This window comes from Schistocerca cancellata, chromosome 10 (genome assembly GCF_023864275.1).
Source record: "Schistocerca cancellata isolate TAMUIC-IGC-003103 chromosome 10, iqSchCanc2.1, whole genome shotgun sequence".
NCBI classification, from domain to species: domain Eukaryota; kingdom Metazoa; phylum Arthropoda; class Insecta; order Orthoptera; family Acrididae; genus Schistocerca; species Schistocerca cancellata.
The window spans coordinates 43341493-43413581 of NC_064635.1; the positions used below are offsets into that span (position 1 = coordinate 43341493).

The 72089-nt window shown below is 43.3% G+C and overlaps 1 non-coding gene across 1 annotated transcript; it reads right to left on the minus strand.

The window, feature by feature from the left end:
- Window positions 1–10121: 10121 nt before the first annotated feature.
- Trnas-uga (transfer RNA serine (anticodon UGA)) lies at window positions 10122–10196 on the minus strand. The gene has a single exon. It is a non-coding gene; the product is annotated as a tRNA-Ser (tRNA).
- Window positions 10197–72089: the final 61893 nt, after the last annotated feature.

The following is a 72089-nucleotide window of genomic DNA, read 5'->3' on the forward strand; positions in this document are numbered from 1 at the left end:
TAGTAATCGGCCACTTTGACCACCAATAACTCATGTACTATTCAAGTTACATGCCTGTAATTCATAACGATTTTGTTTTACGCTAATAGTTTCTAAAGACATGTCGCTCGACAAAATCGGATGCACCGTTTAGATTTTGGAATTTCGTTGCTGGGAGTTACTTGTATAATTTACAGTCAGATTCTAAACCTTAAACTAGTAAAGATATTGAAAATCTGATTACACCATCAGAATTGTCGTGCAAATAACAGTAATGTGTATGTTTCTTTTTAACATACCATGATTCCTTTGGCTATTATTAATTTCCACATGAACTGTGAAATGTCTGCCATTATGGTTCCACAAAGTAAGCCATCTTTGTCACTCACAACACACAAAACTCCTTCATCGACACAATCCTCGACACACCCTCAGCATGGAATTCCCAGCTTTGTGGTCGGCCTGGAGCACGTGCTGCGGCTACCTGTCTTGCACCGACTAACATTTGGCAACACGCAGTTGCTGACGAGCCCCGGCTTGTCGTGTGGCCCATGCAGCCACGCCAACTTCGAACAGAATAGTTTGAAGGTGCCACAGCGCGCCAGATACCTCACAGCCGAAACTAGTATTCCAGTCAAATGCAGATGAATTCATGTGCGATCTTGACTTCATGGGTTTTCATTCCCAAACGTAAATAAAAACTCACAACATCACTTATCTCCTGGCTGACAATTTCAACAAACTTTAACAGTATGATGTGGTAATTTTATGACCTTCACAAAACTGATTGTAAGTGAACGATATGTCAAATTATTCCGTATTTACGTTCTATATGAATGTCGTCCCCCATTTTTTTGCGAAAATGTGTTATCCTGTTATGCCGATTACACTAACCAAGAGTTCAAATGGCTGTGAGCACTATGGGACTTAACTGCTGAGGTCATCAGTCCCCTAGAACTTAGAACTACCTAAACCTAACTAACCTAAGGACATCACACACACCCATGCCCGATGCAGGATTCGAACCTGCCACCGTAGCACTAACCAAGAGTGTTTTTTTTTTTTTTTCATGATCTGAAGATGGTTGAAGTGCAGATGAACTTCTTTTTTATTCGTCAGTCTTCTAAATTGTTTGATGGAGCCCGCCACGAATTCCCCTCCTGTGCCAGCCTGTTCGTCTCAGAGTAGCACTTGCAACCTACGTCTTCAGTTATTTGTTTTCTATATTCCAATCTCTGTCGTCCACTATAATTTTTGCCCTCTACAGCTCCCCCTGGTACCACAGAAGTCATTCTCTGATGTCTTAACAGACCTGCTATTATCCTGTCTGTCCCTTCTCCTTGTCAGTGTTTTCCACATATTCATCCGCCCTCTGATTCTGTGCAGACCATCCTCATTTCTTACCTTATCAGTTCACCCAATTTTCAACATTCGTCTGTAGCATCACATCCCAAATGCGTCTGTTCTCTTCTTTTCTGGCTGTCCATCAGTCCATACTTCACTACCATACAATGCTATGCTCCAAACCTACATTCTCAGAAATTTCATCGTCAAATTAACGCCTGTGTTTGATACTTGTAGAATTTTCTTCGCCAGGAATTCACCTTTTGTCTTTCTACACCCTCCTTGCTCCGTCCTCATCGGTTATTTTGTTGTCTAGGTAGTAGAATTCCTTAACTTCATCCACTTGTGACCATCAATCATGATGTTAAGTTTCTCGCTGTTCTCATTTCTGCTACTTCTCATTACTTTCGCGTTTCTTCGACTTACGCTCGATCCATATTCTGTACGCATTAGATTGTTCGTTCCATTCATTAGAACACGTAATTCTCCTTCTCTTTCAGTCAGGATAGCAATGTCATCAGCCAGTCGAATCATTGATATCGTTCCACCTTGAATTTTAATTCCACTACTGAACCTTTCTCATATTTCTAATATTGCTTCTTCGATGTACAGATTGAACAACAATGTCTATACACCTTTTTTACTACTAGTAGTTCGTTCTTGGTCTTCCACTCTTGGTTCTTGTACGTATTGCGTGTCAGCCGTCTTTCCCAGTACCTCACCGCTATTTTTCTCAGAATTCGGAAAATTTTGCACCATTTTACACTGGCACACGCTTTTTCCAAGTCGACAAATCCTATGAAGATATCTTGATTTTTATTTAGTCTTGACTCCATTATCAACCATAACGTGAGAATTGTCTCTCTACAATTAGTAGTCACAATGATACGTTTGCTGTTACGGTCGCAGGTTCGAATCCTGCCTCGGGCATGGGTGTGTGTGATGTCCTTAGGTTAGTTAGGTTTAAGTAGTTCTAAGTTCTAGGGAACTTCTGACCTAAGATGTTGAGTCCCATAGTGCTCAGAGCCATTTGAACCATTTGATATGTTTGCTGTCTTGACTTCTATAATTTACATAAAATAACCGCAACACTAAAACGTTGACAGTGTCAACAACCGACATGTCGAATTATTTCCATATAGTACGTAGTTTCCATTAAAAACTATTACTTGACCTACGATTTGCTACAAACCGCAGAGCTGTATCCAGTGTAGTTCCTTTTTCATAACCACAAGAAGATCATAGACATGGCTGTATATTTAGTACAGTAGAGTCTCGACCTCCTGTGTTATCCGACCCTTTCACCGCGCCGGCCGTGCGCTAGCCGACGACGGGTCAGTGACTAACGTGTTGTTTGTTGACACTCAGTTCATTGTCGCCGTCTGCTACTCCTCACTCCTCAGTGCTGACGTAGATCTGTAGTGGAGTGGACGAGTTGCACTTTGCTTATTGTAAAAATTTGTGGTGCTGAACGGAAGAGGGTGGTCGTTTCAATGGAAGAAAAACTTAAATGTTTTGAAAAGAATAGACAATGGTGAAACTTTATTAAAAGTGGCGCAAGATTATAACGTAGGGGAAACAACAGTTGGAGATTGGAAAAGGAACCGCAATCAAATTGAGAAGTGGTGCTGTCAGCGAGCAACCTCGGCTGTTTTGGAAGATCGGAAAACCATTAAAAAATGTGATTGTGAAAAAGTAAGTGAAGCTTTGTTCCTATGATTTACTCAACATAGAGATAAAGGTGTACCCATGTCGGGATCTATTTTGCAGGAAAAAGCCTTAAAGTTTCGTAACCAACTAAACGAAGGTGAACCTGATTTCACATCTAGTATAGGCTGGCTCGTTAGATGGAAGAAAATACGGAATTCGGCAACTTAATGTCTGTGGTGAAAAGCTTTCAGCAAATTTTGAAGCTCTTCAGTTGTTTAGGAATAAACTTCACAAGGTATTGGCCAAGGAAAACTTAACAGGCGATCAAATTTTTAACTGCGACGAGACTGGTTTCAATTACAAAACGTTACCGGAAAAAACATTAGCGCCAAAGGCCGAAAAGGCAGCGCCAGGCTACGAACGTAGCAAAGAAAGAGTGACAATTCTTACATGCAGTGACGCCACAGTAAATTTGAAAAAGGAAAGTGTGTATGACAGGTAAGCCAAAAAAGCCGAGAGCATTTAGAAATGTGTCTAAAAATGCTTTACAGGTGAAATATTACAACAACAAAAAATGCTTGGATGAGCTCAGACATTTTTAAAGAACGGTTGTTTAACGAGTTCGTGCCACAGACTGAAAAGTTTTGAAAGCCAACAACTTGCCCGCAAAGCACTGTTGCTTCTAGACAATGCCATTTATCGTCCTAATGAAGATGAACTTCAAGATCAAGATATAAAGGCCATGTTTCTGCCTCCAAATATCACATCCTTATGTCAGCCTATGAACCAAGGGACCTTAGAGACACTGAAGAGAAACTACCGCAGAAACTTGCTTTCCTCTTTAATTAATGGTATGGACAAGGGAAAAGACATGCTAGGGCATTTGCGCCGTATTAATTTGAAAGACGTAGCTTATCACGTGTCCCAATCCTGGGAGAGTGTTGGAGCAAATATAATTACAAAATCATGGGAAATTTTGCTACAGGAAAATCAAGAAAATTCTGCAGATGATGAAAATCTACAGCATACTGAACCAGAAAATACTACCCTGCTTTTATTGTTACGAAAAGTCCGGGGATGTGCTGACGCCACAGAAGATGACATAAATGAATGGACTGTCCAAGATGAAGAATTTGAAGTGACAGATGAAGAAATAGCCAACATGGTAAACGAAAAAGAAGAAGACGAAGAAGCGGATGTAGTGGAGGAAAGTGCGCCCAAGATTTCTCACAACGAAGGACACTAGGCTTTAGAAACTGCTTTAAAATATGTAGAGCAACTGGAGGAAACGTCGTCTAACAAGGTTTTACTTCTTAAGAGACTACGTGAATTAGCGGCAGAAAAACGGCAAACAGTAGGCAAGCAAAAGACAATTACTAACTTGAAATTTCCTGGCAGATTAAAACTGTGTGCCGGACCGAGACTCGAACTCGGGACCTCTGCCTTTCGCGGGCAAGTGCTCTACCAACTGAGCTACCCAAGCACGACTCACGCCCCGTCCTCACAGCTTTACTTCTGCCAGTATCTCGTCTCCTACCTTCCAAACTTTACAGAAGCTCTTCTGCGAACCTTGCGGAACTAGCACTCCTGAAAGAAAGGATATTGCGGAGACATGGCTTTGCCATAGCTTGGGGGATGTTTCCAGAATGAGATTTTCACTCTGCAGCGGAGTGTGCGCTGATATGAAACTTCCTGGCAGATTAAAACTGTGTGCCGGACCGCGACTCGAACTCGGGACCTTTGCCTTTCGCGTGCAAGTGCTCTACCGACTGCGCCACCCAACCATGACTCAGGCCCCGTCCTCACAGCTTTACTTCCGCCAGTGCCATATCAGCGCACACTCCGCCGCAGAGTGAAAATCTCATTCTGAAATTATTAACATCTTCACACAGTAAATATTTATTCAGTCTAATTTGATTTGAGTTTTATTAAATGTTTAACTCATTTGGCTTACTTTAGTTTAATTTTTGTGTTTTTTTTTTGTATTATTTTCCGTGTTATCCGACCTTCCCGCTTATCCGACCTTGTCGCAGCCGGTTGAGGTCGGATAATCGAGACTTTACTGTATCCAGCTTTTTCTAAATTTTCTGATCTTGCGTCCTAAGTTTGCTAATACAGAACTGACTGGCTCTTTTGACTAGTAGCGGAATTCCTGTAGCACTCGATTTAGCGGCGGAGGATATCGGACGACAGCGGATCCGTGTATGTCGTTTGGCTGTGCGGTGGTGCGTTCTGTCACCCGGTGAGAGACAGCGTGCCCAGCGGCTGCCAAATGCGCTGGCGGCGCCTGCCGAGAACAATAGGGGCGTGCCTGCAGTCTAATTCAATCCACATAGCTGGGGGCGACGTCTGAGTGGGTATGAACGAGGGAGGCAGAGAGAGAGAGGGAGAGCGACTGGGTTAGAGAGGGGGCGGTGAGGCGCGGCGCGTCCCGCAGCGGCCGGAAGTGGCCGTGCAGCAGAGTTGCCACGTCCGCCGCCAGATGGTGCTGAGGTCGGCGGAGTTTAAAGCGAGTTAGACGCGGCGGATGCTCGCAAGTTGCGCCAACTTGCTCCCGGCCCGGGAGGGCTTACCGGAGAGGCACGCACTGGGGTCCGCCGGGCGGGATTCTTCCGACGTGGCAAACCATCACGTGACCCTGGAGGGACCTGCACCACGAGGAAGAAGAGAACGGGTGCTCCGAGTTTCGATAGATATCGTACCCCCAGGCATTGGGGCAGTATACGAGGGTCACTCTAAAAGAAGTGCACACTGTTCTTGTAAAAATACAGTTTTCATTCTGCATGTGTGAAAGGCTTACAGTGTGTAGATACATCCTTCCTGTAGTGGACTGACAAGACAGCCAGTCCACAGTGACGGGTAACCGAAATGCACGCGTTTACACACGCCGGCTGGCGTTAGGTCTGAAACAGGATACGTAATGAATGCTATAAAGAAAAGTACGTAGCTGCTGGAATACTTAACTTTAATCCATCATTTGTATACAGCATTCTGGATGATACAAGTGAGACTCTCTCTAGAAATGGTTAATGGCGCCTTGCTAGGTCGTAGCCATGGACTTAGCTGAAGGCTATTCTAACTATCTCTCGGCAAATGAGAGAAAGGCTTCGTCAGTGTAGTCGCTAGGAAAGTCGTCGTACAACTGGGGCGAGTGCTAGTACGACTCTCTAGACCTGCCGTGTGGTGCCGCTCGGTCTGCAATTACTGACAGTGGCGACACGCGGGTCCGACATGTACTAATGGACCGCGGCCGATTTAAAGCTACCACCTAGCAAGTGTGGTGTCTGGCGGTGACACCACACTTCCCTCTTGTTTTTAAACTTAGTTCAACCTGTTCCCTCGAGTGGCGGTGTCACAGCACGTCTTCAAGAGGTGGCTGCTACATTGGACGTTGTCAGAAGCCACGTACTGCCATAGGATTCCTGTGCTGTGAAAACGAGACAGTGGGAAACATCCACAAGAAGTTGAAAAAGGTGTATGGAGATGCTGCAGTCGATCGCAGTACAGTTACTCGGTGAGCAAGCAGGTTACGTGATGAAAGCGGGCACGACAATATTGAGGATTGTCCTCGCAGCGGCAACCCTCGTACTGCACACACTCCACACAATGTGCAGAGAGTCAACGAATTGGTGACTGCTGACAGAAGCATCACAGTGAACGAATTGTCACGCTACGATGGGATAGGGGAAGGAAGTGTTTGCAGAATACTGAAAGTGTTCACGTTAAAAAGGTTTGTGCCAGGTGGTTCCCAGGATGTGGCCAGTGGCTCGCAAAGAAAGAAGAAAAACGGTATGCAATGAACGTTTGGAACAGTATGAGAATGGTGGAGATGAATTTCTTGGAAGAATTGTGACAGGTGATGAAACTTGGCTCCATCATTTTTCACCAGAGACGAAGAGGCAATCAATGGAGTGCCATCATGCAAATTCACCCAAGGAAAAAAATATTCAAAACCACATCTTCTGCTTAAAATGTTATGGCTACGGTGTTTTTCGATTCCGAAGGACTCTTGCTTGTGGATATCACGCCAAGTGGAACCACCATAAATTCTGATGCATAAGTGACGACACTGAAGAAACTGCAAGTTCGACTGAGTCGTGTTCGACCACACCGGCAAAAGTAGGATGTTTTGCTGTTACACGACAATGCACGGCCACATGTCAGTCAAAAAACCATGGAAGCGATCACAAAACTCGGATGGACAACACTGAAACACCCGCCTTACATCCCTGACCTGGCTCCATGTGAGTATCATGTCTTTGGGAACTGAAAGACTCCCTTCGTGGAACAAGGTTTGAAGATGATGACCCCCCTTGTGCACGCTGCCAAACAGTGGCTCCAACTGGTTGGTCCAACATTTTACCGTGCGGGTATACAGGCGCTGGTTCCAAGTTGGGAGGGATGGAAATTATGTGGAGAAATGAAAATACTCTTCCTAAAGGATGTATCTACACACTGTGAAACTTTCAAACATGTAGAATAAAAGATGGATTTTGGAGTGACCCTCGTATATAATTAATACGTAGTTACTTTATTACTAAATACTGACTTTTGAAAAAAAAAAAAAAAAAAGGTTCAGATGGCTATGTGCCAAGCTATTGTAAATCTGGTAACTGAAGCCAATCTGCGGAGCGGAACCGGTTGTAAAACAAATAAAACTAAAATAAAGAAGCTAATAGGCCAGTTTATTTTCAAGACGAACTACATCATTTGCGAACGGCTTTTAAGAAATATGGATACGCTGACATGAGGCAGATGGAGCACTCCGTACCTGAAGAAAAGTGTCTCACAACATTCAGTAACAGCAAATGTCAGCTGGGAAAGTTTTTCTTCCATTTATTAGCAATGTTGGGAAAGTTCTGGCCAGGTTTCATGTTGAAAAAATCTTTACACCGATCAAGAAGATTAGTGAATGTTTGAGATCGGCGAAAGACGCGCAACATCCCTTAGCCACTCCTGGGGTGTATAAAGTTCCGTGTAGCTGTGGGAAGGTTTATATTGGAACAACGAAAAGAAGTGTCAATACCCGCTTAACCGAACACAAAAGGAACTGTCGACTGGGAGATACCGACAAATCAGCTGTAGCGCTGGCCGGAGGGGCCGAGCGGTTCTACGCGCTACAGTCTGGAACCGCGCGACCGCTACGGTCGTAGGTTCGAATCCTGCCTCGGGCGTGGATGTGTGTGATGTCTTTCGGTTAGTTAGGTTTAAGTAGTTCTAAGTTCTAGGGGACTGATTACCTCAGAAGTTAAGTCCCATAATGCTCAGAGCCATTTGAACCGTTTTCAGCTGTAGTGATGATGTTTTGGAAGACAGTGATCATGAAATAAAATTTAGTGGGACGACCGTTCTAGCCAGGACATAGCATTATTATACATGTATGCATAGGGAAGGTATAGAGTCTCAGAACACCACAATAATTTTGAGGGAAAAGAGGAATGTTTAATTTTAGACAAGATATGGCTCTCGACTTTGCACCAACGATGTGACAATCGATTACCTTCAGTCAAGAATAATGACGTTAGTCAGAGATTGACTTACGTATGGTGGTGTCCTCTATGCTCCCTATATAAACGGGACCTCCACGGCCCGTCAGCTAGACGTTGATTCACCTCGGAAGATGTTGTCCGCAGTTGGCAACGAAACGCAAGGAAGAAGAAGTTTTACAGATCGACCACGGCCTCCCAGCCCGGAAGTCTTAACTAATGGAGACGCCGCCCATAAAAGCTTAAACGCTATGAAAAGAAAGTTTTATTACCTGCACTTGATGGTGACTCACGAATTGTTTTGGATACATCTTTGTATACAGCTGCATGACTACTCTGATGTTCTAACTTAAGTGCATGACAGAGCGCTCATAGAACAAGTTACACAAGATTTCTCTACCGACGCTGTCTTTAAGAGTGTCTGGGAAAAACGAACTTTTACACCTAACGAAACGAGCTCTGATTTCTCTTAATTTACTACGATGACCTTTATTCCCTATGTAAGTGTCTGTCAGTAACAGTAGGGAACCACTGCCGGTGCTGGCCAAATACGCTAATGTCAGCACTACATGGCGTCAGCTTTCGGGAGATCGCAATGTGTTTCTCGTATTTCCCTCTCCGTCCGCCCTCTCCCGACCATTCCACAAGTGGCCAATGGCGTAACGAGTGTGTCGACGTCCCTGTGCTGTCGGCCAATTTCTGCGGGGCCCTTGTCAATAACGACTCGGGCAATGGTTCAAATGGCTCTGAGCAGTATGGGACTTAACTTCTGAGGTCATCAGTCCCCTATAACTTAGAAGTACTTAAACCTAACTAACCTAAAGACATCACACACATCCATGCCCGAGGCAGTATTCGAACCTGCGACCGTAGCAGTCGCGCGGTTCCGGACTATAGCGCCTAGAACCGCTCGCCCACCCCGGCCCGCCTCGGCCAATGACTTGCAGGGCCATACCACCACCCTTCATGCAATTTTAATTAGTGTTATTCGATTATTCGTTTGTCGTTATTAGTTTGCCGTTCGTACGTACGCTCAGATCACATGTGCTCAATTGACGAGACGCTCGAGTTGAGCGAAGAGGACTTCAGAGGAATATCGCTTAACAAATCGTAGCAATGCAACAGAATGGTGTTACCTGGCATTACCTGGAATTATCAGACGATGCAATATCAGGAGCAGAACATGAGCCTCTGAGAATGAGAAATGGAAGAGTGGAGCTGGAAGTAATAGAGGAATTTACTTACCTGGGAAGCAAAATCACAAGGGATCGTAGAAGCCGGATAGAAATTGCGAGCAGAATACAAAAGGCCAAAGTTGCATTTAATCGGAGGAGGAACTTACTCACCAGCAACAACATCAGTCTGAAAATAAGGAAACGTATCATGAAAGGTTTCGTTTGGAGTGTGGCCATATAAGGATGTGAAACTTGGACAATTGGAAGACGGCTAGAGGGCCTGGAAATGTGGTGCCATAGAAGGATGATGAAGATCATCTGGAGAGACAAAGTAACAAATGAAGAGGTGCTTAGAAAAGTACAGGAAACCATATCTCTGTGGAGGCACATCGAAACAAGAAGAGACAAATTTGTAAGGCACAGAATGAGATTTTCACTCTGCAGCGGAGTGTGCGCTGATACGAAACTTCCTGGCAGATTATAGCTGTGTCCCGGACCGAGGCTCGAACTCGGGGCCTTTGCCTTTCACGGGCAAGTGCTCTACCAACTGAGCTACCCAAGCACGACTCACACCCAGTCCTCACAGCTTTACTTCCCCCAGTACCTCGTCTCCTACCTTCCAAACTTTACAGAAGCTCTCCTGCGAATCATGCAGAACTAGCACTCCTGAAAGAAAGGTAAAGGTCCCGAGTTCGAGTCTCGGTCCGGCACACTGTTTTAATCTGCCAGGAAGTTTCATATCAGCGCACACTCCGCTGCAGAGTGAAAATCTCGTTCTGGAAACATCCACCAGCTGTGTCTCCGCAATATCCTTTCTACTACAGATTGAGCCTCAGCGGCAGCAACAGTGTATACAAGTGTATATTTGCAGACTTCAACATCAAGACGTCATAGTTTGTTTGCAGTACCAAACAATGAGGAGGAATATACCATCTTAATGAGTTGCTATCACTCTAACTCTTGGTTGAAAGTTACACTATTAAACAATGTCTGTGACGGACCTGCTTCGGAAGCTGTCTACAACGGTCTATGTCAGTGTCGCCCGGTTTCTGCAAGAAGTTGATATTCGGCTATACGCCACATACTAAGGATCCAAGACAAGAAATTGTCATGTATGGAGTGAGTGTTGAGCGTGCGAATGTACGAAGAGTACCATGAAGTTAAACTGCTATTAACGTAGTTTATATTGCCTATGCTGTAGTTACGATCCTGGCCTCCAAATATGTAGTTACTCACCCTTTGGAGTTAACTCAAAAGAGTAAAAACTTTAAAAAAGTACCCATCAGCTGGAATGGCACCAGGAAATGCTTTGTCTCTGGCCATGTCACAAGCGATGCGAAGTAGGGGGGCAAAGATGCCAAGCTCTATATGCCAGACCGGAAACGCTGTTGTAGACAGAATGCATAGCTCCGCTTAACGCCTGCTATTCAAGCAACTCTGCTAACATTGCTGTGCCGCATGTAGTCGACGTGCCCAGTGGGGATGCACCGCAAGTAGCTTCTACTTATGAGCTGAATACAGTTGGTTATTTTAAGGATTTTTAAAAAATTAGCTAATTAAAGGAGGTTTAAATGTATTGCAAGGCATATTCTATATGAGGTGCAGTTGTTATTAAACCTCTAAAAGACATTTATGAGTTGATAGGGTGGTTGAATTTAAGTACTTGATGACTAAATGCCAAATCCCCCTGTTTACATCTACATGTATATCAATACTGTGCAAGCCACCTAACGGTGTATGTCGGAGGATACTTCTGGTACCAATATCTGATCCCACCTTCCCAGTTCCATTCGGGAATCGGGAGTAGGAATATTGATTGTTGATAAGTCTCTGTACTAGCTCTAACTTATAGATTCTTCTGTTTGCATAATTTCTATAGAATTATGTAGGAGTAAGTAATACGTAGACCGATTTTTCTGGGAAAGTATTGAGCGGACGATTTGGATGGGATTCGGTTAATGTAAAGGGGACATACAATTCAAGGTTTATTTCCCCAAAACAATTAATTAATTGTAATAAATTACACTGTGGCTTACAAATTACAGTGACACAAACAAATCAAGCTGCTTACAAGGCAATAAAAATGTTATATGCCACAGGTGAAGAGAGAAACTTACACTCCTGGAAATGGAAAAAAGAACACATTGACACCGGTGTGTCAGACCCACCATACTTGCTCCGGACACTGCGAGAGGGCTGTACAAGCAATGATCACATGCACGGCACAGCGGACACACCAGGAACCGCGGTGTTGGCCGTCGAATGGCGCTAGCTGCGCAGCATTTGTGCACCGCCGCCGTCAGTGTCAGCCAGTTTGCCGTGGCATACGGAGCTCCATCGCAGTCTTTAACACTGGTAGCATGCCGCGACAGCGTGGACGTGAACCGTATGTGCAGTTGACGGACTTTGAGCGAGGGCGTATAGTGGGCATGCGGGAGGCCGGGTGGACGTACCGCCGAATTGCTCAACACGTGGGGCGTGAGGTCTCCACAGTACATCGATGTTGTCGCCAGTGGTCGGCGGAAGGTGCACGTGCCCGTCGACCTGGGACCGGACCGCAGCGACGCACGGATGCACGCCAAGACCGTAGGATCCTACGCAGTGCCGTAGGGGACCGCACCGCCACTTCCCAGCAAATTAGGGACACTGTTGCTCCTGGGGTATCGGCGAGGACCATTCGCAACCGTCTCCATGAAGCTGGGCTACGGTCCCGCACACCGTTAGGCCGTCTTCCGCTCACGCCCCAACATCGTGCAGCCCGCCTCCAGTGGTGTCGCGACAGGCGTGAATGGAGGGACGAATGGAGACGTGTCGTCTTCAGTGATGAGAGTCGCTTCTGCCTTGGTGCCAATGATGGTCGTATGCGTGTTTGGCGCCGTGCAGGTGAGCGCCACAATCAGGACTGCATACGACCGAGGCACACAGGGCCAACACCCGGCATCATGGTGTGGGGAGCGATCTCCTACACTGGCCGTACACCACTGGTGATCGTCGAGGGGACACTGAATAGTGCACAGTACATCCAAACCGTCATCGAACCCATCGTTCTACCATTCCTAGACCAGCAAGGGAACTTGCTGTTCCAACAGGACAATGCACGTCCGCATGTATCCCGTGCCACCCAACGTGCTCTAGAAGGTGTAAGTCAACTACCCTGGCCAGCAAGATCTCCGGATCTGTCCCCCATTGAGCATGTTTGGGACTGGATGAAGCGTCTGCACGTCCAGCACGAACGCTGGTCCAACTGAGGCGCCAGGTGGAAATGGCATGGCAAGCCGTTCCACAGGACTACATCCAGCATCTCTACGATCGTCTCCATGGGAGAATAGCAGCCTGCATTGCTGCGAAAGGTGGATATACACTGTACTAGTGCCGACATTGTGCATGCTCTGGTGCCTGTGTCTATGTGCCTGTGGTTCTGTCAGTGTGATCATGTGACGTATCTGACCCCAGGAATGTGTCAATAAAGTTTCCCCTTCCTGGGACAATGAATTCACGGTGTTCTTATTTCAATTTCCAGGAGTGTATTTGCGTCGTGTAAATCACTGCCAAACAAACTTGTTTACAATTTGATACATTAACAAATAACCTTTGTGCATTAAACTACATACTTTCACTTAATACAGTTAAATTTTATAATGTGAAGCACAAATATATAAGTTACAATTAAATTTTCCTTCCTATACTTTCTTTAAAAGAGTGATAAAATTTCCAAAAGGTATCTTAATTAAAAATGCCCTAAAACCCTTAACACAACTAGACGTACATGACTAGCTCAAATAGTAAATATATGTACGGCAAAGCCCAACATTTGCTTCCTTACAGAAAGTTTGCTGATGTCAACAGCGCAGAGCACATTCAAACTCTAGCCAACATGGGCCGCTTGCCGGTCAAAACATGTTACGACTGCAGCACAGGGCTAACCTACATAGGTAATAAAAGACCAAAGGCCACCTAGCAATCTTACCAAAATCAGGTTACACGAAGGAGGAAGAGGGGGGAGGGGGGGGAACAAAATAAATACCATACACAAGTGCACTTGCTAAACCTACTACTAAAAATACAATATAAAAAGATCTCAAAAAATGACAAAATCCGGGATAGGCCCGGCAATATTGCACCTGAGCACTAGAAGCCAAAATAAGGTTGACGGATACCAAGGTCTGACATCATCTTAGGGCTAACTTGCACAACAAATAAATAAGAGTAAAAGAACAAGCAAATGGCAAAGCGCTAGAATTTAAATAGGATTAAGTACGCACGAGGCTAAAATCAATTGCTAGCACCTTGGACATTGTCATAGGCCTAATTGACACTACAAATAAATAAAGGTAAAAGAACAGGCAAATGACAATGCCCAGAAATTCAAATAAAAATAAGTAAGCACAAGGCTAAAAGCAATTGCTAGCAACTTAACAAGCACACATAAAAATATCAGACTGCTGCCACATCCCGAAACGAAACAGGCGCGCACGCAGTCCCCAGCAAGCCAGGAAACCAATAACACACACTCCAGCAACCGAGCCAGCCTGACCACAGTAATTTCAACTCAGAATCAGGCCGCGTGAGCACACCGGGTCCACGCAAAACACACACTGCCAAATAATTCCCGCCAACAGATACGGCTGCCCCCAGGCAGGAAAACCGGGGCGACGACCGGGTACACACCAGCAGAAAAGTCGACAACTAGACTCCGGCCAAAACTGAATCACGGAGAAAATGTGAACAACAGCTGAAGTAAGGTGAAACGGACCCCGCCACGCAGACCGGACAGAGCAAACACGCAGAAAGCCTGCCCTGCAGTCCTTACGACTCCTGGGTGCGGAAACCCAAGCGATATCGTGGCACCCTTTTCAGAGGTGGAGAACCTCGAGCGATCGCGTGCGGGGATCCATCAGTTGTCCACTGCAGCACGTCACCAGCACGCCACACCGCCCAACGGCCAAATGCACGAGGCCCGCCAACATCGAGACCACACCTCCGTGCCGGGGCAGAAGGCAAAATACCACCAGCTCGGTGGGAATCCAACTGCCGAGCCGAGCGCGCGCGACCCCTTTGCGAAAAACTCTCCAGAGGGCAGCAGCCGCCGCAGCGCCTGCGCTGGCCGAACCAGACGGAAACAGAAATACAAGTGACTATCGATAGTGCCGGATACGCAACGCGCCAGAGATATGGCACAAGTATCCTTGTGGTGTTTGCCACTGGAATCTGTTGAGACTATGTGTAACGTTCTTCTACGGGCTAAGAGATCATCATCATCATCTTGGACAGTTTCCAGCCACTGGCTGGGTCTGTCGGGAACACAAGCCTCTCCATCGTGTTCTGTCTTTCCACCATTCCCCCTCTTCCACCTTCGTCCAATTCTCTCCTCTTCTCATCACACATTCCTTCACTCCCTTCACCCATCTATCCCTTGGTCTTCCACTGGGCCTCTTCCCCTCCAGTTGCAGGTCAAACATCCTCTTTGGAATTCTTCCCTCATCCATTCTCTTCATGTGTCCATACCACTGCAGTCTTGATTTTTCTATCCTGTCCTGCACTGGTTCCTCCTTTAGTCTTTCCCTCACATACACATTTCGCAATCTGTCTCGTCTTGTTACACCCAACCTGCTCCTCTGGAACTTCATTTCACTAGCCTGTATTCTACTTTTGTCGTTTTCGTGCATTACCCATGTCTCACTTCCGTATGCCAATATGGGGACAAAGTAGGTTCGGTATATAATTCCCTTGGATTTCTGTGGCACTTCCTTGCTCCAAATAAGCCCCCGAATGCATTTGTAGAACTGCCCTGCTTTTCTGCACCTTTCATTTATTTCCATTGCGTTTCCCCCCTTACTTTCAATCACGCTTCCCAGGTACTTGAAGTTCTCTGTCACTTGTAGTTTTTCCCCTCCACAAGTTATATCCACATTTGGCCTATTCTTCTTCCTTGTTGTGACGATTATTTCACTTTTCTTTGCAGAGAAATGCATTCCATATTGTGCTGCCGTGGCCTCCCATGCATCTAACTGCTCTTGCACCTCCTTCTCGCAATTTCCCCATAACATCAGGTCATCGGCAAAAAGCACTGCTTTCATTTTATGATCTCCAATTGCATCTGATACTTGCTGTAGGATTTCATCCATAACAATAATAAACAATAAAGGCGAAAGTGCACTTCCCTGTCGCGGCCCATTTTCCAGCTTGGACCATGCAGTACGTTCCCTCCCCACTTTCACACAACTCTCATTTCCCTCATACATTTTTCTGACTTTTCGTGTTATCTCTTCATCTATCCCTTTTGCGTTCAGCACATCGCAGAGCTTGTCCCTACAGATACTGTCATACGCCTTCTCAATATCCAAAAAGGCCATGATTAAGTCCTTCCCGTACTCATAGTGCCTCTCCTGCAGTTGCCTTACCGCAAATATGAGGTCCGTTGTTGATCTTCCCGGTCTGAAACCGTACTGCTCCTCTTGCAGTCTACTTTCAATACTGCTTCTTATTCTCTTCTCCAGGATCTTTTCATAGATTTTTCCACAGTGGCATAGCAGGGTGATTCCTCTGTAGTTTTCCTTTTATCCCCTTCTTGAAGATCGGGACTATAATTCCTTTCTTCCAATCCTCAGGAATTCTGTTCTCCTTCCACACCACCCTCAGCACTCTGTATAGCCACTGGGTTCCTACTTCTCCTGCTAAGAGATCCCGGCTCTAAAAGCGCTGCTCTTCGTTGGATATTCTCTGTCTCTAGTAGTAGATGTGTTTCAAATGAGTTGTAAATATTTTGTCGGTCGCACAGTTATTAGTAAATCTCTACTAATCAATTTAAGAATCGATAGGTTGGCGAAATCTAATTATGTGGAGACCTATTGCTTAATATATGTCTGACATGAAATATGCAGACGTGACACATCGATACGAGGGTTGAACCTTAATGGTGGCAACTATATGTTTACAACTCGTACAAAATAGATAAGTGTTTCAAAGTTTTACTGACCTTCAAAGTAGACACCATCATTGTATATGAGCCGTTACCAGCAGTGTCGAAGTCGTAGGATACTCTAAGGAGTGCCGGTTGTGTTGACAGTTCGAGCGACACGGTCTATTACCCGACGAATAAGTAGCAGTTCTGAAGCGAGTGCCGTGAAGTCTTTCCTGCAGCTTAGAAATCGAGTTGAACTCACGAAGGCTTAAGTCAGGGGAGTGCGGTAGGTGGTATAGCACTTAGCAGCCCCATCAGTCAAACAAAGCAGTAACAGCTTGCACTGTACGTGTTTCAGCATTGTCCTCCACAGTGATGGTCAGGTCCTGGAGAGAGTGTCATCATTACTTTCTCTATGCTGTTCATTTTAGGAACAGAACCTGCGGTTAGCTTACAGACAACATACCACCTACTGCACTCCCCTGACTTAAGCTCTCGCGAGTTCAACTCGATTTCCAAACTGAAGGAGACACTTCACGGCATTCGCTTCGAAACTTCTACAAATTCGTCGGCAATAGATCGCATCGGTCGAACTGTCAGCAAAACTGGCAGGGTGACTACTCTGAAGGTCAGTAAAACCTTGTAAGCACGTATATACACTCCTGTAAATGAAAAAAAGAACACATTGACACTGGTGTGTCAGACCCACCATACTTGCTCCGGACACTGCGAGAGGGCTGTACAAGCAATGATCACACGCACGGCACAGCGGACACACCAGGAACTGCGGTGTTGCCGTCGAATGGCGCTAGCTGCGCAGCATTTGTGCACCGCCGCCGTCAGTGTCAGCCAGTTTGCCGTGGCATACGGAGCTCCATCGCAGTCTTTAACACTGGTAGCATGCCGCGACAGCGTGGACGTGAACCGTATGTGCAGTTGACGGACTTTGAGCGAGGGCGTATAGTGGGCATGCGGGAGGCCGGGTGGACGTACCGCCGAATTGCTCAACACGTGGGGCGTGAGGTCTCCACAGTACATCGATGTTGTCGCCAGTGGTCGGCGGAAGGTGCACGTGCCCGTCGACCTGGGACCGGACCGCAGCGATGCACGGATGCACGCCAAGACCGTAGGATCCTACGCAGTGCCGTAGGGGACCGCACCGCCACTTCCCAGCAAATTAGGGACACTGTTGCTCCTGGGGTATCGGCGAGGACCATTCGCAACCGTCTCCATGAAGCTGGGCTACGGTCCCGCACACCGTTAGGCCGTCTTCCGCTCACGCCCCAACATCGTGCAGCCCGCCTCCAGTGGTGTCGCGACAGGCGTGAATGGAGGGACGAATGGAGACGTGTCGTCTTCAGCGATGAGAGTCGCTTCTGCCTTGGTGCCAATGATGGTCGTATGCGTGTTTGGCGCCGTGCAGGTGAGCACCACAATCAGGACTGCATACGACCGAGGCACACAGGGCCAACACCCGGCATCATGGTGTGGGGAGCGATCTCCTACACTGGCCGTACACCACTGGTGATCGTCGAGGGGACACTGAATAGTGCACGGTACATCCAAACCGTCATCGAACCCATCGTTCTACGATTCCTAGACCGGCTAGGGAACTTGCTGTTCCAACAGGACAATGCACGTCCGCATGTATCCCGTGCCACCCAACGTGCTCTAGAAGGTGTAAGTCAACTACCCTGGCCAGCAAGATCTCCGGATCTGTCCCCCATTGAGCATGTTTGGGACTGGATGAAGCGTCGTCTCACGCGGTCTGCACGTCCAGCACGAACGCTGGTCCAACTGAGGCGCCAGGTGGAAATGGCATGGCAAGCCGTACCACAGGACTACATCCAGCATCTCTACGATCGTCTCCATGGGAGAATAGCAGCCTGCATTGCTGCGAAAGGTGGATATACACTGTACTAGTGCCGACATTGTGCATGCTCTGTTGCCTGTGTCTATGTGGCTGTGGTTCTGTCAGTGTGATCATGTGATGTATCTGACCCCAGGAATGTGTCAATAAAGTTTCCCCTTCCTGGGACAATGAATTCACGGTGTTCTTATTTCAATTTCCTGCAGTGTATTTTGTACGACCTGTAAATAAATAGTTGTCACTATTAAAGTTCCAACCCTCGTAGATATGTACTGTCACACATGATCCCACCTGGAACAAATACATCAACGAGAAATTCCCAGTTGTTCAAAAGGAATGACGTAACAGTTTTACCATATACCTTGATTTAAGAATGATAGACTTAAGAATTTCCTAAATGATAGCGGTTGGAGACGACTTTCACGCTTGTCTATGACAATATGTGTAAAACCTGACAGGAGTTCTGTGTTAACGGGGCTGCTCGCATACGTCTCTGGGACGACGGACAAATGGTTCAAATGGCTCTGAGCACTATGGGACTTAACTTCTGGGGTCATCAGTCCCCTAGAACTTAGAACTACTTAAACCTAACTAACCTAAGGACAATACAGACATCCATGCCCGAGGCAGGATTCTAACCTGCGACCGTAGCGGTCGCGCAACTTTTGCTTTTATTTATGGCGACATTGGTAGGGTGAAAGTGCTAAAGCAGATGGCAATTAATCCTGGAGCAGAGTGTATAAGAGAACTTGAACGGACGGACAAGGTTCGCATCGATAAAGCAGAGTATGCAGCACAGTTGGCCGCTAAGGAGTGCAGAAACGAGAAAACAAGAAAGAGCTTGGAAAAAAATCAAAAGGATGATATACAGTATGGCGCAGTGTGCTTCTGAATAACTAAAAATAAAAAAAAAAGCATATATTGAGTTACAGTCTTTTGAAACTTTAGAAGCCTTTCCTGAAAATTTACATTTTCGGGTAGCGTTTTTCCCTAAATCTCAGAAACCACTTCGAGTACAATATTGACATTTTCATGCAGCAATAACGTACAAATCCTGAGTCTACTGAACTAAAAGAAGAACATAATGTTATGTAGAATTATAATTATTTTGGACAACATACATAAAAGTACACAAAGTTTTTACCGTTTAATTAAAAATTGTATTTCTGAAAGCTGAGGCTGAAATGCAATTATTTTAATGCAGTAGAGTCAGAACATACAGTTTTATGTCATTTACAAGTTTCATGGCAATGGCTACGGCGGTTCCTGAAATACAGGGAAGCCAATTCACTAAATTTAACATTGTCGGGATAGGGCGTTCCAACTTCGCTTCATACATACATACATACTTACATGTAGGGAGAGATCAAATTCTAATCATCATGAGAGATTGGAATGTGGTTGTAGGAGCAGAAATGACGGCATTGCCTGCTAATAAAATGATTGCTTTTGCTTATATGGCCTGCAGTAACGGCTACAGAAGATACGCACTCCAACAGCCCAAAGACGCTTTGAACCTTCACTTGCGGTGGGTTTCAGGCAGTCAAAGGTGTTGCCGATCAAGTGTGCGTGTGCGAATGGGAAAGACTCTGAGGCTCATATGAGTGCACAAGGATGCCGCCGCCGTGTCTATCGTTTCCGTACCGTAGCTGTTATGACTTTTGCTTCACACACAGAACGTTCCCGGTACGATTACCGGCGGGAACATTACTTTCCTTCATATGTCGCATTCTACTTCAGTGGGACACTTAATGTGTGAATGTGCTGCATATACCTTCGATGTGCAAGCACCGAATTTGTTTGATTTTTAAGCTAAAATGGCATCCTTGATAAAAGTTCACTGTGGAGCGGCTGGACTGTTGAAGTTTCCGTGGTGTGGCAGTTTCCTTAAGGATATGGGCTAGACTGTAGGAATGAACGAGGCGAAAGGCTAATTGCCTCTTGCGATAAATTTCAGATGGTAATGGCTAATACTGTGTTCCAGAATCACAAAAGAAGGAAGTATACTTGCAAAAGACTCGGAGACACGGGAAGATATCTGCTGGATTACGCCATGGACAGACAGAGATTGGGAAATAAGATTTATTTATTTATCACGTTGAAATACATATACAGGGTGGTCCATTGGTAGTGACCGGGCCAAATACCTCACGAAATAGGAATCAAACTAAAAAACGTACAAAGAACTAAACTCGCCTATATTTAAGGGGGAAGCCAGATGGCGCTGTGGTTGTCCAACTAGATGGCGCTGCCGTAGGCCAAACGGGTATCAACTACGTTTTTTAAAATAGGAACCCCAATTTTGTGTTACATATTCATGCAGTACGTAAAGAAATGTGAATATTTTAGTCGGACCACTTTTTTCGCTTTGTGATAGATGGTGCTGTAGTAGTCACACACGTATAAGTAAATGGTATCACGTAACATTCCGCCAGTGCGTACGGTATTAGCTTCGTGATACATTGTTGTTGTTGTTGTGGTCTTCAGTCCTGAGACTGGTTTGATGCAGCTCTCCATGCTACTCTATCCTGTGCAAGCTTCTTCATCTCCCAGTACCTACTGCAACCTACATCCTTCTGAATCTGCTTAGTGTATTCATCTCTTGGTCTCCCCCTACCCTTTACCCTCCACGCTGCCCTCCAATACTAAATTGGTGATCCCTTGATGCCTCAGAACATGTCCTACCAACCGATCCCTTCTTCTGGTCAAGTTGTGCCACAAACTTCTCTTCTCCCCAATCCTATCCAATACTTCCTCATTGGTTATGTGATCTACCCATCTAATCTTCAGCATTCTTCTGTAGCACCACATTTCGAAAGCTTCTATTCTCTTCTTGTCCAAACTATTTACCGTCCATGTTTCACTTCCATACATGGCTACACTCCATACAAATACTGTCAGAAACGACTTACTGACACTTAAATCTATACTCGATGTTAACAAATTTCTCTTCTTCAGAAACGCTTTCCTTGCCATTGCCAGTCTACATTTTATATCCTCTCTACCTCGACCATCATCAGTTACTTTGCTCCCCAAGTAGCAAAATTCCTTTACTACTTTAAGTGTCTGATTTCCTAATCTAATACCCTCAACATCACCCGACTTAAATCGACTACATTCCATTATCCTCGTTTTGCTTTTGTTGATGTTCATCTTATATCCTCCCTTCAAGACACCAGCCATTCCGTTCAACTGCTCTTCCAAGTCCTTTGCTGTCTCTGACAGAATTACAATGTCATCGGCGAACCTCAAAGTTTTTATTTCTTCTCCATGGATTTCAATACCTACTCCAACTTTTCTTTTGTTTGCTTTACTGCTTGCTCAATATACAGATTGAATAACATCGGGGAGAGGCCACAACCCTGTCTCACTCCCTTCCCAACCACTGCTTCCCTTTCATGCCCCTCGACTCTTACAACTGGCATCTGGTTTCTGTACAAATTGTACATAGCCTTTCGCTCCCTGTATTTTACCCCTGCCATCTTTAAAATTTGAAAGAGAGTATTCCAATCAACATTGTCAAAAGCTTTCTCTAAGTCTACAAATGCTAGAAACGTAGGTATGCCTTTCCTTAATCTTCCTTCCAAGATATGTCGTAAGGTCAGTATTGCCTCACGTGTTCCAGTATTTCTACGGAATCCAAACTGATCTTCCCCGAGGTCGGCTTCTGCTAGTTTTTCCATTCGTCTGTAAAGAATTCGTGTTAGTATTTTGCAGCTGTGGCTTAGTAAACTGATTGTTCGATATTTTTCATATCTGTCAGCACCTGCTTTCTTTGGGATTGGAATTATTATATTCTTCTTGAAGTCTGAGGGTATTTCGCCTGTTTCATACATCTTGATTACCAAATGGTAGAGTTTTGTCAGGACTGGCTCTCCCAAGGCCGTCAGCAGTTCCAATGGAATGTTGTCTACTCCGGGGGCCTTGTTTCGACTCAGGTCTTTCAGTGCTCTGTCAAACTTTTCACGCAGTATCGTATCTCCCATTTCATCTTCATCTACATACTCTTCCATTTCCATAATATTGTCCTCAAGTACATCGCCCTTGAATACCCTCTATATATTCCTTCCACCTTTCTGCTTTCCCTTCTTTGCTTAGAACTGGGTTTCCATCTGAGCTCTTGATGTTGATACAAGTGGTTCTTTTATCTCCAAAGGTCTCTTTAATTTTCCTGTAGGCAGTATCTATCTTACCCCTAGCGAGATAAGCCGCTACAACCTTACATTTGTACTCTAGCCATCCCTGCTTAGCCATTTTGCACTTCCTGTCGATCTCATTTTTCAGACGTTTGTATTCTCTTTTGCCTGCTTCATTTACTGCGTTATTATATTTTCTGCTTTCGTCAATTAAATTCAATATTTCATCTGTTACCCAATGATTTCCACTAGCCGTCGTCTATATACCTACTTGATCCTCTGCTGTCTTCACTACTTCATCCCTCAATGCTGCCCATTCTTCCTCTACTGTATTTCTTTCCCCCATTCGTGTCAATTGTTCCCTTATGCTCTCCCTTAAACTCTGTACAACCTCTGGTTCTTTCAGTTTATCCAGGTCCCATCTCCTTAAATTTCCAACTTTATGCAGTTTATTCAGTTTTAATCTACAGTTCATAACCAATAGATTGTGGTCAGAGTCCACATCTGCCCCTGGAAATGTCTTACGATTTAAAACCTGGTTCCTAAATCTCTATCTCACCATTATATAATCTGATACCTTTTAGTATCTCCAGGGTTCTTCCATGTATACAACCTTCTATCATGAATCTTAAACCAAGTGTTAGCTATGATTAAGTTGTGCCCTGTGCAAAATTCCACCAGGTGGCTTCTTCTTTCTTTTCTTAGCCCCAATCCATATTCACCTACTACGTTTCCTTCTCTCCCTTTTCCTACACTCGAATTCCTGTCACCCATAACTTTAAATTTTCGTCTCCCTTCACTATCTGAATAATTTCTTTTATTTCATCATACATTTCTTCAATTTCCTTGTCATCTGCAGAGCTAGTTGGCATATAAACTTGTACTACTGTAGTAGGTGTGGGCTTCGTATCTATCTTGGCCACAATAATGCGTTCACTATGCTGTTTGTAGTAGCTTACCCGCATTCCTATTTTCCTATTCATTATTAAACGTACTCCTGCATTACCCCAATTTGACTTTGTGTTTATAACCCTGTAGTCACCTGAGCAGAAGTCTTGTTCTTCCTGCCACCGAAGTTCACTAATTCCCACTATATCTAACTTTAACCTATCCATTTCCCTTTTTAATTTTTCTAACCTACCTGCGCGATTAAGGGATCTGACATTCCACTCTCCGATCCGTAGAACGCCAGTTTTCTTTCTCCTGATAACGACATCCTCTTGGGTAGTCCCCGCCCGGAGATCCGAATAGGAGACTATTTTACCTCCGGAATATTTTACCCAAGAGGACGCGATCATCATTTAATCTTACAGTAAAGCTGCATGCCCTCGGGAAAAATTACGGCCGTAGTTTCCCCTTGCTTTCAGCCGTTCGCAGTACCAGCACAGCAAGGCCGTTTTGGTTATTGTTACAAGGCCAGATCAATCAATCATCCCGACTGTTGCCCTTGCCACTACTGAAAAGGCTGCTGCCCCTCTTCAGGAACCACACGTTTGTCTGGCCTCTCAACAGATGCCCTCCGTTGTGGTTGTACCTACGGTACGGCTATCTGTATCGCTGAGGCACGCAAGCCTCCCCACCAACGGCAAGGTCCATGGTTCATGGGGGAGAGGCGTGATACATTACCCGTGTTAAAATTGACCCTTTACCAACTGCGGAAAATATTGTGTTGATGTATGGCTATTGTGATCAAAATGCACAACGGGCGTGTGCTATGTATTCTGCTCGTTATCCTGGACGACTTCATATAAGTGTCCGGACCGTCCGCTGTATATTTACGTTATTTAAGGAAACAGGAAGCGTTCAGCCACATGTGAAACTTCAACTATGACCTGCAACAAATGATGATGCCCAAGTAGGTGTTTTAGCTGCTGTCGCGGCTAATCCGCACATCATTAGCAGACACATTTCGTGACAACCGGGAATCTAAAAAAAGTCGGTGTTGAGAATGCTACATCAACATAGATTGCACCCGTACCATATTTCTATGCACCAGGAATTGCATGGCGACGACTTTGAACGTCGTGTACAGTCCTGGCACTGGGCACAAGAGGAATTACGGGACGATGACAGATTTTTTCACGCGTTCTATTTAGCAACGAAGCGTCATTCACCAACAGCGGTAACGTAAACCGGCATAATATGCACCAGTGGGCAACGGAAAATCCACGATGGATGCGACAAGTGCGGCATTATGGGAGGAAGGATAAATGGGCCCCATTTTATCTATGGCAATCTAAATGGTGCAATCTATGCTAATTTCCTACGTAATGTTCCACCGATATTACTACAAAATGTCTCAATGCATGACAGAATGGCGAGGTACTTCCAACATGATGGATGTCCGGCACATAGCTCGATTGCGGTTGAATCGGTATTGAATTGCATATTTCATGACAGGTGGATTGGTCGTCGAAGCACCATACCATGGCCCCATGTTCACCGGATCTGACGTCCCCGGATTTCTTTCAGTGGGGAAAGTTGAAGGATATTTGCTATCGTGATCCACCGACAACGCCTGACAACATGCGTCAGTGCATTGTCAATGCATGTGCGAACATTACGGAAGGCGAACTGCTAGCTGTTGAGAGGAATGTTGTTACACTTATAGCCAAACGCATTGAGGTTGACGAACATCATTTTGAGCACTTATTGCATTAATGTGGTATTTACAGGCAATCACGGTGTAACAGCATGCGTTCTCAGAAATGATAAGTTCACAAAGGTTCATGTATCACATCGTAACAAACGATATAAAATGTTCAAACGTACCTACGTTTTGTATTTTAATTTAAAACACCTACCTGTTACCAACTTATCGTATAAAATTGTGATCCATATGTTTGTGACTATTACAGTGCCATCTACCACAAAGCGAAAAACGTGGCCCAACTAAAACATTCATATTTCTTTACGTACTAGACGATTACGTAATAAAAAATGGGGGTTCCTATTAAAAAAAAAACGCAGTTAATGTCCCTTTGACCCTCGGCAGCGCCATCTAGCGGGCCAACCATAGCGCCATCTGGTTCCCCCCTTCAAGCTAGACGAGTTTCGTTCTTTGTAGTTTTTTCGTTTGATGCTTCTTTCGTGAGATATTTTGCCCAGTCGCGATCGATGGATGACCCTGTATACAAATTACAAATTACTGCACATCAACATTTGAAGCATAGCTCTCCAGCATAAAATAACACAATTAACAGCCACTATAGATGGATATCAAAGTCTTTTATCTATTTTATTACATCACTCGTCGCTGTGAGGAAGTCTTCGAAAGTACCACTGTAGGCACATGCGGGGCATTTCGATACAAATCAACTGCCTGACGTTCCGCACCACAGTCAGAGGATGGTGATGAAGATTTGCCTCACTTGTAGAGTGTGTCTCCTCATCGTCTATGACCCATTCGGATGCGGTTCAAGATAGTCCAAATTTCCCCGAAGCTGGTCGAATCCAGGGTTTCTCTACTGGATGTGAGACAGCTTCAGGTATTGTGGGGAACAGGTCAGTTGCCAGCAGTATTTCCATTCATCAATGGGATTGAATTCATTTTCCATGAGATTCCTGACTGTGATGGGAGTGGGGTGTCTTGATCGTAGTCTTTTTCGCTCGGCAGGGAATACGTCTCATTAGCTGGTCGGTGTTACTAGCAATCTTTTGGTATTCACATAGTAGCGCTCTCTTCCGTCTGATATCAGGAGGTGAAATGTGGCTCAAGATAGGTAGCCAGTATGTGGGAGCAGATCGTATTGACGAACTAAGAATGAGCGCGGCCGCTTAAAGTCGTTCGACCATCTCTATTACGTGTGGACAATTAAGGCAGACAGGCGCCCAGTACTCTGGTGCTGAGGATACCAAACCGAGTGCTGATACGAGGAGAGTGTCTGCTGACGAACCTCGAGAGCCGCAGAGTTTTGTGGAGGATGTTGTATCTGGTTTTTGAGCTCAGCAAATGTTCATGTCAAGTGCTACATAAAATAATGTTTCCTGTATAACGTGATCCCAAGGTATTTTGGGTGCATATTATGATGAAGTTTGTCTCCTTCAAAACAGACATCGAGGGCTCCGTATGACAATCTGCTGGACAGATGAAAACATGGAACTTCTGTTCTATTTGAATTCGGTCGCAAACTCCATTTGTAAAAATAGCGGCTTAAGATACGTAGATCAGAAATTAGGATTTCTTCAGTTCTTTCAAAAGTACTTTGTTGAGTAGCAAATGCCCAGTAGTCAGCATAGCCAAACCTTGTGGACTGTGTTGAAGGGATATCAAATATATTTACATTAAACAAGAAAGGAGCAAGGACTGATCCCTGTGGGAAGCCATTATTCAATAATTTTGTGCAGCTAGTGTCTCTTTCTGTAGTTACAGTAAATGTCCTTCCAGTTATCATGTTGTCAATTAGTTTTGTTGTCCGTTTGCATAGGACAAGTTACAATAATTTATGAAGCAGTCCATGTCTCCAAACTGGGTCATATGCTGCACTTAGATTGACGAAAGCAACATGTTTCTGCTTCATTTAGTATCCTGCCTCAATAAATATTGTTAAAGATAAGACATGATCAGTGCAGCTCCATCCTGGACGGAATCCACCTTGCTCAAGAGGAAGTTCCTGAAAGATTCGGAATTCAGAAACTGGATTCAAGAAATATGGTTCAAATGGCTCTGAGCACTATGGGACTTAGCATCTGAGGTCATCAGTCCCCTAGAGCTTAGAACTACTTAAACCTAATTAAACTAAGGACATCACACACATCCATGCCCGAGGCAGGATTTGAACCTGCGACCGTAGCGGTCACGCGGTTCCAGACTGAAGCGCCTAGAACAACTCGGCCGCACCGGCCGGCAGAAATTGGATTGTAAAGCGTACCCAGTTCAGATACAGACTCCGATCACCATCTGGTGCTGATGAAGTGTAGAGTAAAACTTAAGAGAACCATTAGAATCAGTAATTGTGAAATGAAAGGGATTACTGAAGTGAGAACTGCCGAGACACGTTTGAAGCCCGCTATGGATGTGAATATTGTGATAAGGAACACCAGCGTAGACAATAGAGCTTAAGATGAATGGACATATCTAAGAATGGCAATTACAGGAGTTGAAAAGAAAAACACAGGTACAAGGAAGGTAACTGCTAAGATACCATAGTTGATGGATGGAAAAAGAAAGTAAAAAAAATGTTCAAGGAAATTAAAGAATACAATGATATCGGTCACTTAGAAGTGAAATAAACAGGAAGTGCGGGGCAGCTAAGACGAACTGGCTACATAAAAAATGTGAATATATCGGAAAATAAATGAATGTCGGAGAGAAAGCATATGGAAAGTCAAAACAACCTTCCATGAAATTAAAAGCAAGGGCGGTAACATTACGAGTGCAATGAGATTTCCACAGTTAAATGCAGAGGAGAGAGAGGTCAGGTGGAAAGAGTATACTGAAGCCGTGAATGAGAGGGAGGACTTGTGCGATGACGTTAATGAAGAAGGAACAGGGGTTGTAAGGAAATGGGAGATCGAGTGTTAGAATCAGAATATAAAAGAGCTCTGGAGGAATTGTGATCAAACAAGGCAGAGGGGATGGATAACACTCCATCGGAATGTCTAAAATCAATGGGGGAAGTGGGAATCAAACTACTATTAAAGTCGGCGTGTAGAATGTAAGAGAGTGCCGATAAACCATCAGACTATCGGAAAAATATAGCAATAGCCGGCAGGTGCGAGAACTATCACACAATCAGTTTAACAGGCCATACATTCAAGATACTTATAAAAATAACGTACAGAAGAAAGGAAAAAGAAAACTTTCGATCAGTTAGATGACGATGGGTTTAGGAAAGGTAACGACGCCAGAGGGGCATTTCTGACATTGAAATTGGTAACAGAAGCATCAATGAAAAGATATGCTGACAGAATTTTAAACGAAAAAAAGGGCGTCCGGCAATTTGAAAAGTTGCAAGATGTTAGAATTTCTGAAAAAATATGAGTAAGCCATATGGAAAGACGAGCAATGCAGAATATTTTATAAAAACCAAGAGGAAATAACAAGATTGGAAGATAAAGAAAGTATTCCTCATATTAAATCGGTGTAAGACTGGGACGCAGTGTTCCGTTCGCTCTGTACAATCTGTACATCGAAGAAGTAATGACGCGAAGGAAGAAAATGTTCAAGAGCAGATTAATATTCGGTGTGTAAAGATGTCAGTGACAAGATTCGCTAGTGACATTGCCAACCTCAGTGAAAGTGAAGAAGAATTATAGGATCTGTGGACTGGAATCAACAGTAAAATGAGTGCAGTGTGTAGCTTAAGAGTAAATCGGAAAAATGACGAGAGTAATGGAAAGTAGCAGAAATGAGAATAGCGAGAAAACATCTAAACTGGTGACCAGGAAATAGACGCAGTTAAGGAATTTTGCTACGTTGGAAGCAAAATACCCCCGTAACAGACGAAGCAATGAGGACGTAGAAAGCAGAATAGCAAAACCAAAGACTGTCTTCCTGCCAAGAGAACTCTGCTGGTATCAAACGTAGACCTTAAAGTGAGGAAACATGTTTTGAGAGTGTACATTCTGAGTACAGCTCTGTGTGACAGTGAATCGGAGACAGTGGGCTGACTGGACCGAAGAGAATGTGAGCATTTGAGACGCATGACATGCAACATGTAACAGACGCATGACACGTAAAACAAAGCTATGCTCCACAAAAATATCAGAAATTATTTCCCGCTATTTATTTAGTGACGACATAATCCTCTTTTTAGAAGTGTTTTGCTTCCGTTCGAGCATCGTTAGATACTTTCTTCCTCCACAACGGCAAAACTCATCTATTACTTTTAGTGACCCATTTTTTTAATATAATTCTGTCAGAATCTCCTGACTCAGTTCACCTAGATTCCATTACCCTTGATTTACTTCCGTTGATGTTCCTCTGATCGCCTGTTTTCAGCACACTATAAGCTACGTGCAACAGTTCGTCTTAGTCTTTTGCCGTCTCTGTCATAATCACAATGTCATTAACATACATCAAAGATTTTGTTTCATCCCCTCAATGTTTACTTCCTTTTGTTTCTTTTATTGTTTGCTCAGTGAACAGATTGAAGAACTTCTGGGATAGGCTATAACTCTGTCTTATTTGTTTCTCAACCATCGCTTGTCTCTCAAGTCCATCCCAGTCTTATAAATGCAGTCCGGTTTTTTCTATAAGTGGTAATTAACCTTTCGCTCCTTGTATTTTATCCTTGGCTGGCTACAGAATTCCTGTGTAGTCCACTGCCAAACGATGCGGCTATTGCACTGTGTAAACATTCCTTGATATCCCTTTCTGAGGGAGTATTCGATGACAGAACTCAGACTCTCGTCTTTTTATTTGGAATTTTCTCATTTTCTCATCTGATTCTGCCTGCATTCATGGTTCTGTGATCGTCGAATACTGAGACTGTTAGTAATTATTTGTAAGGCACGAGCGGCGTTGTCCTAGCAGAGGAATACCACGTGATAAAACCACATAAATACAATCGTGAAACTAAATTTATTGCCCAAAACTCATTTTTTTGTAGCTTGGTAGGCAAAAAATATTTCATCGTTCACTAACTGCGTCCAGAACGACCACGTGGAAGGTAATTAATCAACAGAGGTGACAATGTTACGCCGTGATTGTCGAGTCTTTAATTAATTTACGAGTTATTTGTGGAAAAATACAGTTTCCAACTTTACGTAATGCCGCCACGCCACGTTTCGTTTATTCATTCGCACACAGGGATGATTCATTATTAATCGTCCACTAACAGTGCTCCATGAAATACGAACCGTAATTTATTTAATAAACAACTAATCTTTCAAAATGGCGTTATTCAACAAGCTATCGGTGCTTCACTTTCTGCTATGCGACTTCGAGCACCTACTTGCATGTGTAGGCATAAATAAATGTTTGTAAGATCCTAGGCATCTTTAGCCTGTGTCAGTTAAAAAAGAGTGACTTTCTCAAGGGTGTACTTCACGCCAATGGAACTTCACTCCAACCGTGATCAAAGCATCAGTTTTTTTTCAGTGACACATGTTATACAATACACTGTCCGTCCACAAAGTTCCGAAACTGCTTTTATTCCTGGCGTATAAGGAATGTCAGCGCAGTAACAACGTTGGCAGCTTGAACTAACAATTGTAAACAACAGAAGTGCTTGGGACCTCAGCAGGCAGAGTCAAGTTGTAGATGTGCGATCGTTGCATGTTAACGTTGTTGGGCCACAAATCCAAATGAAGTATCGAACTGAATACCTCAAAATAAAATTGTCTTTACCTTCTGTTCTGAAGATCAGATATGAGTGTACAAAGACTGTTCGCACACTCGCGAGGACGTCTGTTGCGACTTGACTAAAATGAAAACACGGACAATTATTACTTGTTTTTACAAAAAGACACGGGAGACGAGACTTGGTGTTATCAGAATGAACGTACCACAAAACAAATAACGCGGAGCTGAATGCTGGACCAGTTAATCAACACAGATATCAAACTCGGAGATTTTGGGTTTGTATTTATTGCACGAAATTGAAAACATTAACAGATACCTTTATGGTTCATAAAGATTTATTATTGGTAAAAATATATTAATAAAATGATGTTACAGTACTCATTATTTATTTGTTGTGTCAGCTCTTGATCGCCAAAACTTAAAAATTAAACTTTCTGGCAGATTAAAACTGTGAAGTTTGGAATGAATGAGGTGAGGTACTGGCAGAAGTACAGCTATGAGGAGGGGTTGCGAGTCTTGCTTAGATGGCTGAATAAGTAGAGCACTTGTCTGTAAAGAACATAAGCTCCGACCCGCACTCCAGCATACAGTTTGATCTCCCACGAAGTTTTATGTCAGCAAACACTCCACTGTAGAGTGAAACATCATTCTGAAATAATGAAATTCTGCCGGAAACGATTATTTTGTTAATTTTGTTTGAAGTACAACTGCCTTTAGCGCGAAAATAACGGTCCTGTTGTAAGACAGAGATACAAAACAGAGATTTCAATTGGTACACCTAAGTACTTCTACGAATGTAATTCGTTGTAGCAGTCAAGAAATTGTGACATGTGGAGTTCTTTTCCCCCAACTTGGGGAGTTTGTAGTTTCGATGAAATTTATTATGAAAAGGCCCGTATTTGCGTTTTTTTAGGACTATAATTTGTATCAGGCATTATGAGTTCACCGAAGTTACGAGATATGCGATTGTGTCTAGAAACAATGCTACTTTGTTTTCAAATATGTCACTTGAAATGACGGTTGGGTGAAGATTGTATGTCCCAGTGCTTTCTAAAGCAAACCCACCCCCTTAAGACAACTAACTGTTCAGTTTGTTCCAATTTCTTCGTGCATTCTGTGTTTACTGTCATAATAAAGGTTAATTTTGTGAAACATTTTAAAATAATATTTTTTTTATATTGTTGCGAAAGGTATATACACAGGGTAAAATTTTGTAAGAAAATTTTATATTGAACCAGAGGCGGCCAAAAGTAGTATCGACGGTGTAATACCGGCGCTGCTCAACAGCGATCGCTGGTTCAAGTCGTAATGGGTAATGTGTTATGAGTAACTTTAGATAGAGAGATGGAAGACTCTCAAGTGTAAAGACGTGTTGCATTTGATGTGTGCTGGATACATACTTAACCGCTACCAGCAGCAATGATTTCTCGGTTGCAAGGTAACATACTGGAAATAATTGAGGCATAGAAAGTCGTTTAGTTACCAATGAAATGTGCGTATTGATAAGTACTGATTCAGACAATGTATAGCACTCACATCCAATGATTCTGTAAAGCTAATTGTTAACATACAATCTGTGGTGTCACCGCCAGACACCACACTTGCTAGGTGGTAGCCTTTAAATCGGCCACGGTCCGTTAGCATACGTCGGACCCGCGTGTCGCCACTATCAGTGATTGCAGACCGAGCGCCGCCACACGGCAGGTCTAGTCAAGAGAGACTCCCTAGCACTCGCCCCAGTTGTACAGCCGACTTTGCTAGCGATGGTTCACTGTCTACATACGCTCTCATTTGCCGAGACGACAGTTTAGCATAGCCTTCAGCTACGTCATTTGCTACGACCTAGCAAGGCAACGTATTCAGTTACTATGAATGTATTCTGAACAGATAACATTGTGAATCATGTACCGTCAAGAGCGACGTTCATCATTAATGGATTAAAGTTAAGTATCAAACTAATTACGTCCGCTTTCTGAATTCTCATTCTTTGTCATGTTCCAGAGCTCACGTCAGTATAGTTCTTCCCTCCTCACGCCAGCCTGCGTGAGCTAAAACGCGCGCATTTCGGCCTCCACTCGTAACACTGTGTTGGCTCTTCTGCTAACACAAAACAATCAGTTTATTTTTGTTAATTGTGAGCATTATTAATTTTGAAAGAGTCAAAATACAAGTTTTAAAGTTAGTGCCATATTGTTACTTGCCACATGTTAATACAAGTTCCCAGATCCATGTCATTTTTGATTCACTTTTTTGCTCAAGAAGCTATTGTCTCAGCCATACTCAACTTCATTAATTGTTTCATAGGCAACAGTCTTGCACAATTGCTGTATGCTAACTGTACGACTTACAGTACTAACAGATAGCAGTGCTAAGAGCGTTATCATAGGGTAGGTAAAGGTAAGAAATATTATTTCAGGTACAGCAATCTTCAAGCACGTGGCCATTATCTTTAAATTGATCAAATTTTGTTTTATCGCCAGAGCGTATTTCAAATCATTAGTATTGCATCAGATTTAGTTTTTGTGTAAATTCTTGCAGTTTTGGTTTCGTTCAAAGTTATTGACAGTTTACATTCTCGCAGTCAGAAAAGTTCAGTAGAGGGCAAAGCTCATAAGCGACGAGATAAAATACACATTCACATACCATTCCCATTTTAACAGATGTGTTGAATGCTACTGTCAGTTATGTTATTTAAAACCTACATGTTTCAGTTGGGACCCGAAAGTGTTAAAAGGTTTACTTTTGCCACAGTTAAATTTTGGTCAATAACTGGTTTAGAAATTCTATTAGATCCAAATTTATTTCTACACGAATTTCTTGTAACAATTAAAGTTTCACAGAATATAAGTGTCCGCCTATCTAGAAACCTCCTCCCCACTGTTTGCACTTTGAGTGTCTGGTAAAGAGCACGATGTACACTTGATGGTTTTCGTTAAGGGCATTAAGTCCTTGTGCTTTGCAGCAACAATCTTTCTGTCACCAAGATACAAGCACTCCTCGTAAGCGTGAATAAGTTTTCATGCAGTTGAAATCAGTTCATTTTGGCATTCAAAGGTGGTCCGGTACTTTCGTACAAAACAGCAACAAATTTTGCGAAATTTCAACTTCTTCTCAGATGTTAACGTCTGTTTCTCAAGTGTGCTTAAAGTTGCTCCTTGGATATGTCGAAAGTCCTAGGCAATCGTTAGCACACGGGAAGGATTGATTGTTCACTCAACCCTTCTGACACCGGTGTCAGTACTCGGGACTGGAGACATAGTACGTTTCGATTAGGAAATAACACGAGTCACTGCAAGCGAGCACAATGCACAGACCATGAGCCAAGTAATTATGTTGTATGAAATTCAAAACTCCATCCATTGCAAGAACATGATACACAAGGTACAACGTATTATTCGTGTTCTGATCAGAGCAGTAATCAGGGAACAGTCGCCAAAATCCCGTTTTGGCTGTGTTTTCCAGCTTAGAACTGCAAATAAAGAATACGCGATTTATAATAATCTCTTGAAGCAAAGTTCTTAGGCCACATTCATTTAACACCACTGTTATAGTTATATTTGTAGGTACCGAAGTTCCCTCACACAGAACACAACTTCAGGAGGTATCTTGCGTGCTGGATGAGCTTACGGTAAATCAGTAGTTATTAAAAAAATTAAGTCTGCTTCTTCTTTGCAGAGCGATACTGGCTCAGAAAACTGTAAGCAACATTGATACAATAGAGTATCCAGAGGTATTATATCCTGTTGCCAGAATATCCGTGAGACACACTTGTATCAGTATGAGATATCTACATCTATATAAAATTATATTGTGGACGTCATTCCGTACGTGTCAAATCAGACGTCCACAACCCATGCTCTTTTTCTTCATTTTTGTAAATTCGACGCGCTTCAGTTGCTCAATTCACAGATTTGATACGATTACATTCAGTTTTCGTTCCGCCGACGCCAAAATGAGATGATTCTCGTGGGTGTGGAACTTGTCAACAGCTGGGTGTTGTGTGCTGTCCTTAGGTTAGTTAGGTTTAAGTAGTTCTAAGTTCTAGGGGACTGATGACCATAGTGCTCAGAGCCATTTGAACCATTTGAACATGTCAACATTTAGATATACTACTCACTTCCCTGATCATTTGTTTGCAGACTTTCAAATTACGGGACTTCATTACAATACACTGGGACTGCTGATATTTACAGAATTAATAGACCGTCAGAATTAGACGTAGTTATGCACTTTTAGTACATGTTTCAGATAGTGAAGGGACGCGAAAATTTAATAGTCATTGGTGACTGGAATAAGATAGTAGAAAAAGGGAGAGAAGGAAACGTAGTAGGTGAATATGGATTGGGGGGAAGAAATGAAAGAGGAAGCCGTCTGGTAGAATTTTGCACAGAGCATAACTTAATCATAGCTAACACTTGGTTCAAGAATCATGAAAGAGGGTTGTATACACAGAAGAAGTCTGGAGATACAAGAAGGTATCAGATAGATTATATAATGGTAAGAAAGAGATTCAGGAACCACGTTTTAAATTGTAAGACATTTCCAGGGGCAGATGTGGACTCAGACAACACTCTATTGCTTATGAACTATATATTAAAACTGATGAAACTGCAAAAGGGTGGGAATTTGAGGAAATGGGACCTGGATAAACTGACAGAAACAGATGTTGTAGAGAGATTCATGGAGAGCATTAGGGAACGATGGACAAGACTGGTGGAAAGAAATACAGTAGAAGAAGAATGAGTAGCTTTGAGAGACGAAATAGTGAAGGTAGCAGAGGATCAAGTGGGTAAAAAGACGAGGGCTAATAGAAATTCATGGGTAACAAAAGAAATATTGAATTTAATTGATGAAAGGAGAAAATATAAAAACGCAGTAAATGAAGCAGGCAAAAAGGAATACAATCGTCTCAAAAATGAAATCGACAGGAAGTGCAAAATGGCTAAGCAGACATGGCTACAGGACATATGTAAGGATGTAGAGGCACATATCACTAGGCTACAGGAAAATTAAAGAGACCTTTGGAGAAAAGAGAACCACTTGTATGAATATCAAGAGCTGAGATGGAAACCCAGTTCTAAGCAAAGAAGGGAAAATAGAAAGGTGGAAGGAGTACATAGAGGGTCTACACAAGGGCGATGTTCTTGAGGACAATTTTATAGAAATGGAAGAGAATGTAGATGAAGATCAAATAGGAGATATGATATTGCGTGAAGAGTTTAACATAGCACTGAAAGGCCTAAGTCGAAACAAGGCCCCGGGAGTAGACAACATTCCATTAGTACTACAGACAGCCTTGGGAGAGCCAGGCCTAATAAAACACTACAACCTGGTGATCAAGATGTATGAGACAGGCGAAATACCCTCAGACTTCAAGAAGAATATAATAATTCCAATCTCAAAGAAAGCAGGTGCTGACAGATGTGAAAATTACCGAATTATCAGTGTAATAAGTCACAGGTGCAAAATACTAACACGAATTCTTTAGAGACGAATGGAAAAACTGGTAGAAGCCGACCTCGGGAAAGATCAGTTTGGATTCCGTAGAAATATTGTAACACTTGAGGCAGTAGTGGCCTTACGACTTATCTTAGAAAATAGATTAGGGAAAGGCAAACCTACGTTTCTAGTATTTGTAGGCTTAGAGAAAGCTTTTGACAGTGTTGAGTGGAATGCTCTCTTTCAAATTCTGAAGGTGGCAGCGGTAAAATACAGAGACCGAAAGGCTATTTACAATTTGTACAGAAACCAGATGCCAGTTACAAGAGTCGAGGGGCATGAAAGGGAAGCAGTGGTTGGGAAGTGAGTGAGACAGGGTTGTACCCTTTCCCTGATGTTATTCAATCTACACTCCTGGAAATGGAAAAAAGAACACATTGATACCGGTGTGTCAGACCCACCATACTTGCTCCGGACACTGCGAGGGGGCTGTACAAGCAATGATCACACGCACGGCACAGCGGACACACCAGGAACCGCGGTGTTGGCCGTCGAATGGCGCTAGCTGCGCAGCATTTGTGCACCGCCGCCGTCAGTGTCAGCCAGTTTGCCGTGGCATACGGAGCTCCATCGCAGTCTTTAACACTGGTAGCATGCCGCGACAGCGTGGACGTGAACCGTATGTGCAGTTGACGGACTTTGAGCGAGGGCGTATAGTGGGCATGCGGGAGGCCGGGTGGACGTAACGCCGAATTGCTCAACACGTGGGGCGTGAGGTCTCCACAGTACATCGATGTTGTCGCCAGTGGTCGGCGGAAGGTGCACGTGCCCGTCGACCTGGGACCGGACCGCAGCGACGCACGGATGCACGCCAAGACCGTAGGATCCTACGCAGTGCCGTAGGGGACCGCACCGCCACTTCCCAGCAAATTAGGGACACTGTTGCTCCTGGGGTATCGGCGAGGACCATTCGCAACCGTCTCCATGAAGCTGGGCTACGGTCCCGCACACCGTTAGGCCGTCTTCCGCTCACGCCCCAACATCGTGCAGCCCGCCTCCAGTGGTGTCGCGACAGGCGTGAATGGAGGGACGAATGGAGACGTGTCGTCTTCAGCGATGAGAGTCGCTTCTGCCTTGGTGCCAATGATGGTCGTATGCGTGTTTGGCGCCGTGCAGGTGAGCGCCACAATCAGGACTGCATACGACCGAGGCACACAGGGCCAACACCCGGCATCATGGTGTGGGGAGCGATCTCCTACACTGGCCGTACACCACTGGTGATCGTCGAGGGGACACTGAATAGTGCACGGTACATCCAAACCGTCATCGAACCCATCGTTCTACCATTCCTAGACCGGCAAGGGAACTTGCTGTTCCAACAGGACAATGCACGTCCGCATGTATCCCGTGCCACCCAACGTGCTCTAGAAGGTGTAAGTCAACTACCCTGGCCAGCAAGATCTCCGGATCTGTCCCCCATTGAGCATGTTTGGGACTGGATGAAGCGTCGTCTCACGCGGTCTGCACGTCCAGCACGAACGCTGGTCCAACTGAGGCGCCAGGTGGAAATGGCATGGCAAGCCGTTCCACAGGACTACATCCAGCATCTCTACGATCGTCTCCATGGGAGAATAGCAGCCTGCATTGCTGCGAAAGGTGGATATACACTGTACTAGTGCCGACATTGTGCATGCTCTGTTGCCTGTGTCTATGTGCCTGTGGTTCTGTCAGTGTGATCATGTGATGTATCTGACCCCAGGAATGTGTCAATAAAGTTTCCCCTTCCTGGGACAATGAATTCACGGTGTTCTTATTTCAATTTCCAGGATTGTATATATTGAGCAAGCAAGGAAACAAAAGAAAAATTCTGAGTTGGAATTAAAATCCATGGAGAAGAAATAAAATCTTTGAGGTTCGCCGATGACATAGTAATTCTGTCAGAGACAGCAAAGGACCTGGAAGAGCAGCTGAACGAAATGGACAGGGTCTTGGAAGGCGGATATAAGATGAACACCAACAAAAGCAAAACGAGAATAAAGGAATGTATTCGAATTAAATCGGATGATTTTGCGGGAATTAGATTAGGAAATTAGACGCTTGAAATAATAAATGAGTTTTGGTATTTGGGGATGACGCTCGAGGTAGAGAGGATCTAAAATGTACGCTGGCAATGGCAAGGAAAGCGTTTCTGAAGAAGAGAAATTTGTTAACATCGAGTATAGATTTGTCAGTAAGTCGTTTCTGAAAGTATTTGTATGGAGGGTAGCCATGTATGGAAGTGAAACTTGGACGATAAATAGTTTAGACAGGAAGAGAATAGAAGCTTTCGAAATGTGGTGCTACAGAAGAATTCTGAAGGTTAGATGGGTAGATCACGTAACTAATGGGGAGGTATTGAATAGAATTGGGGAGAAGCGGAGTTTGTGGCACAACTTGACTATAAGAAGGTATCAGTTGGTACGGCATATTCTGAGGCTTCAAGGGATCACCAATTTAGTGTTGGAGCGCAGTGTGGAGGGTAAAAACCGTAGTGGGAGACCAAGAGATGAATACACTAAACAGATTCAGAAGGATGTAGGTTGCAGTAGGTACTGGGAGATGAAGAATCTTGCGTTGAGAGCTGCATCAAACCAGTCTCTGGACTGAAGACCACAACAACAACACCATACACAAAATACCAAATCTTTATTGTTGTGACCAAGTTCTGACAAAACTGAAATCTAACACACATTTTTATCTAAGTTTGTCTAAACGTCGCTGTTCAGATATGCATAAATAGAGTAGAAGGAGTTGCTGATCAAAAAGTCTTTCGAATTCCATTTAAACTATGTTTATCTGAAACCAATTTTTTCGTGGTTGCTGGAAATTTATTGAAAATCTTTGTTCTTATTTCTAGTATTGATACGTATTGCGTTATTGGTTAGAAATCTAGACATACTATCTGCAACAAATGTCATTAAGGAATTAATATACTGGGAGGCACTGGTTAGACTACCCAGTTCTGGGAACAGGTTTCTACATGATGTTCGTGAATTTATACCACAAATGAGTCTTATTACACGCTTTTTCTTTCTAAAATCTTCTGCTCGTTTTGCCGAGCTACCCCAGAATATGATCCCATGTGACTTAATAGTATGAAGCAAAGTATTTAAGTTCTTTATTTATTTTGATATCTCATGCATCTGACACCATTCGCATTGCAAATATTAGCTCATTCTGGCTCTTCAGCAGTTCTGTGGCGTGCTCTTCCAAATTGAATTTATTTTCGAGCTGCAATCGCAGAAATCCATCACTGTCAATGTCTTCGAGCTGTGTATATATGCTGGATGGAATTCTCTTGCAGGTGTTGAACAGCATATTGTCTGCATTTTCGGGGTTTAGTGACAGTGAATTAGCTTTAAACCCATTTATTAACATCAAAGAAAATTGATTAGCAGCCATTTCTAAATCTGTACTTGACATGCTATATATTACAATGTTTTTATCACATGCAAACAAAATAAAGTTAGCATCTGTTACTGTAACAGACTAGATGTTATTAATGTACACAAGACAAAGCAAAGGATCCAAGGCAGAACGTATCTATTTCCATTCCAGTCCCTCCCTACATTAATGACTCTTTTTACAAAGGAAATAGCGGCGCGGAGTGGCCTGGTAAGGATCCCACACCGCGCAGCAGTATTCTAAAAGAGGACGGACAAGCGTAGTGTAGGCAGTCTCCTTAGTAGGTCTGTTACATTTTCTAAGTGTCCTGCCAATAAAACGCAGCCTTTGGTTAGCCTTCCCCACAACATTTTCTATGTGTTCTTTCCAGTTTAAGATGTTCGTAACTGCAATACCTAGGTATTTAGTTGAATTTACGGCTTTTAGATTAGACTTATTTACCGTGTAACCAAAGTTTAACGAGTTCCTTTTAGCACGCATGTGGATTACCTCACACTTTTCATTATTTAGGGTCAACTGCCACTGCACCATTCAGGTATTTTGTCTAAATTGTTTTGCAGTTTGATTTGATCTTCTGATGACGTTATTAGTTGATAAACGACAGCGTCATCTGCAAACAACCGAAGACGGTTGCTCACATTGTCTCCCAAATCGTTTATGTAGACAAGGAACAGCAAACGGCGTATAACACTACGTTGGGGAACGCCAGAAATCACTTCTGTTTTACTCGATGACTTTCCGTCGGTTATACGAACTGTGACCTCTCTGAGAGGAAATCGCAAATCCAATCACACAACTGAGACGATATTCCATAAGCACGCAATTCCAATACGAGCCGCTTGTGTGGTACAGTGTCAGAAGCGTTCCGGAAATCCAGAAATACGGAATCCATCTGAAATCCCTTGTCAATAGCACTCAACAATTCATGGGAATAAAGAGTTAGTTGTGTTTCACAGGAACGATGTTTTCTAAACTCATGTTGACTTTGTGTCAATAGACAGTAAAACCTAACAATAATTATTCATGTGGTGTGGGACAATAAATACGCACTCGAGTCACATTAATGTGACCACCCACTACGTTCAGACTCATCGTGCACTAACCATTCACATTCGGCAAGTGGCAGCACTAACAGTGGAGCGTATATAAACAGTAGCGAGGCGATACGGGAAACAGTGCAGTCTTTGTCCCAATGCGGAAACGGATCGATTTGTCTGACATCCAAAACGGCATGATCATTGGCTTTCCGAGCAAGGGTGGAAACATTTCCGAAACCTCTAAATTTGTAAAGGGTTCGCTTGCCATTGTGATTAAAGAAAAGAGTGCATGGCCAAATGGCGTTATCCCAGGAAGCTGTGGTGCACGACGGGTCATAGGTGAGAGGGGTGGACGACGGCTGCTGAGATATGTAGAGACGAACTGACGTGCGACTTTTGAGCAACTTACCGCCCGTCGACTCATACGTGGTCTAGGCGTAGCGACTTTGATAAGTATTCAAAATGTCATCGGTCACGGGTGCGAAACCACCTAGATCTTAAATTTTGATTAATAATCAGCATTGGCGTCCGAAGCAAAGGAAGTGCGGCAAAGGAAGTCACCCTCATTCTGCTAACGGCCTCATCAAAGAAGGCGGAGAAGCGGACTGAGATTCAGGGCACTCTCTTTTCCATAGTGTGGGAAACTGCCCTTGAAGGTGGAAGAACGAGCAATGATCAACGCCATGAGGGTGCAGAAAGCAATGGAAACCACTGCATTAAGGGTCTCCGGAAAGGCTCAAAATCATGAAAAGTTCAATTTTAACTTTTTTGCGTTTTCTGAATCTGCAGACTATTACCTTTTAATAGATATATAATTTATTCAATTCCGAAGACTTTTTGAAATAATAATAATAATAATAACTGAACTGTTGAAAAAGTGTATTCACGGAAAAACTCAAAACCCCAATGAAAGTGTAAATAGTGTTATATGGTCGAGAATCCCCAAGACTGTATTTGTTGGAATAGAAACACTTCACTTTGGTGTGTATGATGCTGTTGCGACTTTCAATGATGGCAACATTGTAAGGTGCAAGGTATTTAGAAATATGGGAACGATGATAGGTTCTAACATGGTACGAGCGATCCTTGCTTTAGACAAGGAACGCCTTCGGGCTGCAGACAGGGCTGTAAAGAGTCTAAAATACAAGCAAGAGTAAACAGGAGGAGGAACAAGAGGAAGCTGGAGGAGGAGTTTGCAGAGGATGAAGATAATCCATCCTATGGACCTGGAATGCACTAAAAAGTTAATCCAATCTTTGTCGCTCGATTCCCAAAACTTTTATTTTCTCATACTAATTACATGTTTTCTAAGGATCTTCCAAACATATTTGTTTCAAACTTTCAGTAAATGTTACACAGTACCTTCTGCATAATTTAACACAGCCTTTTTCCAAAAAAACCTATATTTTTGGATATATAAATAAAAAATTGCAAAAAAATGTTGTGAATTTTCATTACAATTGAAAAAAATCATCTTTAATAACTGAACTAAAATTTTGTAAAATCCCTTTGTTAAGTTGTAGCCCATATTCCAATAAATAATCTGTAAAAAGTTCAACTTTCTACCTCAAATACTTTGTGAGGAAAGATGTAATTTATAAGCGTTATTTTAACATTGCAAGTATAGGGCGTTCCGGAGCCCCTTAAAGGCACATAACGTGTATTCACAGGACATTGGCCTGTAACTGATAAAGTGTCATGATGATCTCTCCATTGGCAAAAGAATGCATGGAAATTTGTGTCGCACTTTTTTGAAGAGACTGAGGTATTGAGCTCAGAAAGACGAAAAGGTGTTGTTCTTAAATATTAAAGAGATTTGTTGTAGTAAGTTTTTCCAGGAAAGAATCAGATAGTGCCGAAGTGCTACGTGAAATGACAGAGGTGTCTTCTTCTTATTGTTCTTCTTCATCATCGTCATCACCTTCATCATCATCATCATCATCATCATCATTATTATTACTATTATTGTGCTGCTTGATTCGCAGATCCCTCTTCCATATAATCTAATAACTCTTCACTATACTGAGTCTATTGCTAAACAGATACTTAATAAATTACTATTAATGTAATTTAGATTTCGTAGTCGCTTGTTTGTAAATTGCTGTCTATCGTCTATATATATGTATGTTATGTTCTGGACACGTGAAAAAAAACTAATCGCTTTAAATTTCTTTATTATACAATTCTATCCCTTGATAGAAAATGCTATTTTATTGACACAGCTACTAGGATAGTACTGATTCTGACTATTTGTGATGAGAGTCTGATAAGTAAAGGTACTCACAGTATGTTATTCAAACTTGAAGTGTTTTTAAAAAATCTTAACAAGGGTTTCCTTTATTATATGTAGTTATTATTCCTGTGACCTTTTTCTGTAGTTTCCAAGGTGTGGTCGTATTTGCTGCATTTGTTCTCCAGGGGAGAAATCCATAGCTCAGAGCTGAGTGTATATATGATTAGTATGTAACAAAAGTATAGGATGATGACAAGGCTCTGACAAGGACATAATATGCTGATCACATTCTGTTTGGAATTATCCTTGAGTGTACGCACCACTGCAGCTGAGAATCAATATTTATCCCCAGCATTATAGTATTTCTTAACACATTCCGTAGAGATAACATCTACATGCAGTTTTACAGTTTTATTTTCCATCCTCAAACAGTAATTGATGGCATTTGTTTTGTTTACGAGCAATGTAACTTACTGCATGTTGAAACTTTCCGGGAGATTAAGCTTTACGCCAGGCAGTGGCTCGAATTTAGAACCTCAGCCTTTCGCGGCAATGTACACGTTAGTTTCTTCGTTTTGTGAATATCCGAGTCATCTCTGAAATGAATGTTTTGGCGGCAGCACAAGCAGTAGCGAGGTAAATGCTTGATCGTATAAAATCGCTGCACGAGAAAACAAACTTTGTGATCGTGATTGTAACAAGAAACAGACGTCATATCAGTCGTTCATACTGAAAGAAATTATTGTGGAAGTTCCGACAAGTTATTTCACCAATCTGAGAAAGTCACAACAATATTTCACGGTTCTTAAGGGAAGTAATGATGCGATAAAAAAGAACGATACTATAGTGCATAAAGCATTATCACCAGAACTGAAACTACAGATGGTATTGCACTCTGTGGCATTTGGAGATTCGTATTCGTCTCCGTAGTATCGACATCGTGCTACATACTCAACTATTGCCAAATTTGTTCCACGTGTTTGTGATGACATCTACAGGGACTTGCAGAATACGTGTAGATAAGGAATAACATTGGTCAGTCATTTATTTGCTTTCAGAGCGCAAAGCAAAGAAATGAACAGAAAAATTCATAACTGCAGTAAACTATATCTTTACGAAATTTTAATTTGTAGGTTTTATGATGATTTACATAAAACCTACAAACTAAAATTTCGTAAAGATATAGTTTACTGCAGTTATGAATTTTTTCTGCATGATGATTTACGTAGATTAAAACTGAAGAAACTGCAAAAAGGTGGGAATTTAAGGAGATGGGACCTGGATAAACTGAAAGACCCAGAGGTTGTACAGAGTTTCAGGGAGAGCATAAGGGAACAATTGACACGAATGGGGGAAAGAAATACAGTAGAAGAAGAATGGGTAGCTTTGAGAGATGAAGTAGCGAAGGCAGCAGAGGATCAAGTAGGTAAAAAGACGAGGGCTAGTAGAAATCCTTGGGTAACAGAAGAAATATTGAATTTAATTGATGAAAGGAGAAAATATAAAAATGCAGTTAATGAAGCAGGCAAAAAGGAATACAAATGTCTCAAAAATGAGATCGACAGGAAGTGCAAAATGGCTAAGCAGGAATGGCTAGAGGACAAATGTAAGGATGTAGAGGCTTATCTCGCTAGGGGTAAGATAGATACTGCCTGCAGGAGAATTAAAGAGACCTTTGGAGATAAGAGAACCACTTGTATGAACATCAAGAGCTCAGATGGAAACCCAGTTCTAAGCAAAGAAGGGAAAGCGGACAGGTGGAAGGAGTATATAGAGGGTCTATACAAGGGCGATGTACTTGAGGACAATATTATGGAAATGGAAGAGGATGTAGATATGAAATGGGAGATACGATATTGCGTGAAGAGTTTGACAGAGCACTGAAAGACCTGAGTCGAAACAAGGCCCCCGGAGTAGACAACATTCCATTGGAACTACTGACGGCCTTGGGAGAGCCAGTCCTGACAAATCTCAACCATCTGGTGAGCAAGATATATGAAACAGGCGAAATGCCGTCAGACTTCAAGAAGAATATAATAATTCCAATCCCAAAGAAAGCAGGTGTTGACGGATGTGAAAATTACCGAAGAATCAGTTTAATAAGCCACAGCTGCAAAATACTAATACGAATTCTTTACAGACGAATGGAAAAACTGGTAGAAGATCAGTTTGGATTCCGTAGAAATACTGGAACACGTGAGGCATACTGACCTTACGACTTATCTTAGAAGAAAGATTAAGGAAAGGCATACATACGTTTCTAGCATTTGTAGACTTAGAGAAAGCTTTTGACAATGTTGACTGGAATACTCTCTTTCAAATTCTAAAGGTTGCAGGGGTAAAATACAAGAAGCGAAAGGCTATTTACAATTTGTACAGAAACCAGAAGGCAGTTATGAGAGTCGAGGGACATGAAAGGGAAGCAGTGGTTGGGAAGGGAGTAAGACAGGGTTGTAGACTCTCCCCGATGTTATTCAATCTGTATATTGAGCAAGCAGTAAAGCAAACAAAAGAAAAATTCGGAGTAGGTATTAAAATCCATGGAGAAGAAATAAAAACTTTGAGGTTCGCCGATGACATTGTAATTCTGTCAGAGACAGCAAAGGACTTGGAAGAGCAGTTGAGCGGAATGGATTGTGTCTTGAAGGGAGGATATAAGATGAACAACAACAAAAGCAAAACGAGGATAATGGAATGTAGCCGAATTAAGTCGGGTGATGCTGAGGGTATTAGATTAGGAAAAGAGACACTTAAAGTAGTAAATGAGTTTTGCGATTTGGGTAGCAGAATAACTGATGATGATCGAAGTAGAGAGGATATAAAATGTAGACTGGCAATGGCAAGGAAAGCGATTCTGAAGAAGAGAAATTTGTTAACATCGAGCATAGATTTAAGTGTCAGGAAGTCATTTCTGAAAGTATTTGTATGGAGTGTAGCCATGTATGGAAGCGAAACATGGACGGTAAATAGTTTGGACAAGAAGAGAATAGAAGCTTTCGAAATGTGGTGCTACAGAAGAATGCTGAAGATTAGATGGGTAGATCACATAACTAATGAGGAAGTATTGAATAGGATTGTGGAGAAGAGAAGTTTGTGGCACAACTTGACCAGAAGAAGGGATCGGTTGGTAGGACATGTTGTGAGGCATCAAGGGATCACCAATTTAGTATTGGAGGGCAGCGTGGAGGGTAAAAATCGTAGGGGGAGACGAAGAGATGAATACACTAAGCAGATTCAGAAGGATGTAGGTTGCAGTAGGTACTGGGAGATGAAGAAGCTTGCACAGGATAGAGTAGCATGGAGAGCTGCATCAAACCAGTCTCAGGGCTGAAGACCGCAACAACAACAACAACATGATGATTTACGCTAACGGCTTGAGACTGTGAGAATTTTCCTTACTTTTATTTTTCGTAATGGTGGTATGCGTTTGTAATGGCATGAATTTCGCTGTGTTACTCAGACATCGTCAGTTCATCGATTTTCAGATCACGTACGCCGGTCACACGCCCAGTAACCTTTCACTGCTTCCTTTTGAAGTTAGCATCATTGAAGCTCGTGAATAAATTTTTCGCAGACATACTGCTGCATTAGATTTGTGAAGCTTGAGGTTTCGACGACTTCCTCCGTCGTCATAGTCAGATTAGATCTCCGTAGGGCGCTGATTGATCCATAGACGGTCAATATTACTACACAGAAACATTTGTCAATATTATTGACCTTATCCTTAGGCTTCTCAATAATGCAATAATAATTTCGAAGTCTTGAAACGCCTTGTAGCGTTTGAGATATAGTTATAGTAACATGTAATGCAATAAGGCATTATATTCCGCTGAAGAACTTAAATAGAGAGATAAATAGCTACATACACTTTTAATTATTTTGCATGAATTAAATTTTGTAAAAATATCTTTCTTCGTGGGTGTTTCTTATATTTTCTGAGCAATAAATCATAGGATTCATCATTATCGCTTCTGTTTTCAAACTCATTGTCCTAACCTCTCATTTTTCTATCAACCATTTGTACATTTCTATGCACTCTAGTAATAAAGCTCTTTCGTCTAGTTTTGAACTCCATTTCGACTTAATAACAACAAAGCTCTCGTCGCCGTTCTGTGTGGCACGCATGTGGACTGTCAAGAATATTGTCAATACTGACAACAGACGACAGAGATTTTCAAGGCAGTGCATCATCTTTCGAACGGTTCTGATGTTCTCAGTATTATTGCGTAAACTGGCAATCTCACTCCTAGGTGGTCAGTATTATTGCGCACCCGGGAAATATTGTCATTATTATTTCCCGTCTAGGAACACTTTTGGTACTTTATTTAGTTGCTGGAATTATGTCTTCCACAAGTCATAAATTCACGGAACTTCCATAAGCCACCCGAGAGAATATCGATATCTGTAACTGAAGAACACCTGTAGTGATGCTCTTTCCGTTAGACGATTGAAGACTTAGCTTGTTTCTCTGTTCCCTTTCAGCATCAACTGCCCATTTCTATGCACCACCAAGGATGAAGAGGCTGTTTGGTGTGGTCTCTTTCTCCATAAATGTCTCTGAGGAAGATATTGTATAGGTATTGTAAGTAGGCTGTTTCTGTTTTCTTATCGGCAACGTTACGTAGCGCTCTATATGAAAATCACTGGCTGTGCTGTGTGTAGTCTGTGGCTAGTTTGCATTGTTGTCTGCCATTGTAGTGTTGGGCAGCGGCAGCTGGATGTGAACAGCGCGTAGCGTTGCGCAGTTGGAGGTGAGCCGCCAGCAGTGGTGGATGTGGGGAGAGAAATGGCGGAGTTTTGAAATTTCTAATACTGGATGTCATGAACTGCTATGTATATTATGATTTTTCAACACTATTAAGGTAAATACATTGTTTGTTCTCTATTAAAATCTTCCATTTGCTAACTATGACTGTCAGTAGTTAGTGCCTTCCGTAGTTTGAATCTTTTATTTAGCTGGCAGTAGTGGCGCTCGCTGTATTGCAGTAGTTCGAGTAACGAAGATTTTTGTGAGGTAAGTGAGTTGTGAAAGGTATAGGTTAATGTTAGTCAGGGCCATTCTTTTGTAGGGATTTTTGAAAGTCAGATTGCGTTGCGCTAAAAATATTGTGTGTCAGTTTAAGCACAGTCATGTACAATTGTTCTAAGGGGACGTTTCAGTAGTAGCAGACCACTCCCCTTCCAAGTCTAACAAACTGATACGCCACACTCTGACGACCACCAACTACAGTGTGTATAGTTGTGAATTATATGAAATGTCTGATGGAATAACCATGACTCCTCCACTGCCACCGTCAGTAGTTAACTTCTGTATGGAGCATTTCGGAGGCCAAGTGTTAAATTCAGCTCCCCTTCGTCCCTCTTCTTGCTGTCGCTTTGCTGAAAACCCTAATGTACAGATCACAGCTGAGATGGGAAGAGAAGGAAAATTACTATGTATACATGATCCACTTGGACGACAGTCAACGGGCGCCTAGCGCACTCTCTTACCAGAAGCCAACACATACTGACACAGTAAACAAAGCGTCCATCATCCAGCTAATAAGATAATAGTTCTAAAGATGCTGATTCCGAGATCGTATATTTAAGAAACGTATTCCGGAAGAACGGGAATAGCTATCGGTATATTAAGTTTACCACACCTATGAAAACAGTGAAACACTCATTCACCAGAAGATGATCAACATTTAGCATTCGTTCCTTTCTTTTGTAGTTCATCTTCCTTTCTTTTGAGCAACAACAAGTAAAATGGACAGAGTCCTGTGCTGACAGGGTTTTCAATCCAATCTACAACCACTCAAGAATCTGCACCCAATAAAAGGTATCTTTCTCCCGCTGTTCCTGGAAATTATAAAATACCTCGCAAGTGCGGTAGAAGCTACACTAATCAGTAGATAAGAAAGATTTCAGAATGATGCACTGAACGCCGATGCCACTTTAAAAACATCGCGATTTCAACAAATCCGTTGTCCAACAAAGCCTCACGAAGAAGCGTACGAATATTCCACGTAGTTTCAGGAGTGCAGCCAGATAATGTCAACTTCCAGCCGCGATATTTCGACTGACAACCGTTCAGCCATCTTCTGGTGAACGTTTTGTACTGGAGATTGCTAGTTCACATCGCTACATTTATACCAAAATAGGCACGAAGACTCATGCGAAAAAGTAGCCACTACATGAGTGACATCTGTCATATTACGCGCCCTGTTCGAATGTTGTACCATCTACTATGCGCAAGCCCATACGTAATGAGATACTACATGCGCACTCGCCATCGGAATGGGCACTCTCGAGACTAAAGTTTCGATGTCAAAATGGATAAAATTTTCCCAGAAGTGTAAGGCCGACCCCCTCCTACCACTCCTGAACTCACCGTTACTGTACGCTCTCTGGACGCCCCCACCCCTCCCGGCAACTCCCTTCGCCCACCCCATAACGCTGAGGACATCATCAGATTCCTCACCATCGTCCTTCAGAATGTTCATCCTTTTCAGCGCCCGCACACCCTCCAACAGATCTCCCTCGCCGCCCGATCCGTTTTCCAACTCAAAATGTACGTCACCTACTCCAACAACCAGGCCCATTTCACCTTCTCCCGTCTTGACACCCTCATGGCGCGACAGCTCCGTATCCTTTTCAACAACATCCGCTCCCTTCCCGCCTACAAGAACCTCTTCCTGCACACCCTTGCCACCCACTGCGTGGATGCCTTCCTCCTCAATGAAACCTTCCTCCAGCCCCACCACACCGTCCACACTTCGCCCTACCTCGTCAACCGCTCCGATAATCCCCTCCCGATTGCGCGTGGCGGAGTTGCCATTGGGCACCACCGCCAGATCCCCGTTCGGCTCCAACCTCTCCTTCCCGACCCCACCGAACACCTGATCCTTAGTCTCTTCTTCCTCGGCCTTACCGTCACCTGCGCCACCATCTATGTCCGCCCTAACGCCCCTACTCCTTCTGAAACGTCCCTTTAGAAAAATTATACAAGACTGTGCTTAAACTGACACACAATATTTGTAGCGCAACGCAATCTGACTTTCAAAAATCCCTACAAAAGAATGGCCCTGACTAACATTAACCTATACGTTTCACAAATCCCTTACCTCACAAAAATCTTCATTACTCGAACTATTGCAATACAGCGAGCGCCACTACTGCCAGCTAAGTAAAAGATTCAAACTACGGAAGGCACTAACTACTGATAGGTATAGTTAGCAAATGAAAGGTTTCAATAGAGAACAAACAATGTATTTACTCTAATAGTCATAATACATACAGCAGTTCATGACATCCATTCTTACAAATGTACTGTTTCTGATAGACACACCTCCAGATTATCCATTCTCAAAAATCCACCATCTCACCTCCCCACATCCACCACTGCTGGCGGCTTGTCTCCAACTGCGCAACGCTACGCGCTGTTCACATCCAGCTGCCCAACACTACAATAGCCAACAACAATGCAAACCAGCCACAGTCTGCACACAGCACAGCCAGTGATTTTCATACAGAGCGCTACGTGGCGTTACCAATAAAAAAACCTAAACAGCCTACTTACACTTCCTGTTACCCAGTGTGGATTTCAGCCGTCATTCTCTTCTGACGATCTTCTCCTTCACCTCACTCATCTCCTTTCCGACCAGCTTACTTCCCGTCGCTCTGCAATCTTCCTCTCCCTGGACCTCGAACGAGCTTATGACCACGTATGGCATTCCGGTCTCCTCTTCAAGCTCCAAACCTTCGCCCTTCCTATTAACTACGTCCGTCTGATCGGCTCCTTTCTCTCCCGCCGTCCTTCCTATGTCACCATCCATAACACAGATTCCTACACCTTTTTCCCCTCCGCCGGTGTGCCCCAAGGCTCCGTCCTCTCCTCCCTTCTGTACCTTTTGTACAGGGCGGACATGCCGCCGCCATCACCCCCCGTCCACCTTCTCCAGTTTGCCGATGACACTGCCTTCCTTGCCCTTGCCCCCACCCTGCAGCGCTCCCAACACCTTCTCCAATCCCATCTTGACCAGTTCACCGCTTGGTGCAACCAGTGGTTGCTCAAGGTCAATCCCTCCAAAACCCAGGTGATCATTGTAGGCAAAACCACCCCTTCCTTCCACCTCCTTGATTTCTATCTCACCATCTATGGCCGTCCTATCGCCCTCACTCTCACCTTCAAGTACCTTGGCGTCACCCTCGACCATCGCCTGTCCTGGACTCCCCATCTCCGGACAAGCCAAGCCAAGGCACGCTCCCGACTCCGTCTCCTCAGCTCCTTTCCGGCCGTACGAGGGGTCTGACCCCTCCACCATCCTCCACACCTATAAATCCCTCATCCGCCCTATCCTTTGTTACGCCCATCCGGCCTGGATCTCCGCCCCCCCCCCCCCGTACCTTTAATAAATCCCTCCAAATCCTTGAACGTGGTGCTCTCCGCCTCGCCTATCGCATCTGTCTCCCCTCCCCCACGCGGATCCTGTATGATCTCATCCCCTTCCCCCACCTCCTCCTTTTCCTTGAAAGGATACGGATCCTGTACACGTCCCACAATTTCGCTCCTCCTCATCCGCTTCTCCCCCATCCTCTCCCATCCCCGCCCGCTGCCGCGCCTGTATTCCCACGTCCCACGCTGTCTCCATATCTCCACCCTCCTCACCCTCTCCCAAGGTGGCTTCCACCAGCTCCCCCTCCTTGATGATGTCCTCCTCCCCTCCATCTACCCCTCCTATCAACTTTGATCCTCCCCCCACATTCTGTGTCCTTTAGGTACCCTCCCTCCCTTCTCTTTCCTTTTCCCCCATCCCCTCCCTCCTTCCCTCTTCCCCCAGGCTTCCCCTCCCCCTTCCTCCCTTCTCCATGGCATCTGCTCTCCCCTCTCCCACCCTCCCTCCTCCTCTCTTGGCAGGTCTCCGGACTCATACACGGATAGTGAACATTCGCGCGCCGGAGATCAACGCCTCTTGTTCTGTGTGTGCCGTCGTTTTGTGCTTAAGTGATTCAGTGTTCTTCGTTTTGTGTACCTACGTTCACGTGTGACAATTTTCATCTCTGTCTGTGTCCACGTGTCTGAACAATTTTATCTTGGACTCTACGCCCGTGAACGGCACCTTGTATTTTAAAAAGTGTTTGTCTCCGTTTATATGTCCACCATGTTTTTTCTCTAAATGTCTTCATTTGTATATTTGTCTTTCTCTGCGGCTAAAGAGCGGCGTCGTATGCTGCTGCAGGCCTGCCTGTGATACAGGTTTCAAAATAACAATAAAGAAAAAAAATGTATAAAATTAAATGTCGTTAGATGTGTCACTGGTCATGAGACGTTTCCTTCCTGAAGAAATGAAAGAAACCATAAGGTCGCACTGCTTATCCAGTTTGAAAGCCGACATCCCGCCGGCCGGAGTGGCCGTGCGGTTCTAGGCGCTACAGTCTGGAGCCGAGCGACCTCTACGGTCGCAGGTTCGAACCCTGCCTCGAGCATTGATGTGTGTGATGTCCTTAGGTTAGTTAGGTTTAATTAGTTCTAAATTCTAGGCGACAGATGACCTCAGATGTTAAGTCGCATAGTGCTCAGAGCCATTTGAACCATTTTTGAGCCGACATCCCGATTAATACGATCTTGCCCTAAAAGTACTTCCACCGATTCCTTAATAACAGAACCCTAGAAGAACCTTGTAGGTAGAACTAATCTATGGAGTCTGCAATTCTCGACTACGGCTGACTTATTGGGCTGCGAAAAGCGATTGTGGCGATCATGTTCAACTCATCTTTCAAGAACTGTGCGCGTCGTCTGAACATTGTAGGCTTGTACTGGCAGAAGTAAAGCTGTGAGGACAGGGCGTGAATCGTGCTTGGGTAGCTTAGTTGGTAGAGCACTTGCCCGCGAAAGGCAAAGGTCCCGAGTTCGGGTCTCGGTGCGGCACACAGTTTTCATCTGCCAGGAAGTTTCAGAACTTTCCTGTTTGCTAACAATATTCGACACGTTTATTCAGTAATGTCTCAAAATTTTAAATAAATGGGTCGAGTGGGTCTTGAAATTTTTGCTGACCAGTTTCTTTCTTTATATATATATATATATATATATATATATATATATATATATATATATATATATATATATATATATATTGTATGTTTTAAAAATATACAGCCTACGTCCATCTGAACGTTCACTACAGTATTGTGTAAAAAAGGAAGTAGGTCCGTGAAGATATTCTAGAGATTTTTGACATTATTGTTTCACGTTTATACAGAGTGGTACATTGCTAGTCACCGGGCCAAATATCTCACGAAATAAGCATCAAACGAAAAAACTACAAAGAGCGAAACTCGTCTAGCTCGAAGGGGGAAACCAGATGGCGTTATGGTTGGTCCGCTAGATGGCACTACCATACGTCAAACGGATATCAACTGCGTTTTTAAATAGGAATCCCCATATTTTATTACATATTCATGTAGAACGTAAAGAAATATGAATGTTTTAGTTGGATCAGATTTTTCGCTTTGTGATAGATAGCGCTGTAGTAGTAACAAACTTCTAAGTACGTGGTATGACGTAACATTCCGCCAGTGCGGACGGTATTTGCTTCGTAATACATTACCCGTGTTAAAATGGACCGTTTACCAATTACGGAAAAGGTCGATATCGTGTTGATGTATGGCCATTGTGATCAAAATGCCAAACGGGCGTGTGCTATGTATGCTGCTCGGTATCCTGGAAGACATCATCCAAGTGTCCGGACCGTTCGCCGGATACTTACGTTATTTAAGGAAACAGGAAGTGTTCAGCTACATGAGAAGCGTCAACCACGACCTGCAACAAATGATGATGCCCAAATAGGTGTTTCAGCTGCTGTCGCGGCTAATCCGTACATCAGTAGCAGACAAATTGCGCGAGAATCGGGAATCTCAAAAACGTCGATTCTGAGAATGCTGCATCAACATCGATTGCACGCGTACCATATTTGTATGCACCAGGAATTTCATGGCGACGGGTTTGAACTTCGTGAACAGTTGTGCCACTGGACACAAGAGAAATTACGGGACGATGATACATTTTTTGCACGCGTTCTATTCAGCGGTAACGTAAACCGGCATAATATGCGCTATTTAGCAACGGAAAATCCACGATGGCTGCGACAAGTGGAACATCAGCGACCTTGGCGGGTTAATGTATGGTGCGGCATTATGGGAGGAAGGATAATTGGCCCCCATTTTATAGATGGCAATCTAAATGGTGCAATGTATGCAAATTTCCTACGTAACGTTCTACCAATGTTGCTGCAAGATGTTTCACTGCATCACAGAATGGCGATGTACTTCCAACACGATGGATGTCCGGCACATTACTCGCGTACTGTTGGAGCGGTTTTGAATAGCATTTTTCATGACAGGTGGATTGGTCGTCGATGCACCGTATCATGGCCCGCGCGTTCACCGGATCTCACGTCCCCGGATTTCTTTCTGTGGGGAAAGCTGAAGGATATTTGCTATTGTGATCCACCGACAACGTCTGACAACACGCGTCAGCGCATTGTCAATGCATGTGCGATCGTTACGGAAGGCGAACTACTCGCTGTTGAAAGGAATATCGTTACACACATTACCAAACGCATCGAGGTTGACGGACACCATTTTGAACATTTATTGCATTAATGTGGTATTTACAGGTAATCACCCTGTAACAGAATGCGTTCTCAGAAATGATAAGTTCATAAAGGTACGTGTATCACATTGGCATAACCGAAATAAATTGTTCAAACGTACCTAGGTTGCCGGCCGGAGTGGCCGAGCGGTTCTAGGGGTTTCAGTCTTGAACCACGCGAAAGCTGAGGTTGCAGGTTCGAATCCTTCCACGGGCATGGATGTGTGTGTCGTCCTTAGGTTAGTTAGGTTTAAGTAGTTCTAATCCAGGGGAATGATGACCTCAGATGTTAAGTCCCATAGTGCTCAGAGCCATTTGAACCATTTTTTTCGTACCTACGTTCTGTATTTTATTTTAAATAATCAACCTGTTACCAAGTGTTCGTCTAAAACTGCGAGCCATATGTTTGCGACTATTACAGTGCCATCTATCACAAAGCAAAAAAAGTGATCCAACGAAAACATTCATACTTCTTAATGTACTACAGAAATATCTAATAAAAATGGGAGTTCCTATCTGATTAAAAAAACACAGTTGACATCCGTTTGAGCTATAGCAGTGCCATCTAGCGGGCCAACCATAGCGCCATCTGGTTTCCCCCTTCAAGCGAGACAAGTTTCGTTCTTTGTAGTTTTTTCGTTTGACGCTTATTTCGTGAGATATTTTGCCTAGTCACAATCAATGGACAACCCAGAATATTACATATTTATTTATATATTATATTATTTTAAGAAACTTGTACATAAAACTGGAATACAACCTTGCGTGAAAATTTCGAAGCAATTGGCGAAGAACTTTCGGAGATTTAAGGTTTTGAAGAGACGAACATTCATATTTTTATTTATCTAGATGTCGCAGCGAAAACCAATGATTTCATCATTGAAATTCGACCAACACCTGAATAGCATAAATGTCCTAGAACTGAACAGTCTGCTCTGTTCCTCATTTCAAGTGTAACTGCGCTGACACGCTATCCGCTCAACTCCTAATCTCTAAACACGCGGAACTGCTAGTTCCGTGTCGTCAAAGTTGGAATATTCAGGAACTATCTAGTTTCGCCAGCGACTTGTACAACAGCGCACCATGCATGCTAAGCAGCTGGTAGCGCAGTTCTGAAACTTTGTTTCGCAACCTAGTGTAGACGTGTAAACTATCCTTAAGTTTTCTGACATCAGCAGAGAGAATATTTGCCGACGAGTAACATAATAGGGAAGGTCATTGACGAAACCCTAATGTGCACATTCTCTCTTGTCAGAGTGGCCTGGTCGTAATTTTCGTCTAACTTTATGCTACTACTGCATCTGATTTTCGGCCTGCCAGTTCGCTCTATTACTTCTCGATATTCATTTCGTGAAACGACAGGCTTTTTCCAGTTCAGCATGTACATAATGTATAGTATTCACTTATCTTGTTTATGTCTTGGAATGGTGAGCGTTTTTCCGGAGCTGTGTAGCGGGTAAGCGCAATGCAGGAAGAATGTTGCGGCGATGAAATGCAGATCGTTGCAGCCTACCCGCTTGCAGCGGACGCAGAAACGGCGCAATAACTCATACGTAGTGTTTACGTCGATATAAGCAAACACATTTCGTTCCCAAATGGGCTAATCGATTATGCAGGCTCACGCGAAATCGACAACGTTTGATAAACGAGCGAGTTTCGCAGAAGTGAGACGCGCGGACGGCCCGCTCCAGGCAGTTACGTGCCGCCTTGGCTGGAGTAAAGTTTCTCCAGGTCCCGAGAACAAGGAACAGGCAACAGTCCGGGGCCGTAGAAAATATTTCCCTGTGTGAATCTCTCGAGACGCTGGAGAAAGTTTTCCAGAGTACGTGTGCCTCCTGGGAACTGGTTCCAATCGCTGGAGTTTTCTCTCCCCGTATTGCTAGCGACGTGTAAACGGCCGTGAACCATACCAAGTTTATGTCACAAGCTTCCACTCGGCCTGTATATCGTTCGTAATTGTGACGTGACAAAATTGTAGACGTGAGACGTTGGTATTTTAATTTATTGTGTAAAGAGGACGACATATTGCTGAAATAATCCATGTTTTTTCGGCATTAGCTGTAAAAATGCAAAAGAATAAGGACATAGTATAAATTCACAAAATAAAATACTACAAGCAGCATTTTTTATATTTCTGTTTCGTTATGCCCAGCTGTGGGGCACGACTGAACTTATTTGAATGATGTATTCACCCTTTTCGTCTCCCAAAAGCTCTTCGTCTTCTCACTCTGGTTTCCCTTAGATTCTTCTCTCCATTTATGTTACATACACTTGCTTTCTTTCGAACTGATGCTTCTTACTTATAGCTTTCAATGAAACTTTGTTTTAATTCGTGTCTCGTAAGATGTTGCTGAATATCATGTACTGAAACGTGTCCACGTATACTGATACATTTCAACGAAAAATTTCTCAGTAAGCGACAATACAAAATATTGTGAATGATGTAAGAATTCTCGTAAGTTAATTACCGCGACATAAATGGCTGGCCGTTGTGACCGAGCGGTTCTAGGCGCTTCAGTCCTGAACCGCTCTGCTGCTACGGTCGGGGGTTCGAATCCTGCTTCGGGCATGCATGTGTGTTATGTCCGTAGGTTAGTTAGGTTTAAGTACTTCTAAGTCTAGGGGGCTGATAACCTCACATGTTAAGTCCCATAGTGCTTAGAGCCATTTGAACCAAATCTCTTTTTCATGGAAGTACCCTGAAGTGCAACTAAACAGATTACGAACACCGCTTCAGTTGTAAATTACTTTATTTTCACACGCCCGGTTTCGAACTGTTATAAGCCCATCCTCAGGTGCAGACTCCCTGTTCTGCGCTCATAGGCAGCACATCGCGCCTGGTACACGCGGCGCTCGGGGACCACAGCGCAGCTACGACACCTGAGGAAGGGCTTATAACAGTTCGAAACCGTTCGTGTGAAAATAAAGTAATCTACTGAAGCGATATTCTCAACCTCTGCTATAAAGCTCAGTTGGGGATGTTCTTCCTACAGGATTGTTTGTAAACAGATTACAAAAAAAAAAAAACGTTCAAATGTGTGTGAAATCTTGTGGGACTTAACGGCTAGGGTTATCAGTCCCTAAGCTTACACGCTACTTAACCTAAATTAGCCTAACGACAAACACACACACCCATGCCCGAGGGAGGACTCGAACCTCCGCCGAGACCAGCTTCACAGTCCATGTCCGTATCACATGTAACAAAAGTAATATAAGAGCAATATAAATATATGTATGTACATAAAGGTTTCTCCTATGATTATTAAAGATAATGTACGCTACACCGAATGTGACAGGCTCGATGATTTACGGAACACTCACATCTGATGTAGGTAGGTGATGGGAACTCTAACACAAATCTTTGTACATTCTTCTTCCATTTTCATTTCTCTTTATTAAATGCAAGTATCTTGTTACCTTGGGAAACTCTTCCGAATTCATAATATTTCGTAAAGTGATAATGTGTCGTAACCTCTTTCTATCTTCCTATAATTTCTATTTTCCTTTCATCAATCGTAAATTTTAAGATTTTCATTTCTTGGTTACTTTTAAGTTTAAAAGTATTTAAAGATGCAACATTACTAATCCATACTAAAAAGAAAAATTTCCCATTCTGTACATTTACAATTTCATTTTCTAAAAATTCGATCTGTATTAGTAATCAGATGACAGGTCATTTGTAAATTGCATCAAATAAAATTGAAAATATCTATGTATAACAAATAGGACAATTATTGCCAGCAAACAGGGATACATTACACATACATCCAAACTCAGCACGGAAAAGGTACAGAATCACTTATAAGAGAAATGAACTTGCACTCTTTTTTGTTGTAAACAACATCGAGAAGTAAATGTTCAAAATCCCAGAAGCGTGGCCCCCTTGACAAACATTTACTTCGATTACGAAGAAAAAATAGAGTGGCTCAGATAGTACTTAAAAACGTAATGCTTCAGTACCCAATTATTTTTAAATTCCATTGAGAGGCAAGGTAGACAAAACTTTTGGTCTGCCTATTAAAGTTTATTCTGAGAGCGTTCATAAAATTTCAGCTTTATTTTCCTCGAAGTTACCAAGATTTCCTTTAAATTTTTATGTATCTCGTCAGACTTTGGTCTCAATTCCGACTCCCTCCGTAGTATTTTCCTTTCTTCTATTTCTGTGTCATTGAAGAAATCCGTCGTGGGTGTAACTAAAGCCACTATCTTTCACCGAATGTAGTTGACTGAGAAGGAATAGTATGCTTGTTTGCTCCGGCGAACCAAACAAGTTTAACACTCAAAAATGACTGACAGGCTGGAGGCCTTTGTTCTACAACTCAAAGTCTTGTGCTTGGCCGTGTTTTCCACAAAATAGTATTTAAAAAGTTCTACTGCAGCACACGTAAACCGTGTTCCCCAAGAGTTTACTTTTAGTATGTGCACATGTATATGTCCCTGGAAGAACAAAATATGGTCACTGTTCTACCAAAATTTATGAACCAGATTACGACATCCAGTCACGGTCTTCGGCGACGCTGCTGAGGCCAGGTGGTGTCCGTCGAGGAGACAGCCGGTTGGTAGCAGACAGCGGCGTCGTAGTCCAGCAGATGTGTCTATAGCTCTGGCACGACGTGAACTTATTCTGCACGGCGGTGAGCAGGCCTAAATATATTGTCACGCGGCTAGATATCTTGGTATCTTAAGAAGCATTTCAGGGCACGTGGATCGCCCCCCCCCCCCCCCGCTCCGCCCCCCTGTCCATGACCCGTGGTGACGTTGCTAGGGCCCTCAAGTGGAACTGACCCAAACCTCTTGTAACGAGATGTAACGTGATACGTAGGCAACCCGCGATGTTGTTGTGCCAAGTGGGTTGCCGGCCATGATGGCGGAATTCCGCACCATATCATCAGTTGTTCATTATCTACCTCCTACGATTAAAGTCTTTGACGAATGTAACGCTTCAGGTTTGACTGCTGTAATATAATGTAATTTTGCGTTACAGGCTATTGATTTTTAATACTATCTAATCCACGCAATTCTAAGTCTTTTTTGTACTTAAATGATTTTCTCTTTGTTTGTTTCACAATTTAATCTCGACGACTGGATGATTTCTCCTAGGCGCTTCAATTTGGATACTTGAGATGTTTTTCCAGAGACAAATAATTGCTCTTTGGGTAACTAATTTTTCTAAAATTATTTACAAGACGTGGAGATTCAATGAAGCTGATCAATTTGTATCTTTAATACTAAGCTGGTAAATCAGTTACTCAGTTACCTGTTAACAATTGCAGGTTGTCAATGTAGTAAATTCTGGGTCCACCAAAATTTTTAATTTCAGTGTCATACAATTACTGAATTAATTTATAAATTCAGAATGCTGTCATAACCTGCTCATAAGCGCTATAATATTATGCTAAAGGCTCAACACATTAAGCCAATTACTGATGTCAGAAACTGTATTTATGTCGTTAGGCAGCGCAACTCACGGCTCGGCAATTAACGAAGGTCTGTTCATCCATTAATTGAGAATGGGAGGACTTCAACAGACTTTACACATAGTTTTAGATCTTTTCGAAACTAGTACTCGCTGGCACCCTGAAAATAGCGAAAGAAAAATGTACATCGCTTACTATATCTTATTAGTTGCTCATGTACCAAAACTTCAGCATCAGGCTCGATATTTTGATTCATTACTTCTGCACTACTACCGCCGATTCCAACACATTTTGCAGACAATATGTACGTGTGTCACAAAATGTACCTGCTAGACTACATCACTGTACACACATATTTCAGGAGATACGACATCATAAACATTAAGGTCCATGGAAAACTTTGTCTTTTTTTGAAGAATACGAAATTGATAAAAACCAAGAAAATTTGCGTTTAACACCTTAAACGATGAATTTTTTACATGCGTATCGTAAAATATTTAACACATTAACTCTTTCGTAGTGTGGCCCTAATGTGACGTCTGGATCCCTTTCGTGTACGGTTCCTTAAAGACTCGGGAGTGGGAAGTTTATAGATAGTTCTTTTTAATTCATTAGCAGCAAATTCAGAATCATGTTCAAGTAAAAATTCTCAAATTATTTTTGAATCTGACATTGAGATATATCCTACATGCATATTCTTTGTAATATGTAAAATACTTTTAACACTGCTCTGAAGGCACCGAAATATTTTTTTCCTATTAAAATTATTTCGTTTTAAACGACACAAGTGAAAAAATAACGGCAATGGTGTATAAATCATCTCATCAAATTTTATGCGTCATCATTAGGATTGCGATTTTTGCGATGGGGCATATACTTTATGGTAAATGCATATAAACGCTTGTTATGAAAGAAAAATAGATGATTTAATGTATTTTGTAAAGTCATACACTTTCATAAATTGCCTTTTCTGTCTGACTGACTATATTATGGTAAATAAATGGCCTCATTCCTTATGTTTTCAATCATTCAAGAAGTAAATAACTTTTTCGCAAGAAATTCTGTGTACATTTATTAACAAAGCACATCTTAGTCTCTCTCATAGAAAATGGAAATACTTCCAGTGGAATCACAATATGAACTTCACCCTTACGTAGCCGTCAGTTTGTGTAACTATTTTTACTCGTTGAGCAGATAGATGCTTAACAGTAGAACGGAAGAAGGGGTGAAAGCAACTACTGTCGTGCTTTTTACTGTAGTGTCACATCCATCGTGCGACATTTTTTAATGTTTTTCTTCGTTTTATGAGGATGTATTAGGATGTAGAAAATGTTTATATCTTCTTGGTCAATTTATTCGATATACATAGAAAGGCGGAATTGGTCAATCGGACACCGGTATAATTTCTCTATAGATTTTATGTAAACAATCCAACAATAAAGTGGCAAGTATCAGGAATCACGCGCACGTTATAATCTGCCTCAGTTTATGTCGTGTCCTTCAGGTAATATTCGTTTTCCATAGAAAACATTTTCAAACATGACTCGTTAGTCTTGTAATTGTGGACTTTCTTAGTAAGAAATGTTACGCCCATCACAGAGTTATGACGCTGAGTCTTAAATCGACTTCATTGATGTAATTCAGGATCGTGTTTCATCCAAACAGGCAACGCAGTCTCAACTGGTTCATGTTTGGTCTTTCTCAGACAAATTTTCTTCCTCTCGAATAAAATTCACTCAAAAACTGCGGTGACTTGATCACAATTTTTAACTTTCTCGGTAGTGCAGAATTATTAGCAGTAAATTATATACAGATTTCCGCTTCTTATACCCGTTTTCAATATTCTGCATTAAGCAATTCCGTCTTCATTTTGAACCAAATTCCTGTTTATATTAGTCCCGTTGTCTCTACCATTGAGCTTAAAGTTGTAAATTTTGAAGTACATGTAATAATTATAAAGATAGCCATAAGGAAGTAAATTTCACGCTCGGATGGTTCCGTACAACCTCAGTTATGTGCACTGGCAGTTCATCTATTCCAGAAATCAACAGTCTCGAAGATTTTTGCCTATCATCTGACATGAGCAAGATAACGATCCTGGTAATTACAAGACTGTCGACAATGTTTTCATTGTAAGTCTGAAGTCGAATAACACGCGATAATGAACTATTATAATCGTGTGATGTAAGTACAGGCTCCTGTGGTCTAGGAGTACCGTCTTTCACTGGTAACCAAAACGTCTTCGCTCCCGGATTCGAACACCACAACTCCTTACAATCTGAATAAAATTCATCAGAAATGGCGGCCGAAGGCACCCGGAGCAAAAAGTTATCCTCATTCATCGAACGGCCATGTCAAAGAGAGAGAAGGAGTGGACAGAGGTTCAGAGCACTTTCTTGCTCTTTGGGTGGGAAATTACCCCTAATAGGTGGAAGAATCAGCAGTGGTCAAAGACACGAGCACGCAGAAGGCAATGGAAAACACCGCATTAAAGACCCACAGGACATTTGGTCTGTAGTAGAAAAAGTGTCATGATGATCTCTGCATTGGCAGAAGATTCTGGACTAGCCACCTCACGGATCTCCGGGAGAGGACTGTTAAGTGGAAGTTGACCGTCAGGAAAAGACTAAAAAACCAATGCGAGGATAACGTTCTACGACCTGTGAAGTGGAAATCTGTAGTTCAAACGTGGTAGGGAAGCTAGATTATCTGAAAAGGGAAACGCTAATGCTACATAATGATTTCTGGTCAGATGAGTACAGAGTAACATCAAGAGCAGCAGAAAATGGAATAAAGGCAATAGCATTGGTTATCAGTTGGAAGGTAGGGCGGAGAGTGAGTTACTGTGAACTGTTCTGTGACAAGGTTGATCAGAATCGGTAGCAAACGAACTCCGACAATTGTACATGCCGATGGTTGCAAGGCGTACATGAAGAGACAGAGAACGTATATCAGGATAGTGAACGTGTGATTCAGTACGTAAAAGGATATCAAAATGTAGTAGTCATGAGGGATTGGAATGCGGTTGTAGGGAAAGCAGTAGAAGGAAGTGTTACGGGAGAATATGGGTTCGGTACAAGGAATGAGATAGGACAAAGAGTAACTGAGTTCTGCTGTAAATTTCAGCTAATAATAGCAAATACTCTGTTCAAGAATCACAAGAGAAGGAGATATAGTTGTAAAAAGGCTGGCAGACACAGGAAGATTTCAGTTAGATTACATCATAGTCATTCAGAGATTCCGAAGTAAGATAATGGATTGTAAGGTGCACACGGAGTGGATATAGAGCTAACTGGGTCATACTTGAAATTGGAAACTTCGTTATGCCTCGTGAGACACAATGGTGTTTACCGGTGTAGTCAATATTGGTTTCAATCAAGAGTTTACCAGAGGTACTATTGTCTCCAGTGAGTACTTGCTCTAGCTATATGGCGTTCCTTTCGAGGTCGGCGGGTTTCATTACTATAGCATTGTGGAAGTAAAGGTTTCTGTATCCCAGCAGGTTTTATGCAGTAAACTAATACTTTTCTGGTCAGTGTCGCCACAAGCTGTACTGGGATTTAGATATTCCTCCATCATTATTATAAGAATCGAAGTATTGTTTCTTTTTTTAAAAAAAATTGGGATTGCCCGAGTTAATACACTCCTGGAAATTGAAATAAGAACACCGTGAATTCATTGTCCCAGGAAGGGGAAACTTTATTGACACATTCCTGGGGTCAGATACATCACATGATCACACTGACAGAACCACAGGCACATAGACACAGCCAACAGAGCATGCACAATGTCGGCAACAGTACAGTGTATATCCACCTTTCGCAGCAATGCAGGCTGCTATTCTCCCATGGAGACGATCGTAGAGATGCTGGATGTAGTCCTGTGGAACGGCTTGCCATGCCATTTCCACCTGGCGCCTCAGTTGGACCAGCGTTCGTGCTGGACGTGCAGACCGCGTGAGACGACGCTTCATCCAGTCCCAAACATGCTCAATGGGGGACAGATCCGGAGATCTTGCTGGCCAGGGTAGTTGACTTACACCTTCTAGAGCACGTTGGGTGGCACGGGATACATGCGGACGTGCATTGTCCTGTTGGAACAGCAAGTTCCCTTGCCGGTCTAGGAATGGTAGAACGATGGGTTCGATGACGGTTTGGATGTACCGTGCACTATTCAGTGTCCCCTCGACGATCACCAGTGGTGTACGGCCAGTGTAGGAGATCGCTCCCCACACCATGATGCCGGGTGTTGGCCCTGTGTGCCTCGGTCGTATGCAGTCCTGATTGTGGCGCTCACCTGCACGGCGCCAAACACGCATACGACCATCATTGGCACCAAGGCAGAAGCGACTCTCATCGCAGAAGACGACACGTCTCCATTCGTCCCTCCATTCACGCCTGTCGCGACACCACAGGAGGCGGGCTGCACGATGTTGGGGCGTGAGCGGAAGACCGCCTAACGGTGTGCGGGACCGTAGCCCAGCTTCATGGAGACGGTTGCGAATGGTCCTCGCCGATACCCCAGGAGCAACAGTGTCCCTAATTTGCTGGGAAGTGGCGGTGCGGTCCCCTACGGCACTGCGTAGGATCCTACGGTCTTGGCGTGCATCCGTGCGTCGCTGCGGTCCGGTCCCAGGTCGACGGGCACGTGTACCTTCCGCCGACCACTGGCGACAACATCGATGTACTGTGGAGACCTCACGCCCCACGTGTTGAGCAATTCGGCGGTACGTCCACCCGGCCTCCCACATGCCCACTATACGCCCTCGCTCAAAGTCCGTCAACTGCACATACGGTTCACGTCCACGCTGTCGCGGCATGCTACCAGTGTTCAAGACTGCGATGGAGCTCCGTATGCCACGGCAAACTGGCTGACACTGACGGCGGCGGTGCACAAATGCTGCGCAGCTAGCGCCATTCGACGGCCAACACCGTGGTTCCTGGTGTGTCCTCTGTGCCGTGCGTGTGATCATTGCTTGTACAGCCTTCTCGCAGTGTCCGGAGCAAGTATGGTGGGTCTGACACACCGGTGTCAATGTGTTCTTTTTCCATTTCCAGGAGTGTAGAAGAGCTACTTCATATGACTGCGTAGGGTTCCGCGGCCAGAGGCAGCTGACATAAGAGTTTTCTGAGTAACGTACTGCGTCGTAACGTAAAAAACTGTACCGGAGAAACTAATATTTCGGTCAAGGCTACAGTCGACTTCTCCTGGTTCTACTGATGCGCTTTAGGTGCCATTGCTCCTCACAGAACATGGCGTTACCTCATAAGCTTAAAATGGTCGGTTATATGATCGATCGCTTAGGGCGGAAGGACGTAGAATTTTACTATAGTAGGTTACTACGGTGAAAGGAGTGGGGATTTCCTGTTGTCTATTGCTTCTCGGCGTCTAGGCGTGGGGATACTGTTTACCTTCTGCTGGAAGCAGGCCACCTGGAGGCACCGTTGAGCTACGATTGTCTTCAACACATTTCAAATGGCAAGGAAAATGCTGCCAGCAGACAAACGGCCTAGCTATGTTGCCTCCCTTACCCTGTTAGCAGCAGATACATTCACGGTGGCCTTCGAAGCAATGACACTTTCTTCCGCTCCTTTACACCCAGGATGCTGGTTCACGTACGTGCACATCATGGTGAAACAGAGCTACACAGGTTTCAGGAACATTTCAATAAAGTGGACGGTGAGATGCAGTTCACGCTCGGGGTAGAGAAGAATGTGGCAATTCCATTTGTGGACATCGAAGTATACAGGACCACGACCGAGTAGGGTAGCGCAGTGGTTATCACTCTGGATTCGGGAGGACGACGGTCCAAACCCACGTACGCTCATTCTGATTTCGGTTTTTTGTGATTTCCCTAAGTGGCTTGAGGCAAATGCTAGGATGGTTCCTTTGAAAGGGCACCGCCTACTTCCTTCCCCATCCTTCCTTAACCCGACTGGACCGATGACCTCACTGTTTGGTCCCCTCCCCAAATTAGCCAACCAACCGACCAACTGACGGCACCCTACGACACTAATTACACCGGAAGCCTACACATAAGGACAGGTATTTGCAAGACCAATCCAACTTTCACCTAGCACGGAATAACTCAATTATCCGTTCTTTCGGCATGCGTATGCAGCGCCTGTGCGAAGCTCAAAACGTAACAAGTGAGCTCAAAATGCTGCTCAAAGTGGTTCAAATGGCTCTAAGCACTATGGGACTTCACATCTGAGGTCATCAGTCCATTATACTCAGAACTACTTAATCCTAACCAACCTAAGGACTTCACACATATCCATGCCCGATTCAGGATTCGAACCTGCGACTGTAGCAGCAGCGCGGTTCCTATGGGACCAAACTGCTGACGTCATCGGTTCCTTGGTTTTACCCATGACTTAATCGAACTTAAACTAACTTAACGCTAAGGACAACACACACATGCCCGAGTTAGGACTTGAACCTCCGACGGGGGAAGCCGCGCGAACCGTGGCCAAGAAGAGGGCCCTGCTTGGCTCAGTTAAGGGGCTCCGGAAAGGCTCAAAATCATGAAAAGTTCAATTTTTACTTTTTTGTGTTTTCTGAATCTGCAGACTATTACCTTTTAATAGATATATAATTTATTCAATTCCGAAGACTACAACTATTTTTAAATTTTTTTTGAAATGTGTTCTACATGGGCGTGACCCACTGTGGCGCTGTTAAATTGCTGTCAAATGGTGGTATTACTAACGTCCGTGTTCATCAGGTACATTTTAGTGATGTGAGATAAAGTATGTGTTGTGGCTCACCTGTGATGGTTCAATATATATCGCTGGTGTGATTGTCGATTGTTTCATGTTTATTTACTCTGTCGTTATCTCGAAAATATTCGTAATTAATTCTGTTTCTTGAGTCTCTGTTTTGTTGAAGAATAATAATGAATAAAAGTAAAGATCCTGTTGCGACTTTCAATGATGGCAACATTGTAAGGTGCAAGGTATTTAGAAATATGGGAATGAAGATAGGTTCTAACATGGTACGAGCGATGCTTGCTTTAGACAAGGAACGCCTTCGGGCTGCAGACAGGGCTGTGAAGAGTCTAGAAATACAAGCAAGAGTAAACAGGAGGAGGAACAAGAGGAAGCTGGAGGAGGAGTTTGCAGAGGATGAAGATAATATGGACCTGGAATGCACTAAAAAGTTAATCCAATCTTTGTCGCTCGATTCCCAAAACTTTTATTTTCTCATGCTAATTACATGTTTTCTAAGGATCTTCCAAACATATTTGTTTCAAACTTTCAGTAAATGTTACACAGTACCTTCTGCATAACTTAACACAGCATTTTTCCAAAAAACTGTATATTTTTGAATATATAAATAAAAAATTGCAAAAAAAAGTTGTGAATTTTCATTACAATTGAAAAAAAATCATCTTTAATAACTGAACTAAAATTTTGTAAAATCTCTGTGTTAAGTTGTAGCCCATATTCCAATAAATAATCTGTAAAAAGTTTAACTTCCTACCTCAAATACTTTGTGAGGAAAGATGTAATTTATAAGCGTTATTTTAACATTGCAAGTATAGGGCGTTCCGGAGCCCCTTAAAGATGATTTGGGCTTGAGGAAGCCCGAGTTTTATGAAATTCCGTGTCACAACAACCATTTGCAAGTCGTCCTATTACAGGCAGAAAGTGCGAAAGCAAGGGCAACGGACAGTAATAGAAAGAGCGGGGTAGGGACAAGCACACTGTTCCCTCCAGATAATGTGACCAAATGACCGCATTTTTCAGTCACGATGACGTTACGTCCAGCTTTAAATGCGACCATGTCTGAAACTTCAGTATCACTGTGTGGTCATCCCATCTGCATGTCTGATTCGGACGGACTGGCAGTCTCACTAGTTGCAGAAGAACATGACCGGTGAATCGTGATGAGCTTCCTACTGCCGAAGGAAGACCACACCCCACCTGGCTGTAGTGCCAGGCCTCCACCTTCCGTGGTCAAGGGTCGTACCAAGTGACTGCGAACTGCCGCCTACAACGTGTTGGGCCAGACAATGGAGTACTGCCATCCTGGATGTAGATAGTACCGCTTCCCCTGAGTGTACACTGTGTCAGCAGCCTGGGTGCTACGCCTCCTGTTTCACAACAGCGGGTGTCTGTGACGTGCTGTCAGCACCTGCATAAGTGCGCGGGCGCTCTTAGGGAGTCCTGAGGTTAAAGTTACGCTGTGTCGTGCCCTAACGTCAAGACAGGCAGTGGCGCTATCACGAGCACAACACCCGCCGACAGCACTGACCCGCAGCAGCGACGTCAGGAGTGTCTGCCAATGCATCAGCATTTCTTTGCTGTGTACGTACGTCTGTTCGTGACTATGAACTGCAGCTCTGGACACATAACTCTGTACACTTTAGGCAGCAAACAAATACTACCCATTACAAGTGAGAAAATTACTACCACAGCTGTATCAGTGGGCCGTTATGGCCGAGTGGTTCTAGGCGCTTCAGTCTGGAACCGCAGGTTCGAATCCTGCCTCGGGCATGGATGTGTGTGATGACCTTAGGTTAGTTAGGTTTAAGTACTTCTAAGTTCTAGGAGTACCCGTGGTCTAGGCGTAGCGTCTTTGATTCATAATCAAAACGTCTTCGGTCCCTGGTTGGATCCCCGCCACTGCCTAAATTTTGATAAATAATCAGCATTGGCGGCCGAAGACTTCCGGCATAAGAAGTGAGCCTCATTCTGCCAACGGCCTTGTCAAAGAGCGCGGAGGAGCGGATAGAAGTTCAGGGCACTCTCTTGTCCTAGGGGTGGGAAATTGTCCCTAAAGGCGGAAGATTCACCAATGATCAACGACATGAGGATGTGTGGAAGGCAATGGAAACCACTGCATTAAAGACACGTAACGTCTATCCACAGGACATGTGGCCTGTCATTGAAGAAGTCTCATTATGATCTCTCCATTGGCAAAAGATTCCGGAATAGTCCCCCATTCGGATCTCCGGGAGGAGACTGCCAAGGGGGAGGTTACCATGAGAAAAAGATTGAATAATCAACGAAAGGATAACGTTGTACGAGTCGGGGCGTGGAATGTCAGAAACTTGAACGTGGTAGGGAAACTAGAAAATCTGAAAAGGGAAATGCAAAGGCTCAGTCTAGATACAGTAGAGGTCAGTGAAGTGAAGTGGAAGGAAGACAAGGATTTCTGCTCAGATGAGTATCGGGTAATATCAACAGCAGCAGAAAATAGTATAACAGGTTTAGGATTCGTTATGAATAGGAAGTTAGGGCAGAGGGTGTGTTACTGTGAACAGTTCAGTGACCGGGTTGTTCTAATCAGAATCGACAGCAGACCAACACCGACAACGATAGTTCAGGTATACATGCCGACTTCGCAAGGTGAAGATGAACAGACAGAGAAAGTGTATGAGGATATTGAAAGGGTAATGCAGCATGTAAAGGGGGACGAAAATCTAATAGTCATGGGCGACAGGAATGCAGTTGTAGGGGAAGGAGTAGAAGAAAAGGTTACAGGACAATATGGGCTTGGGACAAGGAATGAAAGAGGAGAAAGACTAATTGAGTTCTGTAACAAGTTTCAGCTAGTAATAGCGAATACCCTGTTCAAGAATCACAAGAGGAGGAGGTATACTTGGAAAAGGCCGGGAGATACGGGAAGATTTCAATTAGATTACATCATGGTCAGACAGAGATTCCGAAATCAGATACTGGATCGTAAGGCGTACCCAGGAGCACATATAGACTCAGATAAACAATATAGTAGTGATGGAGAGTAGGCTGAGGTTCAAGACATTAGTCAGGAAGAATCAATACGCAAAGAAGTGGGATACGGAAGTACTAAGGAATGACGAGATACGTTTGAAGTTCTCTAACGCTATAGATACAGCAATAAGGAATAGCGCAGTAGGCAGTACAGTTGAAGAGGAATGGACATCTCTAAAAAGGGCCATCACAGAAGTTGGGAGGGAAAACATAGGTACAAAGAAGGTAGCTGCGAAGAAACCATGGGTAACAGAAGAAATACTTCAGTTGATTGATGAAAGGAAGAAGTTCAAACATGTTACGGGAAAATCAGGAATACAGAAATACAAGTCGCTGAGGAATGAAATAAATAGGATGTGCAGGGAAGCTAAGACGAAATGGCTGCAGGAAAAATGTGAAGACATCGAAAAAGATATGATTGTCGGAAGGACAGACTCAGCATACAGGAAAGTCAAAACAACCTTTGGTGACATTAAAAACAACGGTGCTAACATTAAGACTGCAACGGGAATTCCACTGTTAAATGCAGAGGAGAGAGCAGATAGGTGGAAAGAATACATTGAAATCCTCTATGAGGGTGAAGATTTGTCTGATGTGATAGAAGAAGAAACAGGAGTCGATTTAGAAGAGATAGGGGATCCAGTATTAGAATCGGAATTTAAAAGAGCTTTGGAGGACTTACGGTCAAATAAGGCAGAAGGGATAGATAACACTCCATCACAATTTCTAAAATCATTGGGGAAGTGGCAACAAAACGACTATTGACGTTGGTGTGTAGAATGTATGAGTCTGGCGATATCCCATTTGACTTTCGGAAAAGCATCATCCACACAATTCCGAAGACGGCAAGAGCTGACAAGTGCGAGAATTATCGTACAATCAGCTTAACAGTTCATGCATCGAAGCTGCTTACAATAATAATATACAGAAGAATGGAAATGAGAATTGAGAATGCGCTAGGTGACGATCAGTTTGGCTTTAGGAAAAGTAAAGGGACGAGAGAGGCAATTCTGACGTTACGGCTAGTAATGGAAGCAAGGCTAAAGAAAAAACATGACACTTTCATAGGATTTGTCGACCTGGAAAAAGCGTTCGACAATATGAAATGGTGCAAGGTGTTCGAGATTTTGAAAAAAGTAGGGGTAAGCTATAGGGAGAGACGGGTCATATACACTATGTACAACAACCAAGAGGGAATAATAAGAGTGGACGATCAAGAACGAAGTGCTCGTATTAAGAAGGGTGTAAGACAAGGCTGTAGCCTTTCGCCCCTACTCTTCAATCTGCACATAAAGGAAGCAATGACGGAAATAAAAGAAAGATTCAGGAGTGGAATTAAAATACAAGGTGAAAGGATATCAATGATACGATTCGCTGATGACATTGCTATCCTGAGTGAAAGTGAAGAAGAATTAAATGATCTGCTGAACGGAATGAACAGTCTATTAAGTACACAGTATGGTTTGAGAGTAAATCGGAGAAAGACGAAGGTAATGAGAAGTAGTAGAAATGAGAACAGCGAGAAACTTAACATCAGGATTGATGGTCACGAAGTCAATGAAGTTAAGGATTTTGCTACCTAGGCAGTAAAATAACCAATGACGGACGGAGCAAGGAGGACATCAAAAGCAGACTTGCTATGGCAAAAAAGGCATTTCTGGCCAAGAGAAGTCTACTAATGTCAAATACCGGTCTTCATCTGAGGAAGAAATTTCTGAGGACGTACGTCTGGAGTACAGCATTGTATGGTAGTGAAACATGGACTGTGGGAAAACCGGAACAGAAGAGAATCGAAGCATTTGAGATGTGGTGCTATAGACGAATGTTGAAAATTAGGTGGACTGATAAGGTAAGGAATGAGGAGGCTCTACGCTGAATCGGAGAGGAAAGGAACATGTGGGAAACACTGATAAACAGAAGGGACATGATGATAGGACTTCTGCTAAGACATGAGGGAATGACTTCCATGGTACTAGAGGGAGTTGTAGAAGGCAAAAACTGTACAGGAAGACAGAGATTGGAATACGTCAAGCAAATAATTGAGGACGTAGGTTGCAAGTGCTACTCTGAGATGAAGAGGTTAGCACAGGAAAGATGTGGCGGGCCGCATCAAACCAGTCAGCAGACTGATGACAAAAAAAAAAAAGAAAAAATTTCTAGGGGACTGATGACCTCGGATGTTAAGTTGTTAAGTCCGATAGTGCTCAGAGCATTTGAGCCATTCTGAATAGCTGTATCTTGAGAACTTCTTCACTCAATCAAACGACTAGTTTCGGCGACACATTACCGCCATTCTCGGGGCCCACCACTACCAAAAGAATACCGCTTAGTTACATTTAAGCTTCCCCTATTTAAGAC